This window comes from Bidens hawaiensis, unplaced genomic scaffold (assembly GCF_021521415.1).
Source record: "Bidens hawaiensis isolate Kalapana, Puna unplaced genomic scaffold, B.hawaiensis_p1.1 tig00001685_1, whole genome shotgun sequence".
NCBI lineage: Eukaryota > Viridiplantae > Streptophyta > Magnoliopsida > Asterales > Asteraceae > Bidens > Bidens hawaiensis.
This window is the reverse complement of record NW_027491095.1, coordinates 1,267,362-1,339,450: the sequence shown is the minus strand read 5'-3', so window position 1 is coordinate 1,339,450 and position 72,089 is coordinate 1,267,362. Positions and strand designations below refer to the sequence as shown.

The window sequence follows — 72,089 nt, the reverse complement described above, 5'->3', positions numbered from 1 at the left end:
GTCTGGTGACCCGGGATTCTTCATTTTCTGAATTGTCTCACCTTTGATTTTCGTTTTGGTTGGATTCATCATACTTTTGTTATTGGTGGTAGTTAGAGTAGTTTGGGGTGTTAGAATTCTCACGGAGAAATGGTGAGGGAGTTGATATTGTTGCAGGTTGTACGGGTCGAACGTAGAGTTCCCCAGACGGTTGACGAATCCCAAAGGTTGGTTTTGGGGAGTTGCAATTGGTTGCACATTATGGTATTGGGGCGGCATTTGGCTCGCAAACACACTGAACCCCATTGAGACGACATTTTTTTTTATTTGATTTGGGAACCCATTGAGACGACATTTTTTTTTATTTGATTTGGGTTAAAGAGAAGTACCGGCTCTTGTTTTCTTCAAAACTCTAGGTCTTCGTGAATGGTTCATATTTTTTAAAAGAATATCTAGGTGCGTAGAGGGAAGAGAATATATGTTAATTAGTTAGGTATATATAAATCAAAATTAGATATTTTTTATTTTTTATACATGAATGTGGAAACGGTCATATGGCCATTGAGAGGGAGTGTGTGCTCACTCAGGCACCATCCGAGCAGGTCCAAAACGGGATGGTGTTCCGGCTGGCACCGAGCTGCACCGCCCCCACCAGCTTGTACTCCATCCTCCCTTGGCAAACCCTTTCCGTGCGACGTAAGGAATGACGATGGATGGATTTGGGTCATCTAGAGTAGTCCGTTTGCAACACACAGTAATCGAATAGGCTGCACACATATATTGTAAATATAGACCCTTGGTATTACATACAAATATCACATTTCTCCCTGTAAAGGCTATGTGAAGTGGAGGGGCTACAAAATAGGGAGTTTTGCGTCATGTGACGCCCAGTCTGCAAAGAGTGTGTTTTGTTTTTAGGGTGTAATGGTGTTGCATCCCCATATATATATATATATATATATATACTTTGATTTCTTATCTTTGTGATAACATGATCATATCTTACATGGCATACATGCTAATTTAAATTAATTTACTAATTTAAATTAATTTATGAAAATGATAATGTGATAATTTATATTATAATATTACTTATTCAATAAATTTGATTGATTTATACGAGTTGATTTTCTGAATTATCATACAAAAAAATTTATAAAAAACGTTAGTTTTTAAGGGTTCTTTCAAGTTCTTAAATAATTTAGCAGTTCTGTAATGATACTCATCTTATATATATATATCACACATATATAATAATAATAACACACACACACATATATATATATCACACATATATAATAATAATAACACACACACACACATATATATAATAATAATATACACACACAACACAAGGCGATAAATTCCTCTCCCCCACCCCCACATTTCGTCCAGGAGACGGTGTTGTAGCCCCTTTTTGCCCAAAATCGCCCAAACTTCATGCCCACTACGGGTAGTCTTAATAACTATGGTAAGTAGAAAGTACATAACAAATTCTTCTTGTTTAAATACGAGATATTAAAAATTCAAACCCCCTCATGTTACGGCAACGCAATAACGCAAATTTGGTTGGTATTGATTATATATGTAACGCTAACTCTAAAAAGAAAATGCCCAGAGTAGCATTGACGCTCATATAGTTTATGATAGAAAAACATTTTTAGAATGACGTGTAGTCAATTGGTAATAGTCGCATGATGGGGCAGCCCAAGTCGATGCGAGCTCGGTTGATATCGGGTCACAGCACCGGGAGTGAACAAAAAAAAAGTTAATACCCAATCACAACAAATTAACATATTTAAAACAAAAATAAGATTAAAAATTATGTTTTAACGGACGTGAATTCGGTTAAAATTGACAATAAAAAAACACTTACGCGATGGAAGCGAACCGACAGTAATTCATTAAGTATCAACGGTACAGACACTTAATAGTGAAAATAAACTAATAAGCCACAAAAAAAAAGTTAACAAAAAAAATATCTTAAGCCAAAAAGAAAAAAGAAAAAAAGCTTGTGAAAATTAAACCCTGTTGCATAGGGGAGTTGAACATGCATTTTTAATTGAACTGTGTGTCTGTGTCTTAAGCCCGTTATAAGCCTTTATAATCAAAGATCTTTTGTCCTTACGCCATAATATGTGACTTGATTCGTTTAAGCTTAAAGTGGTCCAAAAGGTCGTTATAGAATCTATAATGAAGTGTTGGTATTTTTGAGAAACTTGCAATGAAATTATATTTGAAGGTAAAAGGCCCTATAATAAAATACTGTAGAGGAGACAAAAGTGTAGCTTTATTTGAGTCAAATATAAGGGTAAAATTAAGTTTCTAGATTTAAAAAATTGATGTGCTTTTAATTTGTAAATGGTTGTCGTATTTTGGTGTTTTGGCTAGCTAGCTAATTGCTTGAACTTTGTTAGAGAAAATCTTGTATACAATTTTTTAAAACACATTTATATTATTTTATAAACTGTAGTAATATAAAGTGTGAATAAAATGCATTATGTTTTCTACACATTTTTTAAATGTGTACATCACGTTGTGAATGTTCATAGTCTATCTATGTATACCCAGTCTGTCTATGATTAATCATAAGTTTATTTTTGTAATCGATTAATTAGCCCAATCCATTTGACCCACACGTTTATTATAATCATTTCCACTTCGTAAATCAAACATTATATAACTAAAGTGACGCTTCATACTATAATTTAATAATAATAAAAAAAGACATACTGAAACATAACTATTAAATAAATAAGGGTGTTGTATGCATTATTATTTTTTTCTTTTTTCACATAATAGCTGGTCTATAACGTTTCCAGTTACCACCGACAGAATCTATTCGTATATTAATATCTCTAAAATCCATCCAATGAGATTGCATGGCTGACCGTCGAAGCCGGAACTCGAACTCGAACTCTGCTGATGACAGCAACCCTTCTCCTACTGTCGGCGCCGGTGGCTCCTCCACCCGACACCCAGTTTACCACGGCATTCGAAACCAATCCGGGAAATGGGTGTCAGAAATTCGGGAACCAAACAAGTCCAGCCGTATCTGGCTAGGCACATATCCTACGCCAGATATGGCTGCTGCCGCGTATGACGTGGCAGCATTGGCACTAAAAGGAAAGTATGCTGTACTGAACTTTCCTGACTCTGTTCATTACAGCACACTTCCTGAGTGCCGCACCGCTGATGAAGTCCGTGCAGCAGCCTCAAGGGCTGCCATTGCACGAGCTTTGGATAATGAAACTAGTGGTGCCAGCACTACCGGGACACAAAGCACAAGTACAAGAGAAGTTGTAGGTGATGATCAAAGAGTGTTTGGGATCAGCCGACAGTATATGTTACCCGACATGAATGAGGAAGTTAATTCCGATGGAGAGAATATAGGGGACGAATGAGAACAAGTTTAGTGTCGGCCAACAGCCGGTAAGTTTGAAGATCTGGAATATTCTTTTTCGAATGTTCTATAAAGTTGGTGGTGTTTAATAGGTAAATGCAACGTTGTACGAAAGCTTGTGATGTTCCGTAGGTAATAAGTTGTTTGTGTTTTATTAAGTTGTTGGATCCATTTTCATTTTATTTATTTTCTTAATATATATCAAGAAATATATTTAAAGATCAGCTCCATTAGCTAGTGTATGACAAATGAATGACTATACTTGTGAACTTGTAATGGATAAAACCGTCGCAAATACCTTTTTATAGAAAGGATTTGCCATGAAATTTGTCGGTTAGACTGTCTAACCAACGCGGGTGTTGTAACCCGCTCATCGCCGACATTGATTTCATCTGCCTTACATGCGGCGTTTTTGCCATCTGCAGCTTCCGCACGTAGGTAAGAGCTAGCGCCAGTCTTGGTTTTTTATATATATATATATATATATATTTTTTCTCACAAATAAAATAATTAAATGTTAGAAAGTATGTTGAATGTGAGAAAGATGGATATTTTGTGGGACGAATGTGTGGTAAGTTGATACGGCATGCTGAGTAGACCTGCATATATAAATAATGGTCTTACAAGAAATTTTGTTCGTTAACGATTTTGTGAATTGTGACATTAAAAAGTAAAAATCATTTTCATCACGATACTAACTCCGCTGTTGACTGTGATGAAATGATTTGTGGCAGATGAACTTATTTAGTGGCAACAAATGTTATTCGGGAAGGATTTTCTGTAGCTTTTTAGTGTTTCCTTTTATTAAGTCAGTCATTTATCATCATAATGGCAATTGAAATATGGAAGTCAGAATGTCTTTCTGGATTACTGGATACCAAACACTTACCAAATGTATTGTTCATCTATTAGTCTGGAAACAAATTAAGCATTAAAGATATTTGAAGCGACAAAAGAAATGTATAAAGTTGCATGTGATTTGAGAGAATTGCAATCGAAAAGTAATTTCATCCTCTTAGGATAAATCATTACTTCATCAACTATTGCTATGTTTTTACAAACATTTTATAATATCATACATTTGTTATCATGAACTCTAACTACGTATATGTTACATCGGCTTTAAATGCAATGGAAGAGTAACTAGAATTGGGTATGATATATGTTAAAACATTTACATAAACAGGATTGTGTCACACTTGACATTGACGACATCTCTAAACAAATTTAAATTAAAAAAAATGAAAATACTAATTTTTTTCAAAATTACACACTTTCAAATTAACCTTCCACCTCTGATGGAATGGTTATGCTAATGATGGATAAGTGTCTATCCTTTTTGAAGGGTTCGAACTTGAAGCCCCCGAGTTTTCTATTACAGTGTATTTACTCCAGAGAGGCTTCTCTTGTGGAGGTACACCATCTGTCTAGTTACAGGTGACTGACTGGAAATTTTCTCGGGGTACGCCAAGCCAAACTCGAATGCCAGCATGGGCCCGGTTAAGACAACATAGTCTGGCCTAAGTGGGGATGGTGGGGCTCCTCAGTAAGGAGTTGCGGTCTAACTTAACTGTGAAATTCGTTGTTAAAAAAAAACATTTCAATATCCATAAAGGGACCAAAACTTTCCAAATAGAGAGGAATCTAGAGTTACGGGGTGAAGAGGGGCCACTAAAGTTAATGTTAACACTAGCAAGCCCCTTCTTAAATACTATTTAAGAGGCCCATGATAAAGGAGTGGTGAGGGAACGAAGAAGAGAGATTATGGAGCTTCAGTCGGCCGCAATGGACCGTATAGTTTAAATCTGATTAATATTTATTATTATTTTGGTAAGTTTTAAAGTTATAAAAGTTAAAGCAATATCATATAGTTTTCTTATATCTACATTATCCATACATGTTTGGGTTTAATCAAAAGATGTAGTCAAGTCATTATGTAAAGTGTGAGTTATTTTAAAATAAACAAATATACATCAATCGGTTTTATCCAATCTAGTTTGACCCGGCTAGTTCTGACTCTTACCAATTTTTTTCTCTTACTCGCGAAAATGTATTGACCTGTTATAGGTTTAGCGCAAGACCGACGCAAATAGAAAGTTGGATTTGTAGTGGCCTAAGTTGTTAGAAAACTATTTATTGTTTGAAAGTATCAAATACTCGAACGTAAGAAAGTTTGCAGTATACTTAGACTTAGTTTGATCAATTTATGTTCATTTTTGAATGCATCATCTATTTTATTTTTATATTTGTTCGTTTGTGTATTAGTGTGTTTATATCCGTTTGTGTAAACAAACACATATGTTTGACGATGATAACTGATGCATGAGATGGGAGGTTGACAATGGTGGGTGGTAATCGAAAGTTAATAACGATGGAGATTATTGACAGACATCGGAAAATATGTCGAGGAGATAAATTAAGTTAGTGTTTGATGATGAAAGAATGTCACAAATAAATTAAATGTTATAATCCGTTTATTAGCCCAGGTTTGGTGTGACCCATAACCTGTGAAAATTAATGTTCGATTATAAAGGAGTTTCACAAATATATAAGATGTTATAGCCATTTTAAGGTCTATCCGGATTTGGTGAGGCCCATGACCCGTTTATTATTTATCTTAAATGAGATGTTATAACTCGTTTAAGGGCTATACGGGTTTGATGAGATCCTTGACCCGCGGAAATTATTGTTTGATTATGAAATTATTTCACAAATAAATGAGATGTAATCAGTTTAAAGACTACATGGGTTTGATGAGACTAATGACCCGTTAATTTTTTAACTTAAACGGGTCAAACACATAGGATTTCACTATTCAAGAATAAAACAATTTGGTGGTGTTATACTGTTATAAGAGGGATTGATCAGAGAGTGACACATAAGATTTTTTTAGTAGGTAATTATATAGAATATAGATATACACGTAAGAAAACGATTTATAAATAGATTCTCAAGTTTTGAAGTCAAAAGCTTTCATATATTTTAGGTATATATATTATAGATTCAGATTTAACTTGATGCATCCCTCGTGATCTCGGTTGTAACTTGCAAGTACTTTCACATGTGTGGATAACTGGATATATATGTCTCATAAAACATATACAAATGCCTAAACAGTAGACCAGGCCCACACGTAATACACTGCATGGCCCAAAGATTTAAAATAATATCATTTTGGTACACATGTCACTCTATCTTTGGCGGAAATTAATTGTGAAGTTTTGTTTTAAGAGAAGATATTTAGCTTGACAGTCTTCTTGTGAAGTTTTGGTACACATGTGGCTCTCAACTATCGTATTCGTATGTTTGATAGTGACGGAAAAATATGTAATCCAACTGAGTAATTAGTAAAGGATGTATATTAGTAACTAGTTGGGTAGGGTTTAAACAAAAATGACTATCTTGGAAACCAAACCGGCTTGAAACTAACCCAAACTGTAGGATTGAAATCAGGTTGCAACCATATGCATTAAAACCGGCTGAACCTGGTCAAACCCGGCCTGGTTTAACCAGAACCGGTTATGACTTTGTCGACTTAACTCAACTCGTTTATAAATTAAACCGGTTTGGGCCTAGAATTTATTCGTAAACTTTTAAGGTAAACTTATTACATGGGCTCTTACTTTAGCCTAGCCTAATGGGCTTTAGATATCTAAAATACGGAATACCCCATCACTTTGCATTTTGCAATTTGATTTGAAATATTCTTTTATCCATTTAATGTTTGTGATTTTGAAAGATATACGAAAACATTCAATCTTGATTGCAATTTAAAACACGTGATGGCATAAATATACATAACCAATCAATCGATGAGGTGGCAGCATAAATATAAATAACCAATCAATCCATCCATGGCCATGAGGTGGCATATTTGTAACTATGGACTTAAATACACATAATTTACAATCCGATGGGTTTCCACGCGATGCAACGGGAAACAAAGACCATTGGTAATGGTTTGTTTTCAATTATCAACGGTTTGGTTTTGGTTTTGGTTTTCGATAGCAAAAAACCATTTCTAATGTTTTGGCTCACGGTTTAATTTAAAAACTATCAAAACCGGATTGCAAACACCGCTAAGTAATATATTAATTCTTTTTAACCAAAAAAAATACAGCAATACCATACTCGCATTAAAGAGAACATAATGCGTGTTTTTATGGTGCATTTTAAAAAAATATATATATAAAACATATGAACAAATTATGATCGTTTAAAAATTGTGGGTGAAAGTTAGTTTAAAAATGAAATTTAAAAGAATATATGTTAAAATTTAAAAAGTCAAGGTTGTAACTATTTCTTAAATTTACAAAAATTAGTAAAGTTTAAGGGACAATATTGTAACTAAACTACATTATTTATTAGGTGTACATCATACTTTAAATGTTGTAAATTATTTGGAAACTTATATCTTAATTTGCCCAAAAGCTTTATATTATATACAGTATAAATAATTACATATCATAAGAAAAAAGTAATAATACATGAAGAAAATAATAAGACATTAACTAAAATAATTACGCATGGACATAATCACGCACACATATATGGGTTTCTTTTAAATACACAAATAAAGACACATATTTCTTCGAAAAGTATAATATTAGGGTACCTGAATGAAAGAGAATAAAATTCTTAAATTTATAGCATAGCTTTGTTTTGTTTTTGTTTCTGGATAATTTCGAATAACAAAGTTACCCATGTTTTAAAAATGTGAGTTATAGTGTAATTTTTTTTATTTTATTATGTTAATAATTTCTAATAACAAAGGTACCCACACAAAAACACACACACACACAAAAAAAACACGACTTGGTTAGACCCAACCCAAACTGATTTGCTTAATTTTTAGAGCGTAAGTTAAAAAGTGAAAAGGTGAAATTGATTTTTAGAAACACGAAATTCACACGCGATACGGGTGACGTTTGGTTTAGATAAGGGCCAACCAGCCAACTTGCAAGTTGCAACATAACCAGCCTGTCTCCTTATCATTCACCACATCTTTAAACATTCAAACGAAGACTAATGTATTATCCACAAGGTCATGGTTTTTGTCTATTTATTATAAACAAATCAGTATTGTTTTTATCTTATAATAAAATAAGAAAATTAAATTTATTTAATAAAAACAAGTTTAATTTACATGTCAAATATGTGTATTAGTCGTCTAAATGTAACGTTTGATCAACTTCGCGGTCATTTTACCGAAATCTAACCCCAAAAAACATATACATGAAACCGAACAAACTGAACCCGAGAAAAAACTAACCCAAATCGATGTAATTCAGGTTGGTCCTCGGATCTGATTTATAGGTTTCGGGTTAACCCGAATAAACTCTTAGTTTTAAAACCAAATATTTTTTTATGTATAATGGTCTATAAGTCTTAGCCACTAAAGCTGCCTAAATCGATTGTTGTCATTTCACCTATTATAGGTTGATAGTTTATTGTTTATCTATGTTTTTCGTTTATGACTAATAGCAACCGTAATCGAACATCCTAATCATGCTTGATTGAAGACAATTATGGTTGAAGTTTGTTTTACTCTTCTTTAGAATTGTTTTATCGGATTATGCTGGTTTATTATTTGGTTATTCACATTACGAGCAAAGAATAATATGTTGTTTTAATATTAGCATTGTGGTTTTTTTAGAATACTCGAAATCCGATTAACCAAACTCGAAAAAAACCGAACCCAAATTACCCGAATATAAAAATAACCAGATAATAAACCAACATAACATGATGACTTTCCTTTTGGGAGTTGTGGGTTCGAGTCTTGACTTAAGCAATTTATTCTAGGTTGAGTTAGGTTTTGTTCTTTAGGCAGAAGGGTGTTCCATTTGTTATGGTGATCCCGGACAAACGTAAGAGAACTTTGATCAAATATGTATTTTTTTCATCAAAATCTGATCGGTGTTGTATTAACATTATCTACCCAATTTTCTTGACACATCCTCATTTTACTTTGTTTATATTTAATCTATATTTATATTATATATAAAGCATGAGTTACGGACCTTTTAAATTTTAAGAGATATTAAACTCATTGTTTTATTTACAACACACAATGCATATAAAATATAGTTATTGGGGGTAATTAAGTCTTTAGTCACAAGTATTACGTAACTTCTATTCTTTCAAAATACACTTACACCTTTAGTCCATCAACTTCACTACTTTTTTGTTAATTTAAATAATAATTAAACATATACTCCCTAATTCAAAACCAACTACCCTCACACATTTTTAACGGTCATTACTTTCATATGTTAATATTTTTTCAAAAACATTGCATCATACAAACGGACATTTTATTCTCTTTAATTTGAGTATGATATTGCTATAGTTTTTTAGTTTTTTTTAAATATCAGGTTACGTGATTACCAATTTATAACCGGCAACATGGCGAGTCGAGCGAGCTCGGGTCATTTATTTGAAATTATTGTATATTTCAGCTTTGCTTCTTGATTTTAGTCACTGGTTACACAAATGTCTTTGTTTGCATGTACTAGGACCGATAAATGCGTGTCTAACACCACGTAATGCACATAGTCCAATCTTGGTAAGGGCTAAACCCAACGCCCCACATCGGTAATCGGCATGAATTACACGTCTGGTGTTGGTTAATCATGCTGTAATGATAGTAGCGTGCATTCCGGTCCGGCTACGCGTGTTCAATATTCGGTTACACGCACCTGGCTTTGCATGAGCAACATGTCCAATTTCGGTCTATCAGTCATCAGATGATGTATGTACTGACAATGAATATGCATATAATGTCAAGTTGCGTGTACACTCCGCCGTATCACGCGGGCACCCATCTAGTATTAACATATACGCCAATATGCTAGTTTTAAAGTTGTATTTTATTCACATATTTAATTGGCGTACACTTAAGAAAATAAACGTTCTAGCGATCATTCTATATTAACCTTTTAATGCAACAATTAAACTCGAATAACTTACATGCAACTTGACTCTTTTACCTTTCAATGATCGATTATGGTTTTTTGCTGTCAAAAGTTGCAAATAAAAATATTGAGTTAGGCAAAAAGTAACATCATGTATATTTAACAAATTAAATTGGACAAGATTACATCACCGAAAAGAAACAAAGCATGATCTGAGGATAATATTTCTAGCTAGCATGAAGAATCTTAGATTCGATCATGATTCCATCAACTTAGCTTTTAGATTGAAAAGCAATGAGGGATACAGCCGTACACAATAATCACCTGATTTTACATATGCAACAGAAATAAGAAAATCAAATTAAGCATATGCTACATTTCGTTAGAGCATTCACACCATGATATTATCTAATCTCTTAGATGTCCTTAAAGCAATATAGTGGTGGTAAAGTTGCGTGCTCTCCAACTAAGTGGTTCCGAGTTTAATACCTACAAAGTGCACGTGTGATGATTTTAATGGTAAATATGCGGAGTAAAAGTAAAAAAGTGATCAAATAAAATACTTATCTAATAAAATTAAAATTAGTTTATTATGTATATTTCCTTAATATCTAGTTGATGATAAAGTGTACAATATAAAAGAACTGAATTTTCGTATAGCATCATAAAATACAATCTCAGGTTTATTATAAACGAAAAAAACAAAACGGCTGTAACGATTTTACTTTTTTTTATACTATCTATACTATATATAATACATCAAACAAGGGCAAATTAAGACACTCATTACTAAGTAATTTAAAACACTTAAAGCATGAATTACATGTGTAATTAAGGGTAAACTTGTATTTTAAACACAATTCACTCAACTTACAAGTTTGCCCCTCGTCTTTAAACATATCATGTTTTTAGTTTCAACTTTAAACCACATTCTCACCCACGATTTTTAAACGACAATAAGTTTTTCATACGTTAATATATTTTTGTAAAAATATTGCACCATAAAAACGAGTATTTTATTCTCTTTAATTTGTATATAATATTATTATAAATTTTTCAGTTGAAAAAATTAATATGTTACGTAGGGGTGTTCAATGCCGGTTTTAACTGTTTTTAAATGAAAACTAAACCATTAAAGATTGAAACCAAACTGTTATTAATGGTCTGGTTCTGATTTGGTTTAAAAGTTTAAGCTTTGGTAATAAAATTTGCTTAAAATGATTATTAATATAACTGTATCATCAATTCCAACTAAGTCAAAATATAATACTTGAAAGGATAAAGGAAGTAAAAAAACGACTGAAAGTAAACAACCCAGTCGGTAAACCAAACCGATAACCAGTTTAAACGGTTTCAAGGTTTTAAACTGAACCATGAACACTCATAATTGTTACGTGATTAATAGATACCGCGTTCAAAGACCCGCTGTATCGCGCGGGCACTCGTCTAGTATATGTATATACAAACAAAATACAAAAAAGATGCATGTTACGAAGTTGGGTCATAATATCCTTGGTGAATAGGGGTGTACACGGACCAGACCGAACCGGACGAGAGCATGTCCGTGTCCATCCGTTAAGCTTTTGACGGACAAACGGACGGTTCACGAACACTCTACCGAACGAAAATTCATGTCCGTGTCCGTCCATTAAGAAATTGAGTTTGTCCGTGTCCGTCCATGTCCGTCCGTTAATATTTTAAACGGACGTTAACGGACAATAATGGGAAAACGGACACTAATGGACATTAATGGACAAACAAACATTTGAACATTAATGGACAACGAACACTAATGGACAAATATAAACGGTTGCATATTGACACCAAGCATATATCTAAACAACTTCACATACAAATTAGGAATTACACCATATAACATCCAAATATACTTAACACTTAATATATTAACATAAAGTGGATCACTGTAATATAAGAGACATCAAACATGTGTAGTAATATAAAAGTGTTATTAATAACACTAGAAATTCTGCAGTTAAATTACAATACTGGATGGATATAAACACTAACGATACCTAACGGACATTACCGGACGTAATCGGATGAACGTTACCGGACGTTCACGAACACTATCGAACGGACTTGGCCATTGTCCGTGTTCGTCCGTTAAGCTTACCGAACGAAATTTTTGTGTCCATGTCCGGTTCGTTTATTAAACGGGTGAACATAAACGAACTTCTTGCCGAACGGACGCCCGGACGTCCGCCGGACGTCCGGTTCGCTTACAGCCCTATTGGTGAATCTCGTAAAGATTACTATGATATTAACTTTTTTGTTGATATTCACAAATGTTCAATCAATAATTCACATAAAGTAACAATATAGGAAACGAACAATCCTAACGTTTTAGTTTGCGGGAATACGTACATCGTCTGTAGTTAGATAGTTACATTAGTAAAAAACCATATGTAAAAACTCTAATAAAAATAACTTAATTAATGACTAATGACGACCGAATTACCATTAATGCCCACTTACCACTCCTCCAAGTTACTATTTATCTGTACTAATTTACTACGTACTAATTGTTATTTTCATACCATTTTTCATCAAATATGACAATCCAAAACAACTATAAAGGTATTTCCAAACAACTTCCATTAGTCATCGAATCCCCAACTAGTGTCATATACGAGCATCCACTTCACACTTTCTAATAGTAATGGTATCCTTAACAACGGTAAAAAAAATGCCTCACCATTGACTAGTATCGCACCATGCAAACACCACTCCTGATGGGGGAAGGTATTAGAATTACGCTCCGCCATATTTACTAATAACGATCTTTTTAATATGATAGTGGGAGGCAAGGCCGGCCCATAGGGGTGGCGGGGTGGTCGACGTCCACAGGCCCGACACCCGTTAGGCCCGAATTTTTTTTTTAAATTATATTTATTTTTATTAAAAAAATATTTATATTTAATGTTTAAACTCAATTACATGACCACTAGTTTGGTCTAGTGGTAAAGGGCTATTACTCTCAACCAAAAGGTTATAGGTTATAGTCTCATTTTAGACATATTTAATCTTATTTTTATATAATTTTTTTACACAACCCAAATTATGACCAAGTAAACCTATATAAAAATTTAATTGTTTAAACCAATAAAATACACATTTAAATTAAAGCCTAAACAAATTTCGTCTTCGACCCAAATTTTTTTTACTTTATCGAAGTCGGGCCTGATGGGAGGGAGAGAGAGGTATGGCGGTCTCCGTGGGCGAGACCATTCTCACCTCACCATTCATGAAATGGAAATTTTGTACTAATTACTATCACTATTACTAATTACAAATAAAAATTTTAGTGTTGCATACCCCCCCCCCTTCCTCCCATTAGGCCACTTTGCGGTACCCTATAAGTTCTCGTCATTTTGCGTTTTTATTTTTCAGTCTCGTTACTGTAACGAACGTAATGAAAACTGATCATATGCCTTTTTTTTGTTCGGGCACAATCTCGAATGTGACAGAAATTGATCGAATTTACGTAGACATTTTGCCTTTTGTTTTAGTTCTGTTACCTTAAAGAACGCAATGAAAACCGACCGAATGCCAATTTTGTTTTTTTTAGTAATGGTACCGTACCAAAGTGAAAAAAAACCGATCGAATTTTCGTAGACTCACCTCCACAGCCCTGAATATCGGGGGATCAACAACGCTCAGGTTATACCAACGCTCGAGTTTACCGGCTGAAGTTACCTCATTGGTCCACCTCAATTTTATTATTTTTTAGTTTTATTTATGGTTTTAGTTTCGATACCATAACGTTGGTAACTAAAATCGACCGAACTCGCATCGACTTACCGCCTACACACCCGAAACCAATAATGCGTGAGTTTTACTATCGTCCGAGTTATACTGTATTACCATAGATAAAACACTAATTAGAAGCATGTAGAATTTATTGGAGTTGCAGCAAGTGGGAAGAATAAAAAAACAAAATATTAGTCAAAGTCACCCAAGTGGCCAAGTTACCCATATCTCACTATCAAACCCAACTTTCCCATAACTTTCATCCCCAGCTGTGTTCTTATCACTCCGTGTACAGTAAGTAGTACTTCACTTAACCCATACCCATACCCATATATATATATAAACAATTTCACATTAATTCACTCAAAACTATAATCCTCTCATCAGTTAATAATAACAACAGCAATAATAATAATAATAATGACTACCTTTATCCAATTCAACTCACTATCACCTGAAACTGAATCTTCTTCTTCTTCTTCTTCTTCAAGTTCCGATGATGTCATGTTGGCTTCAAGAAACCCCAAGAAGCGAGCTGGCAGGAAGAAGTTTAGAGAGACACGTCACCCGGTTTACCGTGGAGTAAGACGGCGTGATTCCGGCAACTGGGTGTGTGAGGTCCGAGAACCCAACACCAAAACCCGGGTGTGGTTGGGAACATATCCCACTGCTGACATGGCAGCACGTGCTCATGACGTGGCGGCTTTGGCCATGCGTGGCCGGTCAGCGTGTTTGAATTTTGCTGACTCGGTGTGGCGGCTGCCCGTCCCGAGTTCGGGCAGTGTGAAGGATATTCAAAAGGCGGCCGTGAAGGCAGCTCAGGGGTTCCGGCAGTTGGAGGAAGAGGAAGACAGTGAGTGTACGAGGATTAATGTGGGTTATGTTGACGAGGATGTGGTTTTTGAGATGCCAAGGTTGCTGGATGACATGGCGGAAGGATTGATGCTACCGCCACCTCGGATGGTTGGGTATGACACGTGTCATGATGACTTGGAATGGTCTTTTGATGTGTCATTGTGGAGTTTCTGAATTTAGAATGTAGATATGTTAAATTTAGATAGAATAATAATATTGTAGTACAATATTTAGCCCTTAATAGGCTTATACAAAATCGGTTAAAAATATAAAAATGAGAATCAATCTTTTTGCCCCTAAACTGAAATTTTATTGTTGTACTTGACGTAGAAACTTGACCTGTTAAAATTGTTAATATTGATTGAGTCGTCTAGATAATGACGGATTCAAGATTTCTCATTGAGCAAAAAAGTGTTAAGAATGAGCCGGTCAAGAAACAGACAATTGACAAAGAATGAGCAATGATAAGCAAACAACATAAGTAAATTTGACATGATATAAACAAATAAATAGATTCACAAGAAGTTTAGAGAAATAGTTAAATAGTATTAATATCTTGTAAAAAGGACTATGCCTATTGTGATTCACTATTGAAACTAAAGTTCAGTTTTGTTGTTTGGCAAGTTGCAGAGATGAAAAAGAACTTTTGTTGTTTGGCAAGTAGCAAGTTGCAACAAATCAACAATGGCAACGTGGGCCATAGTTAATGGACTAAAGTCCGCCAAGTTGGTAGTTAATAGTTAAATATACTTAAATAACCAAAATGCCTACTAAGTTAATAGTTACATACTTACATAACCCCTCAAGTTGATTGTTACATTAAAAATTTGCCCCCAAATTGTTACATGAGTAAACCGAAACAAGGCTAACTAGTATGAGATTCAAACAATTCAATTCACGCTTTGGTTTCAGGTTTGGTAGTTTAACCTTATTATTGGCATATATTTATTTTTCAATTTTTTGAATATATACTTATATAGTGTTGTACTATAACCATGAATACATATTCAATACCAACTAATGATTTAAAAAGATTATATCAAACCATCAAACCTGTCTGCCTTGCCAATCCACCAAAACTGGTCAGCTTGATTTGTCGTTTTTCGAAACTTAGTAAACATGTTGATCCAAAGTTTCCATCAAATTAACAAAACCAGACTGTAAACACCTCTAATAGAAACAAGAGACATTCCAAAAGAATTACAATCATGCTAAACATAGTTAAAACATAAAAAAAGTGATAAAAGTGTGATTCAGTTGTGACAAACCTTTTATGGAATCCAATAAAAGATAGGAATAGGTACACAATTTTAAACACAACAAAACACCAGTCCTCAAATTAAGACCATCACCATCCATCCAATCCAAAAATCAAAAGTCAAGACAACCAAAGTGACTAATATTAGTAATGCACATAACAGTCCATCTAGTCTAAACATGCTACATCATCTTTAGTAACTAACAGGTCAACTAACATACATTTCACCAAACCCACAAACCACTTCCAAACAACACACATTATGGCCACACTCTCAACAAACAAAATCAGACCTCAAAGCCGTCGATAGATGCGTGCAAGACGCCCACCGGATGACCGACTCCGCAACCACCACATCCAACGGCTCAAACTCCCCGAGCCCGATCGTTCGGTTCCGCTTGTTATAACTCCCCCATATTCTAGACCCACTTCCCCGTTTCACCTCACCCGATTTCTGCTCTTTCAAGTCTCTCGTTTCCTCCGATATGCTTACAACCAAAGACCCGTTTTCAGCCTCGGGCCCGACTCCAAAAAATGCAAAACTCAGACTCGAGTGGATCGGTGTGCAGAAATCGAGAGTGGCGGTTGATGACCCGCCACTGCTACGGAATGAAAACCCGCAAGCGTTCACCAGAGGTGTCACGGGCTCCATAAGAAACGAAGAAAATGCTTCACGGATAATCGGTGAGCCCAGCCCGAAGCTAATGTCAGCATTCCGGGCCATTAATAAAGACGGGCTTCCGGCTATCTCCAATTCTCCAGGATTCGGGAGTGAGTCCGAGATCCGGTCCGTGCCATTAGTCCATACATGATCTACAAATAAAATCAAAGAAAGCAGTCATCAGATTTCTTGAACCGAGGAAAAACATGAATAATAATTTGATACGGGTTTTTGTTAATTACCAAGAACTTGTTGAGTGGTTAACCTAACAGAAGGATCTGTATTAAGCATTCCTCTAATTAATTCCTTTGCGGAATCAGAGATTCCATTCCAGGGATCTGACTGGAATCTCAAACTAGCGGCTCGAACAGCATCAAAGATTCGGGATTTAGTTTTCCCCCAAAACGGGGGTTTACCGCTAAGAAGGATATAGAGAATAACACCTGCACTCCAAACATCAGCTGACTGATTGTAACCGCCCGCGAGTACCTCTGGAGCTATATAAAATGGACTCCCGACTGTTCCATGTAGCCTTTGACCTGTTTCAAAATCAATTCCAAGATTTATAATATTTGGATAAATTTTGTATTATAACTCATTGCTGCTATTTTGGCACATTCACAAAGTTATCTACAAATTTTGTATCTTCACTAGTTAATAAAAGGGCATATGCTGATGATGAACACATGAACAACAACAAAAAGGACAAAACTTTAAATGTAAATTTAATAATTTATTGGTTCTTGATTTTACAAAATCCCAATTTCAGGCTTTTACAAAGTTTCCTATAAATTTTGTACCTTTTCAATAGTGAACATAAGGGCATATGCATATGATGAACATACAACCAACAACAACAAAAAGAACAAAACTTTGGATGTAAACCTAATGTTTCTTGACTTTACAAGATCCTAACTTCATAATTTAATAACAAACTTTTCAACAGATTTTGTACCTTTTCACTTGAGAAACAAAAGTGCATACGCATATGATGAGCATATGATCAATATCAGCATAAAAAAAAAACTTTAATGCAAGCCTATGGTTACTTGATTTTACAACTTACAGGATTCCAATTTCAAGATTTTACAACATAAACATAACCAATCAGACAAAACTTCTGTACATACCTAGTTTAATGTAAGTTGCAAGACCAAAATCAGCCAACTTTATATGTGAAGAAGAAGCTTTGGTTGCTAATAAAATATTTTCAGGCTTTAAGTCTCTATGAACAACACCTTTATCATGACAAAACCGCACCACTTGCATTAAATCCTTAAATAAAACTCTTGCTTCGGACTCAGAAAACCGTCCCTGTTGTTCCAACCGATGAAAAAGCTCTCCACCCGCACACAACTCCATAACCAAATGAACATAACCTTCTTCCTCATAAACAGCTTTGAGGTCAACAACATTTGGGTGCCCCGATAACCGAGTCATTATCTCAATCTCCAGTTTAATACTTCTAACATCTTCATCCGTCACAAGCCGGTTTTTTGAAATTGATTTACACGCGAGTAACTCACCGGTCAACTTATCTGAACATTCTCTGATAACCCCAAACTGCCCCCACCCTAATTGAGCTCCAAGAACATACCGATCTTTTAGATTCGATGTTTGATCGGTTTCCAATATAGTTTCGGTCAAGTTCTCAACTTTATAGCAATTGCATAGTTTGAAAGACGATTCGTAGTCGTTCTTGGCAAGAGCCATAGAAAATATTGGAAAACCCTAACTGTGATTTTCAAGATTCAAACTATTTAGCAGCCCCAAGTTGTTGAATTTAAATGTTTGACTTTAATAAAAGTATAATTTAGGTCAAACTTTCTGAACTTGGTTTCAGAAGCACATAATCCTTGGTTAACTTACAATGCAACATAAATCCAACATCTCATAAACCCCACATGGAGCTCGGATCTGAAAACAAAATCATAACAAGATTCAATTTTTATGTCCAAATTTCGAATTTTAACACTAAAAAACTCAAAAAGAAAGCAAGAAACACAACAAGATGCAAACTTTACAATCCAAAAACAAATAATAAACAAAACCCATGAGTTTCTGACACATCTCATACTTTCCCACTTGGTAAACTTCAAACTGAGTTGATCAAATCAAAAAATAAAACCTAACACTTAAACCACTTCAAAAACCCTAAGAAACCCATGAACAGAACAGCCTAAAAACACTTAAGAAAATCAAAAAACCATACAGATCAATCAAGATTTCAACTTAAACTATCACCCAGATCTAAATACCCATATCAATTCAAGAAAAAAGTTTGAAAATTGATTAATATTGAGGAGAGAGAGAGTTGAACCTGGAGAGAGAGAGGTGGATTTGGAAATCTCCCCACTAGAGGGGAGGCATATGATGTGGGCTCTTTGATTGTCTGCTGCTTCTTTAGCCTTTGCAAACTCAACCTAAAAAGAACAGAACAAGCCTCCCACTTGATTGTCTTCTTCTGTTGTGTGTTTTTGGCCAATGACTTCATTTATTGTTTCTTATTATCATTCTTTATTTTTTTTATTTATTATTATTTTTTTATTTTCTTTCCTTGTTCTTGTTGTTTAAAACATAAAAGCATACGTTCGAATTATAGTAAACAATGTATTGTTGTTGGCTGATAGTGGATGGAATACATAATACTATAAATATTCTATGGTAGAGTATATTTAATACATAACCAGATATAATGTGAATGTGGTAAGTCCTGACTCGACTAGGATTGTGCTCGACTTGATTTAACTTGCAAGAACTTGAGTTTAGCTCAGGATCGGCTCGTTTAATAATATTAATTAATTAATTAATATATATACTTTTTAACTATATTAATATATTTTGAAAAAACCTTAAATGATTCTAAACTGGCTCAAGCTCGTGGTGGTACCTAAAACGAGTCAAAGCTCGGCTCGCGCTTGGTTGTGTCATGTGAAGTAATACACAAAAATTCAAAAAATTCAAAACTTAAAAATACATAAGGCTCAACGATCTTAATTGATCTATACAACGAGCTCAGGGCTCGATAACTAGATGGGATTTATTTTAGGCACTGCTCGATTCAAGTTTTTATCGATCCAATCTCGAGTAGCTCGGCTTCTTTGCAATAGTTACTGATAATTGTATTATTACATTTTTTAATGGACGGAAGATAATGACATATCTATCTATATTATATATAAACGAAACATTTGGAAGTTATCTGGTTGCTTCCTACATTCTTTCAAGCCACTAGATTGCATTATTTGTAAATGAAGGCTTCGCATGCATTTGACCCGAATTCACGGGTATAGGTCTCACCAAACCCAGATATTCCTTAAACTGGTTATAACAACTCATTAAATTAAATATTATCTCACAAAATATTTGATATGAAAATCCTATAAAATAGGGATATACTAAAAATTAGTATCGTATTTTTTTAAAAATAACATATATATTACTTATAATTAAAGAGAAATCTGCATTTTGTCTCCCTGGTTTATATCCACGTTCGATGGGTTTACCCCTGAAAAAGATTTTGCGAAGTTTAGGCCCCTATGTTTCTCTGGCGGGTTCCTCTGACTCTTACCGTCAGTTGACCCGTCGTTGACCGTTAACGTCGAAGGGTAATATAGTCTTTTACCTATTTATACACACCTGATTCAATAAAACCCCCGAATTAGGGCTTTTTTTTTTCCAAACAACCAAATATAGGCCAACCGTTCGAACATTGAACCCCTAATTTTTCCGATCACCGTTAAAATCAAACGTAACCTGCACACATCGCAATGTCGACCTCGTATTCTATTAGGCCGGACAGTGAGTATTGTGACCCGTACGACCTATATGGTAAGGTGTTACTGTGTGTTCAAAATTTTTGTTTTATTTACTTGTGTGTTGTTAACGGGTTGAATGAACTGTTGTTATATGTGAAAATTATTCACATGCGTTCACCATAAAACTTTTCCATGGAGGGTATTTTGCTACCGAGGGTCAGCGAAGATACGAAGGGAGGAAGATCACTTACGTTGATGAAGTTCAAATTTCTGAATTTTGTAAAAGTTTGTTGCTTGGAATATTTTGTAAGTTACAATATGGTTGTGGTACAGCTTGTTGTTTTCATTACAAACATCCGCGTATTAGTTTGGATTTGGGTTTAAAGCCATTGGTTGAAGATTATCATTTTCAAGATGTTTGTGATATGATTAGAGGTAGTGATGGTATAGGTAGTCACATTGTTGAGATTTTTGTAGAACATGGTAGGACTAGTGGTACTGAAATTGTGGTTATGATTATGGATTTGTACCTGGTTTTGGTTTTGAAAGTGTTCATGAAGTGAGTGGTCAAAGTGTCCATGAAGTGAGTGGTCAAAGTGTCCATGAAGTGAGTGGTGAGAGTGTTCATGAAGTGAGTGGTGAAAGTGTCCATGAAGTGGGTGGTGAAAGTGTTGATGAAGAGAGTGCTGAAAATAGTTCTAGTGAGGAAGATGATGACAATTATGATAGTGATCGATCAGATGAAAGTGATCCTGAGTATACGGCTGCCTTTCAAACACCCTTGGAGGATGTAGAAGTTGGCATGAGGTTGTATAAAGCTATTGTAGATTTTGATGTGGTAGAAGCAGCAGGTGATCATATTAGTGATGATGATGGTTTAAATCCTTGCATGGATACCTATGAGAGCTCTGATGATGAGCGCTTGAGTGTCTTGAATAGTATGTTAAGAAAGTTCAAGGGGAAGGAAAGTAAATAATGATGATGAGTGTCCATTTTATGTTGGTCAGTTAATACCATTAAAGGAAACATTGACTGAAATGGTTAAGAGTTATGCTATTCATGCTAGAAGAGATTTGTATATCAAGAAGAATGATCCTTTAAGGTTTAGGGTGATTTGTTTGGAGACCAATCCTAATTTGGTTGCTGGTGAGGGGTCAAATGTGTCAAGTCAGGAAAAGTTGAAGGTAAAAAAAAGGGAAATGAAACCCACTTGCCCTTGGACGATGCACATCTTAAGACAATCTGTTGAGGATAATTGGTGTGTGAAGGCCATTCCAAGAAAACACGACTGTCTCAGAAGTAGAACAATTGGTTTGTACACAATGTCTACTATTGCCAAAGAGATTGAGGTTGAGCTACAACCCCCCCCCCCCCCACCAACTTATCTGCCAAGGAATTGAAGGCCAAATTCCAGCAGATGCATCAAGTACAACTTTCTGAATCCAAGATGAGAAGAGCAAAGACAACAGCCTTGCAAAGGAAGGATGTTGACCATACCAAACAATAAACCCACCTCAGATCCTATATTGATGAGCTTCTTAAAGCAAACCCATGTAGTACCATTAAATTAGATGTTGAACCATGTGCTAACCCTAACCTTAAAACAAGGCAATTTAGTATGTTGCTTTGGTTAAAGGATTTAAATTGCTTGGTAGAGAACTTCTTGGGTTGGATGGTTGTTTTATGACAGGGAAATACCCCGGACAGATTTTGACTGCTGTTGGGACGGACGGTAACAATTGCTTGTATCCTGTTACCTTTGCAATAGTGGAAGCCGAATGCACAGACTCATGGAAATGGTTCTTAGATCTCCTTGGAGATGATTTTGACTTGCCTCATGATGCCAATTTTACTTTCATAAGTGACCGACAAAAGGTATGTACACGTAGGATATATTTGAGATAGGCTAAATCATGTACACTAATTATGGTGATTTGACTGTTGTAGGGACTTATTCAAGCAGTTGAGAGTGTTTTCCCTAGGGCAGAGCATCGGTTTTGTTGTAGACACATCCATGAGAACTTGAGGCAAACCTGGAGGGTAGATTTGTATAAAGGCTTGTTTTATAGGGCAGCATCGGCCACTTCTGTCCCCTACTTCAACATGGCAATGGAGGAGATTAAGAAAACAAATCTTGATATGTTTCTCTGGCTTAGTGTGATCCCGGCAGCAAGATGGTCAAGATCACATTTTTCAGGAAGGGCAAAAAGTGATATGTTGCTGAACAATCTTTGTGAATCTTTCAACAAGCAACTTGTTGGAGCAAGAGACAAGCCGATCATTACATGCTTGGAGTATATTAAAGAGTATTTGACCATGAGGATTATGACTATGAAGAATATGCAAGCCACTGCAAGGGGCCCATTAACACCGCAAGCAACAAAAGCGTGGGATGAAATCCAAACAGAAGCAAGAAAATTGACGGTTATGATGGTTGATGAAGTGACTTACCAGGTATGAATATTTGCATGACTATGATATTACAATCAATATTTTGTTAATATGCAAATATGTTCATAGGTTAAAAGTCTGAAAAGCCAATGTGTGGTGAATGTGGGGGATAGAACTTGCACATGCAAGAGATGGGACTTGACAGGTATGCCATGAAAACATGCTGTGGCAGCCCTATATAACATGATAGAAAACAACATGTATGTCGGTCCATTGGAGAAGTGGGTTGATGAAGCTTACTGGTTAGACACTTGGAAGAAGGTGTATAATCACCAAATCAGGCCCATACTAGGCCCCGATATGTGGGCACCCTCAAAATTCCCAACAATAATAACTCCACCTAAACATTATACTCAGATTGGCAAACCGAAGAAGAGCAGGAAGAAGGCACTAGGTGAGAAGAAGAAATTGGCAGCTAGCAAGAAGAGGAAGAGGAAGATTGAAGAGGTTCAGGAAGTGTTTTCTGCAGGAGGAAGACTTACCAGGTTGGGGCATGAAAAAAGTTGTGGAAGATGTGGAGGTTACGGACACAACATCAGAACTTGCAGGGCACCAATTCAACCATAATGATGTCAACCATAAAGTTGTGTTTGAGTTAGATTGATGGTGTGTGTTTGATCTTATTTAATACTTTTGTTTGAACTTGCTGGTACCATGTGTGTGTTATCATGGTTTGTGTTTGAAACAATTTAAGACTTGTAGCATGTGTGTTTGATTTGGGACACGATGGTTTGTATGCTATTTTGACAGTATTTGTTTAATGTTTTTAAAACTAGTAGCATGTAGGCAAATCATGCAAACATTACAATAGATTTAATCATGTCAAATTAAAGTACAATTCAAATGCAAACAATACTAGAAACCAACGACAATATTACTTCCAATGACAATCATCATTTGACAAGTCAGAGTCCCACACTGGATCATCTTCATATGGATCATGATAGTAATATTCTTCCGGCTCACTAGTGTACTTGAAAGCTGCTTTCACAACCTCAGGGTCATAATCATCAACAGGATCCATTTCATGTTCTTCACTTGTTCTAAATAAGTCATCTTCTTGCACTAAATAAGCCATCAACTCATCTTCACCCAATTGATATTCCTTGTCTTCCATTTGACTTTTGTCTTGGTTAAATTGAATATTCTCATCATCCTTCCCTAACTCAACATTCTCATCATCCTTCCCTAACTCAACATTCTCAGTTTCATCATGGCTGCAACATGACTGATAATGTGGAACACAAATTTAAAGTAAATAGATGAAACAAAGACAATGTTAAAAGCTAATCAATAAAAACACACATAAACGAAGAACAAAAACCAACTAATTCCTAGCAACATCTTCAAGCTTGTTACTTCTTTGGTTTTCATTCTTGCAAAGTCATCTTTCTTGTTCATCATCTTCACCATTGCTTGAATTACCTTTTCACAACTAGGGCATGTGGGATCATCAGCCCATTTTAGCCATCCACAACTCCCCTTCTGTAACGGACTAAATATATCAACAAACAAACAACCCTAATTCGATTCACAGATTAGAGCAATTACCCCTAAAATTGACCTAAGCAACACGACAGACCAAATCATCATCGATTAACAGAGTAGAACCCTAATTCGTGAGTAATTAAAACTTACACAGCACAAGAATCGACGCCCCGGGTTTGCATCGGTCCTGGATATCCGGTAACATGTCGCGGCTAATGGCCGGTTAATTTGTATATGTTTTAGTTCGTTTATTGTTTAGTTTTAACTGTTTATTCTAGAACTTTCGATACTTCATACGTGTATTACTGGATTTCAGGTCACAGATGTTAAAGTGCTCAATATGGACCTGCTGTAGCATGGAATGAAGACCCGGGACGTGCAGCACGTGAAACGAGAAGTTTAATGATAATTGCTGGTGAGGAGACCCATCGCGATACACGATGGGCTCCCTTGAAGACCCATAGCGTATCGCCATGGGGGTTAAAAATAACTTTGACTTTCTGGTCCATCGCGATACGCGATGGACCGTTGAAGACCCCATCGCGTATCGCGATGGGTGGTGCAGACGGGTTTTTTGTTTATAACTTCTTTTTCATCAACAAAAAACTCTAACTCGGTTTTTACGGAAAAAAGGCGATTTGCAGCAGCCTTAGAGGCGATTTCCATTATCCTAGCTCGTGTCAAGACCTCCCGCATGATCCCTATCATCCGTATCGAAGATTTGATGATGTCTAGGCTCGGCTAATCTCCTAGAATCGCACCCGGGATGTATAGTTTGTAACCATTTACAGTTTCTCTCATGTGATTAAGAATTCTTATGTTTTGTTATTGATGATTGATATATGATTATTGATATTTAGTATTTCTGTGTGTTCGGTCGGTTTAGGTTTACGTTGGTCTGAACGATCTGTTACCAGTTGCTAGATAATTAGTCATATAACTGTTTGGTTAGATTGAATACGATAAAACGTACAATTACCCTTAACTGAGTCACATTGGCAAGGACTGTTTGATAACCAGTGCCGTGTGTAAAGTAATTGTTGACGTCTAAAGTTTTGTCTGGTTGACCAGTTTTCAGTTAATCGTTGATAATCAATCTGTTAGGTTGCATGAGCTACTGTTTGGTTGCTTACTTGAATTCCCGGGTGTGATTTGCTTTTTTAATTGTTTACAACTCGCTTGTTCGTTCGTTGCTTAGTTCTATAAACTCACTTTAATTGCTTGTGTGATCAGCACTAAAACCATTCACTTCATAATATTAAGTCTGTACACGAATTGCATTGACCACATACTCCTTGTGATACGATACCCTACTTGCTCTAACTATTTAGAATAATTAAGTTTTTGATTGACTCAAACGACGGTCATCAGTTGCACCACATGAACATCTCACACAAAGCTCATCTGCACGGCAAGGCTTGGAATGTGAACCCGAGGAGAATTTACTTGACTTGGATTGAGACATCCGTCAATCGGTCGCCGAATAATGAAATATTAAAGGGTTGAGAGAATCGCCGGAGATGTTAACATAAAGGGAAAGAGGGTAGATCGATTAGTTATAAAGGAATCAGAGGTAACATAGTAATTTCCTTTTTTTTAACGGGTCAACGACGGGTCAACTGATGGTAGGAGTCAGAGGAACCCGCCGGAGAAACATAAGGGCCCAAACTTCGCAAAATCTTTTTCAGGGGTAAACCCATCAAACGTGGATATAAAACAGGGAGACAAAATGCAAATTTCTCATAATTAAAAAACAGTTTTATAGTAAAAAAATAAACGGGTTATACCCATATAGCTTTTAAATCAGGTTATAACATCTTCTTTATTTGTGAAGCACTTTCATTATCAATACTATGCATATTAATTTTTATACAATAAATATAAATAAAATTAAATCCAAAAAATACATAAATATTATAAATAAATAATATATAACAACCCATGTAATACGGGGGATAAAATCTAGTGGTCTATATAGAAAAGTAGATGCTTAGCAAAAAGGTCATATATATTATTTTTAAAGCCTTTTTAAAATAATGGATGCAAGTGTTTTTATAGGTTTCTCAACTTGCATTTGATTGTGCATTAAGTATCTATGTTTTCATCATATGAAAATATCGAAAATTTATATGTTTGAGATTGATAATTTTATAAAATAAATAAATCTTTACTATCTTTTCAAAGTAATTCGCTTTACTCATAAATATTATATAAGGAATCAATATCAAATAGCTTCAAAGTTCAAAACAATTGTAAAAAAAATGTGAAAAGAAAAATTAGTTTGATAAGCAAAAGCAACCCTAAAAACCCCTAAACACCTTAAAACATGTTTTAAGTGTTCATTTGTTTATTTATTTGAATAAATTACACTTTTCATTTTAAAGTTAATCCTAGCTTACAATTTTTTTAACTATATTTGTTAATCTGTCTTGTGCCTTTTGTAAGGCTTGAATCCCAATCTTTGTTGAGCAAAACCAACTCACCAACACCTTTACCATCACACTAGAAAAGATAGAAATACAAATTCTAATACTGTTTTTAAACTTCAACAATTACATAGATCATTTATTTCAAATGACATAACACATAATGTCATTTAAAATAAATTAAAAAAGATAGAATTATAGAATTTTAAGGTCAAGCCACAACTTATATTATAATCACCCTATTGATAAGAGGGGCCGAGGCGCTTGTGTAGGTAGGCGTTATGGTTTCTTTACCATATGGCAAACTCACCCCTATATATATGGGTAATTTGTCAAATAACAATTTATGGCAAAGGTTTACCGTGAATATACTACTCTTGAGACCTTTGAAGAATTAAAAACACTCATTAATAATCAATTAATTACACATAAAGTTTTAGGATACTTGTGTGTATGTGATTTTGTTGTTACTTGAGGGTAGATATGAAATGACGATGTAGGATTGGCCGATGTATGGGTAATACCCATAAAGTGCCCCTTCTGTAAGAATAAATATATTTTATATATTTATTTATATGGCCATCATTATTATTTATATAATAATAGATCAAAATAATTAATTAAACCTTATTATATATTAGCATGGTAATTGTTGATGGGCCATATTACTCTTAATAGCTAATAAAGGGTTTTCCCTTGGGTGTATATATAGAGAGAATAAATTAACATCATAACCTAATCACACACACATTATAATTTTGTGTGCCTCCTCTCTCCTAAACCGGGTTCCTCTCAAGAACCCTAACCATCCTTAACTATACATCCTAAAGGGGAACTCGATCAAGATGACAAGCATGTCGACTACATCATACCCTGCTGCGGTTATTACTCTTCATGCTGTAACAGGTTCATAGGTTTAATATTTATTATCTTTTATATTACGTACATGAAGAACTGATCAACATGTGGCATCAGAGTGATGTTGATTAATCAGTTCTTCATGTTTTCCGTAAATCTGGAATTGAATCAGAAGACATGGACTAAAACTTGATAAACCCTACTTTTTTAGGTTTCTTTTTTTTCATGTTCTATTACGAAATCAATACATGAAACTGTTTATAATCGCTAAAATTCATATTTAGTAAACTCTAATATTTTCGAAATCTGTTAATTTCATGTTTAAAGATTTCCATTCCAAGTTTTTTTTTATGTTTAATTGTTAAAATTTTTGATGATGTTCTTCGTGTTCATCATTATTATAAAAAATTATACATATGTTGGTTCAAAATCTAGATTAAAATTTGTTAATGATTATTTAGGGAAATATATTTTCAAATCTTGGATAACTTAGAAGTTTTAATATTTTCTTAAAAGATTTGAATCCCCTTAAACTAGGGAACAAATATAATTGTTAATCATTAAAAAGATTTGAACCAAATCTTATCATTATTAATTTAGTTAATAAAGATCATGGGTTAAGGGCTTAAACCAGTTTACGGGTTCACGGGCCATTTAAAACTCATGTATTATGGGCTTATAATAGCTTATGTGTTCTAAGAGTTTATGAGTTTATAAAATGGTTTGGGGTCATAACCCATAAACCCGAAAACTCACTAATACCCGAATCAACATTTTCCATAAAACTCCATAAAATCATGTAAACACCCAAATACTGAAAAACCCACTAAAAGCCGGAAACTGCAATTCTCGGGAACCCAAAATTTCCGAGAACTAATTCAGCAAAATAAGGTCCTACCGGAAACTTAAAAATCCTTACTCTAAACATTTTCCGATATTACTAATTAAATGTTTTGTAAACCATAAATATTATAAAATTTTACAAAACATAAAGGCTTAACTTGAATGAACTTTTGATGTAACACTTCTGCCCAAAGGTGATGAGTTACATTTACCCTATCATTCAAGTATAACTGAAAAGCTTTTGTTAGTTTTTCCTAACATGATACAAATGTCTCATTTCTGCCCAAAGGTGATTTGTTACATTTTTATTTAGCAAAATTAGCCCATGCATAATTAAAATAATTGTCTCACTTCTGCCCAAAGGTGATGTGTAACAATTGTTTTGCACATATACTTAAATAAATTTTAATTCTGCCCAAAGGTGATTTATTTTTTGTTTAAGTAGAACTATTAATTATAGTCTATTAGTTTGATGTTAATAATAGACATATCACATCTTCAATAAAATATAGTGATCCTCATATTAATGATCCTTCATTAATCTAATGATCATAAATTTTAATCTATATTATTTTAATATCCCATAATATTACTCACTATTTTCTTCCATAAATAACGATCTCATCCAAATCATCCACTCTAATCTTAAAACACAATTGAATTTTGTCTCATAAAGAGTTTTAATAACATTTAGCTATTCTCAATTTTATTTATTCATTAAGACATGATATGGCTATCCTACTGCTCTTTCTAATAACAATCATTATATTAAAAACTAGAGCATAACAAATGTGATGCGTTAATCATAATGTCTCTTATAATAATGATAATTAATAATTTATTTAAATAAATGCTATCACTAGAGTTATTCTTGATTTAGTTTAACCTAATACTAATCAAAATAACTCATAAGATGCATGCATTCTTTCTTGAAAATTCTAACTATAAGGTTAAATGACATTACCGAATACATCATAATGTAAAATACCATGACCCATAAAATTAAGGGCTTACACATGGAAATAAATACATTTTTTTAGTACATTACATACTAAAATTTTCAGCAGTACAATTTGGTGCCTTACGAATCAACTATAACACTCAGAAGTACCAAAGGAAAATGAGTGTGTTGATTAGCAACATATGTACACGAAAAGAAATGTCTGGTGCTAGAAATAAGATGTTATTCAACTCACTACCACTAAAACCTAAAAGAGGATAATTATAAGGTTCATAGACAAAATACAAGTATTACTTCCAGCTTTATGTTTCTTAAGGAGAAGTCCCATTGCAAAAATATGCCATTAGATTAGGCATAGACATTACAAGACTATCCATAATTCAAAAGAACAACTAGCTAAAATTGATAGTTGTATAATAATGATATATAAGTATGCTAATCCCAATATTCCCATTAACACATGATTTGTTGAGTCTAGTTCTATATGTTTACCCGAAATCAACAAATAACTAACATGAGTGTTAGTGAGAAATTTAAATGTTAAGGTTATTAGAACCATGATAAAGTGTCTTTTAATTACACTTTATGATACCTTAAATATTCTGAAGATTAATCAGAATTTAGTATCAATACTTAAGTTACATTATGACAGTTATAAGGTTTGCATAGCCAACATAAAGTCACTCTTACCTTAAACTCTTATATTATTTTTTATTAATATCTGGATTGAAACATTTATAAAATAGAACTAGATGATAATGTATACTTTCACAACTTTTGTTATAATGCAGATAAAAATTTAACGAAAGACAAATGAGACCTATAATATTAATCTATTAAAACCAAATTTCATGAGAAATCATGACATGGTTGATGAGGGTGATTTTTCATATAATCTCATTCTCAGTGATTTTAAATCATGTGTTAAATGCCCTAAACATTACTTGGCTTAAGGAATAAGTATGGGTCCACCATAAGTTATATTTCACTGACATTCGTGAAACTTATTCAAACGTAATATTCAGACATAATTCTTTTATCATTTAAAATGCTATTTACTTGTATCTAATCAGTATTCTATGGTACGCGGTCTTAAAGAGATCCGTTCATATATACTTAATACGATTTCTTCTAAATATGTCATTTAATTTTATTATGATATTTGGACGTTAATGGAACCAAATCAAGTCTAACATATATATGACAGATTCCCACGTCATGTACATCATTGAAACTTCTCTTGTATTTTTCCTAGAGATATTAAAGATCAGTGGGAGCCTTAAGTGTCTCAATCATAACTTACAAGATTTGCAAGAGGTGAGGGAGTGAAAACTTGATATTATCTCAAATACACCTCTTGTACAAGACACTGCTCCATCATAACACTATTCCATCAAAACTTATCTCTTTAGAATTTACTACTACTCTTACAAAAGTTTCGTTGTTGCTTAAACGTGGACAAATTCAGATTTCTTACTAAATTAATCCTCACCAAGAGAAACTGCAACAACTTATATTATTAGCTTGTTTCTCTGTTAGAATCTATTGGTCTTTAAATACTGACCCTTAGTATGCTAATTTCTAAAGGTTTCTAATGTCAGTGGGAGCAGTAAAAGTCTTTATAATGACTTGTTAGAAGTACAAGAGGTGGGGGGGAGAGAGATATTAAATTTTACTCAAATTACACCTCTTGTACACCATACTGCGTCAAATCTTACACACTTAGAATCCTGAAAATGATAGCAACCTAACTAAGAGCTAATCCATAAAACTGAGACTTTTAAAATTACCCAATAATCAACTTAGGAGGCCATCTAGGTTTTAAAACCTACTAAATTTGAAGCTTATGTAACCTCCCTAACTTAAGTTGAATTGGATGTTGGAAAGTTTAATGATCATACCCCTTATAATTAAACCATTATCATCAATCATAATTGACTCCATAAGTCGCTAACGTTTTGAGATTTGGTTGAATCACCTAAAGGTGTTCATAACTAAACTAAACCCTAACACAAACGTTAAGACACTAAGTAGCATAATTGATTATTAAAGGTTAGATTCAAAAGGGAATAAATCATCAAAGAATCTTATAACCTATATTATAAAACATTTCTTTGAAGATCATCACTGTTCAAATAGCTTATAATAGTTAAAGAGCTACGTTAGAAAAACATTAAAACAACTTTCCCTAATAACTGACTTGCATATCTACATGCTCATAAAACAACCTAAATGTTATAAACTGAAGGTTAATGAACATTTAGTCTATAAGTCAATAAAATCCATATGGGTTAATGTAAACATCAAAATTTGATGAAATACTTATACAATTATTTTCATCAAAAACCAAGTGGATTAATGTACCTACCTCAAGATGAGTGGGGGCAACTAAAAACAAACTTGTCCTTATATAGATGACATTCTTCTGACAAGTATATGTTACATAAGTCAAAGCATTGTTCACACATTTTGATATGAAATATCTCAAAGATATCCCTTGCATAATAGATATCATAACATTCTGAGATAGACCCAAAGGAACATTAGTTTTGTTCTATAAGTTTTATCTTAAATGGGTCCTTACACATGTAACAAACAATATTGCTCTATTTAGAGGATAATAGGATCATTGAGATTATTACCTTATGCTTCATTAAGTAAAAGCCTTATGTAGGTTCAAGTCTATACTCGTTCAGATATTACTCAAAATTGTAACACACTAGATATGCCTAGATTAATGTGAAACATCTAAAAGAGTATTAAAACATATTTAAAAGAAACGAAAGACTATAATTTAAAAGAAGAAGTGAGAATTCAAACCAGTATATTACTCTAAACTTTGTCATATTCAGAGATAAGAAAATGTAATTTTCGGGATATATTCTTATGTCAGTAGATAAATCTATCTCATGGAGGAGTCATAATGAACTGATAACAACAACCTAAGTCATAACAACATAATATGTTGATTAATTACAACGTTGTTGTCAATAAATGTTGTTGAATATTTATTAGTGGACTCATAAGTTTTATTAAACTCCAAATAACTTATATATTGAAGACTAATTGTGATAACGTCAGCTACCATGTTTTCTCAAACAGTAACAGTTTGATAGGTGCTGCATTAAATTTTGATATGAAATTAATTATTCGTTTATGAACGAATTGAGGAATCTAAATTTTCATATCGAATACATTCATGATATGCTTAAGGATCCTATAACTAAAGGTCTATTACCCATAAGTATTATGAAAGCGCTTATAATTATGAGGGGTTTATTAATGACCACGTACAACTGCATATCGTACTATGAATGATTTGTATATTTAATTCGTCTATATGTCATTATGTATGCAGAACATATTAAGAGACATATTATGAAAGCGCTTATAACGTTTGAAAGCGCTTATAATTATGAGGGGTTTATTAATGACCACGTACAACTGCATATCGTACTATGAATGATTAACTATTAAATTTCCTCATCAGTTTTGATTTTGTATTTCTCTTAATATGTTCTGCATACATAATGACATATAGACGAATTAAATATACAAATCAAACGTTCTGAAGGGCTTACTTGAAAATTTTGATCATAACTACTTAGGTTTTAAATAAGTACTGCAGTATGATTAATGGGGGTCTTGAGCTGATGTTCAATTCAATGACTGTATTTCTCTGCTCCAGTTTGAGTTTAAAACTAAAATGAATGTTAACTCCTGATCAGGATTATCTAATACTCATAATAAATGATTACTCGGCCAAGTGGGAGAATGTAAGAATAAATATATTTTATATATTTATTTATATGGCCATCATTATCATTTATATAATAATAGATCAAAATAATTAATTAAACCTTATTATATATTAGCTTGGTAATTGTTGATGGGCCATATTACTTTTAATAGCTAATAAAGGGTTTTCCCTTGGGTGTATATATAGAGAGAATAAATTAACATCATAAGCTAATCACACACACATTATAATTTTGTGTGCCTCCTCTCTCCTAAACCGGGTTCCTCTCAAGAATTCTAACCATCTTTAACTATACATCCTAAAGGGGAACTCGATCAAGATGACAAGCATGTCGACTATATCATACCCTGCTGCGGTTACTACTCTTCATGCTGTAACAGGTTCATAGGTTTAATATTTATCATGTTTTATATTACGTACATGAAGAACTGATCAATACCTTCCCTTCTACTAATAATAATAATAATAATAATAATAATAATAATATATTTGATTGCTAATGATTTCTAGTCTAGTGGTTGATGTAAGACACTCAAAATCTTAAAATATAAAAAGAAAGAGGTTTTAACTTTTAAGTTTCATATATGAATAAAAAAAGGTTTTAGATTAGAATATGTGTTCTATTATTTATGATGGGTTTCTTTTAATGATGAATGCAGATGATCAGATGAATCGATAGTTCAATGATCAAATGGAACGATAGTCCGTTAATATTTTAAATGGTTGTTAAAAAATATAATATATTTGCATAAGTGATTTATTAAACGATACCGTTGAGGCCGCAACTTTGGAGGGTGACAAGGAGTCATGAGTAATGACATGCCATGTGCCAAACCGTGTAAACATCCAATTTGTTAATTTAATTATTATAGTGGTCCCACTAATTATTGGGAGCCACTTGAGTTTTATTCTCTACACATCAAATGCGAGGTTTTTTGTTACAAGAATCCAACAACATTTAGGAGAAATAATGTTATCGTTTTGCCACTATGTATTTTTCCGAAAATAGAATGACAATATGATATAAATATCATAAGATAATATATATTACACAAACAAGCAAAATATGATGGTTACTTATATCAAATGCAGAGAAAGTTTATATTTTCCATTACAAATTAGTAAACGACTAGTTATATATTTTTATTTTTAAAAGCATGCATATTTAGGGGGGGGGGGGGTGATGGATGTGATGACATCATTCATCACACACCCCACCCAATCAAATGGTGCCACATCACCCCCTAAATCCATCACATGTGATAGTTTTTATTAGGGGTGGTGTGATGGTGTGTGATGTTTTTTTTAATAAATACTAAAATAAATAAAAAGAAAACAATATTACATCAACTAAAAAATAAAACAAGAATACATTAAATGAAGACAACTCAATTAAAAAAACCGACAAAAAAAAAAAAAAAAACCCTACGGCCCTTCCCAACCCCACTTGTCGTATATCTCGCGTTTGCGTTGAAGTAGGAGCGATTTAAAGGGTTTCTCAAGATGTTCGTGCGGTTGTAAGATGAAAGTTAGATCGGCGTTTTTTTGTTTGTCATTCAAATGGTTGATATACGTCTCATCACGTTTCATTTTTAAAATATGAGCCTCTTTCCTTCGCTCCTTCGTCTCGGCCATTTCCTCCATCTTAGCCGACTTGTATTCGATGAAGTTTTCGGCCACCGCTTCCTTTCCAGGTCTTGACGGTTCCCCACTTTTCTTGCGATTCGGCCGTGTGGGTGTGGGTATGTCTTCGTCGGGATTGTCTTCGGGTTCCTTGTTCAAGTTCATGTTTGGCATGTTGCATGACAAGCCGCCGGTAGATGTTGTGTAGTCCCCAGACTCAGAAGTTTTTGATCTTTTGAAGAAGATCCTTTCTTCCTTGGAGCCGTTGGTCCGTTCAAATCGACCAACGAAATCGGTTCCCACTTCGCGTGATGTCTCGCAATCTCCCACGCTTCCAAGCGGGGAAAATCCCTACATTTGTAAGCTTGGACATATTCGGCCAAAGCGTTCTTTATGATAGTCGCCTCGCTCGCTCCGCTTTGTGGAGTTCGGGACTACAAAACATTTAGAAAAAATATATATATCAAATTATAAAAATAAAGTAATAGATTATAAAATAAATAAACTAAAATAGTTACCTCTTGGACGTAACAAGCATTAAATTTTGACATTTTTTTATTCAAATCTCCCCACTTGCCAATCATTTGATCCTTATTTCGTTCGGTTGCGCCGGGAAGTTTCGAGAAATGTTCTTTAATACGTTTCCAAAACGTTTCTTTTCTTTGTTGGTTTGAGTGTTTTTTTGATTCAGAGCAATGTAAATAAGCCTTGGTCAAGGCGACCTCCTCATCGGCCAACCAACGCCAAACACCTCTTTGATGCGGCTCCTCATCCGCGGATTCGTCTTCATCCAAAGTTTGCATTTCGTGAGGAAAAGCACTTGCAAATTGATATATAACATCGTTATTGTCTAGGGGATCGACGGACATTTGAGACGGTTGAGACGGTTGAGATCCAACCATTTGAAAAGCATTATTTGGGTAATTTTGGGTAGAAAAGGGGGAATAAAAGGTTGGTTTTGATACGATTGGTTTTGGGACGGTTGATAATAACGTTGTTGTTGGGAAGGTTGTTGTTGGTTTTGGGACGGTTGAAAAGGTTGTGGATAATAAGGTTGTTGTTGGGAAGGTTGGTTTGTGTCGGGTTCGTCTTGTAAGTGAAATCTCGTCGATTCGCCTAAATTTTGTCGAACCTTTGGTCGGGTTTGGGTTTTCTTTGAACCCGACCCACGTTTCTTGTTAGAACCCTCCATTTGATATGTTAAAAATGGTGTGTGTAGTAGAAGATTTTGAGTTGGATTTGTGTATGTTTTGAAGATATATTGTAGTTATTTATATAAGTAAAATATATTTTATTTATTTCCAAATCCATCCCAACGGTCATCACCACCAACGGCTCTTTTCGTTGAATTTCACCCACTTCCACGCGTGATGACCATCACTCAAACCACCCATCACTTGAGTGATAGGTCACCGGCGGCGGTGTGGGGTGAACCCATCACGCGTGATGGGGGTTCCTCACGCAGTGCCCCGGGTCCCCTAAGTACGAATGTATGGAACTAATGTTTCACTAATATCATGTAACCCATTGGTTAATTTCTTAAATGTGCTTTGTAGTTATGGTACAAGATACATTACCAGATATTAGTGATCATTATATACATTAAAGACGAAAAAGTTAAACAATAAAAGCAGCTTGATGTGACAGAGAAAAGAAAACCGTAAACTTGTGAAAACGTTGACGCTAGTCAAAACATAAATGAAAAGAGAAAATATACAACCAACTATAAAGAACTCAAAATATTAAAAAATCACTCTTGAAGCGATTCAAAAAGATCGACCTAATCAAAATAGGCTCATATGATATTCATGGTTGCAATTGTGGTTGCTTGCTTCCAAGCACCAGCACCACAATTGTCACGCCAAGAGTTCGTCATCATCATCACCCTACGTAAACCCAAAAGGTGTAGCACAATCGTTAAAGTATCTTGTCAAACACCTCATGTGCATCGTACCTAAGCTCAAAAAACCATCGCCTTTCTTAAACCCAAAGGACAGACGCGCATTTCGTCATACACCTCATGTGCACCGTATCTAACGTTACAATAAAGGCAAAGCACTGCACGCTATAGGTCCGCCACAGCCATAGACAGTCGGAGTTGTCGGCAAGGTTGGGGCAACACCACTTTGCTTTCGCTCTGTTACGCTTTAAATCTAAAGAAATACATGCAAAGAATGCAGGTGTAAAACCATCAAAGCATGAAAACAATAACAAATATATTCACCTAAAATCAGGTGAAATGGATGACATGAAAACCCTAGGTCGCCAATGGAATATTATTGACGGTCGGCTCTTGGAGCCACAACCCCCGACCTCTAAGTTGTGTGTTGCCAATGAAGGAAACTAACGTACACAGTGACTCAACGTGAGCCACTAGAGGCCGGCGACAGTAACAAACACATAGAGAAGGCATACTTGTGGAACCTAGAGGAGAGATAGGCCATGACCATCCAGCATATAATCAAACCACCGACGCTTTATATAAGGTTGTGAGCAATCAGTGATTTGCGTTTGTGTGTTTTCAAAAGAATAGAAGATGTAAATTAACAGAGGCGAGAAACACATGTAAAGCACCCATGAACACATGGAGCATTCTTACATTAATACACTAATGTTGATTATGTTACTCAAATCCTCATAGTGATTATGAAAACATGAATGATATGATATACCTGATAAGATGTGTGTACCTGTTACCGCAGAGAGAGTAGCCATAGTAAATGAGAAACCTCAATACATGATTGTCAGCTTGATCGAGTTTCTCTTTAGAATGTATTGTTAAGGATGAGGATTAAGGTTATTGAGAGAGAACATATTCGGGAGAAAAAAGGGTCACGGATTTGTGTTGTGTGTTTTATGTCTCGTGTCACCTTATGATGTTAGTTAATCTCTCTTTAAATACATCTAAGGGGAAATCCTTTGTTAGATAATGAGAGTAATATGTTCCATCAACAATTACCAAGCTAATATAATCATAAAGTATAGTTGTTTGTTATTTTAATATATTTATTATAAATGATTATAATGGTCATACGCTAAATATATGAATATATTTGTTCATACAAATTATACTCAATGTTTGGAAACTCGTTGATCCATTCAATGTGGCTTTATTTGCTTAGGTGGCAACCTTATTTCATAGAGCGTAAAGAAACAAGCTACCATTGCTCGCTCTAGTTGTTAATTTGAAAATAAGGTCATGACAAATACGATTGCTAAGATTGTTTGGGTAATACATATAGACCAGGTGTAGTGGGGCATTTTGCCTACCCAAAAAGCCCCAAAGCGTCCGGGAACACCGCCTTCCTGGGCGCTTTGGTTTGAAGTTTGGTGATGGGCGCTGTGTGGGAAGCCTCCGATGGGGGGAAGAGGGGAACATGTTGTAAGGCCCCGAACCCGGTAGCCCTACTTTTGCGTCGGATTTACTCATAAACACAGTTCTTACAAATCAGAGTTCATTAAAACTTTCGCGGAATATAAAAACTTTCTTAAAACATTTCATATCAAAACACGTCTTGTCTTAAAACATCATTTTGCCTTTCAAAATAAACGAAACATTAAACTTAAACATCTTGAGTCTTCCGATGCCAGCCTCTTATTCAGTGCCACGTGTCTCCTCAAGCGAGATGCCTCCTCCTACTCACCTGCGTGCATACTAAAAGTCAGCTACGCTGAGTGAGTTCTAGTTAATCAAGCAACTTATCTTACAACCACTACATGCATCATATACGTATCCGAAAACACGTAGTCCACTATCTAACCTGCTTACCTTACCACTTAGCCTCTTATTTACACCTACCACCTTACCACTTTGCCACTTTAATAACGTATAACGTTATGCCACTTTGCCACTTTGCCACTTTAATAACGTATAACGTTATGCCACTTTGCCACTTTAATAACGTTTAACGTTATGCCACTTTGCCACTTTAATGACGTAGTCACGTATAGGCTTACCCTACCACGTACTATCGTCATGCCTCTATCACTCTTACTACACCCTTGCCACTTCTAACACGCTCTACCTCTACTTATCTACAATATGCTTCATATCATTTACATAATAAGCAAGTCACATCATAGCATACATACACACTAATAACCACTTGGCAATCACTGTCCTTGGCGATGCGTGCAATATCCGAAGATCGTTCACGCACCAACAAGTATTATATAATAGCTACCTCGTATAACATCTATAGCATACACTTACCACTTAAGGTAAGTGTATTCACACTTCACATCGAGTATGCACACAGCCCCGAAAACATAACAAGGAAATGGGGCTAGAAACTCACTTGAACTCTGCTTCTTCCTCCGATAGTTGTAAATCCCTTCTTTAACTGAGCTCGGCTGACTGTATAAGTTACACGTATCAATACTCGCCTGATCTAATCTGGTGGCCTAATATTAGCTTACTTTTACTTATCGTTTTTAATCTATTTTCTAATCGAACTTGACTTTAGGCGAAGTTAAACCTTAGGCGAACTTGGCTTTAGGCGAAGTTGTCATCAGGCGAACTTGGCTTTAGGCGAAGTTGTCATCAGGCGAACTTGGCTTTAGGCGAAGTTGTCATCAGGCGAACTTGGCTTTAGGCGAAGTTGTCATCAGGCGAACTTGGCTTTAGGCGAAGTTGTCATCAGGCGAACTTGGCTTTAGGCGAAGTTGTCATCAGGCGAACTTAGCTTTAGGCGAAGTTAACCTTAGGCGAACTTAGCTTTGCAGGCGAAGTTCATCAGGCGAACTTAGCTTGCAGGCGAAGTTGTCGGCTGCAGCTACTGTTCGTTCTTAAATCCTTCGTTTCTTAACCAAATAACTCGATTTAGGTATCCACGGAATCGTCTGACCAGCGCCTACAAACCCCAACCATCAAATCGACCTAACATCGATGTTTAAAGGGTGCGATTTAGGCATATAGGTTACGGGTTCTTTTATCAATCGATTAACCCTTCAAATCATAACCATTTTCAGTAAGATTAGCTTTGTTGGATTCGTTTTTACCATACAAACTCAGATCTATCATTTCTCAAATCAAACCGAACCTATACGAACGATTTCTAACTATAAACGTACCTTGAACGAGTCGAACTACGAACACGGTTAAGCCTTGATGTTGTTTTGGTCCCTCACGACGTTCTAGCACCAACAAGCTCGGGTTTTCGCCTTCGGATCTTGGTTCGGGTTATAAGATGGTGTTGTGTGTGTTTTGGTGGTGTATGGAATATGTGAGAATGGTGATTAATGGTATTTATATTTAGGGATCATGGGCTTAAGCCCATGGACTCTCCTTCCTTCTTCATAACCCAAGTCCATAACCCATATTCATTACCCAACGCTAGCCCGACCCATACCAACTCCTACTCTATTTATTTATTTCCCGATAACCCGAGTAAACTTTCCCTCTATTATTAAGTAATACAATTTATATTATTTTAGAAATTTCGGGATGTTACAAGTCTTCCCTCCTTAAAGAGGTTTCGTCCCCGAAACCTAACTTATTCCCTATAAAAGGAAAACTTCTTATATTTACACACTTTATTGAATCGCCTTTGCTTTCTGGGTTATCCCTCTTACTCCTGACTTGTAGTCATCGAGCGGTGATCATGTGTTTTAGCTATTACGTTAGCTTGTCCATGAAGCCCTCGATGTACCAAGTCTCGTATCGCCTTCCCGAGGAACCTTGTTTTATATAATAACGCTAACTCCTAAGGCGACGCTTTACCATCACACAACTATTTATCATAACCAACATGCATTCAAGATAGATTCATAGGTCGATCATACAAAATCACAAGAAGTCACAAGTACTTCATAACATATAAGGAAATCATTCAAGCTTGCTAAACAAACATAGGTTCAACTGTAACATAAAACACTCTTCAACTACTAAACATAAAACAACTGTGACATGCCACTTATTCTCCTACAACCTCCTCAGCAGCTAATAGACCATCCTTTCACGCGTTTCCTCTTCCTTCCCCCACTGCCACGGCTTCTCCATACTCCCTAGCTATGTGACTTGACTTACCACACTTGTAACACTTCTGGTCCTCGGTGCATTCACGGGAGATGTGCCCCTTCCTCCCACATCGGTAGCACTGATTTGGACCAGCCTTGCATTCCCCCAAGTGCATCTTCCCGCACACCTTACATGCTTCCTTTCCTGCCATCTTCTGTGTCTTTCTCCCTGCACGCTCCACGACATCCCCAGCTCTTTTAGTTCCTTTCCCTTTTTCCTCATCTTCCACTTCCACATCATCCGCCGCCAGATCATCATAGACCATCTCCGCCAACTCGACCGCAGACTCAAAGGTAACAGGTTTGTTGGCCCTGACTAACATGCGGACCTTCTGGGGAAGTCCTCTAACGTAGCACTTGATCCGTTTCGCCTCGGTGTTCACCATGTCAGGAACCAGCCTAGACATGCGGTTGAATTCAGTGGTGTACTCACGATGTGTCATCTTGTCCGCCTTCAGATTCAGAAATTTCATCTCAGCCCTCTCAACCTCCGCATCAGCACAGAACCTTTTCATCACTAACTCCTTAACGTCATCCCACCTCATGGCCTTAATCTCCTCTCGGGTCTTCCTTTGTTCAACAGTTTCCCACCAGTACATGGCCTCATCTTCAAATGACTGAGTGGCATAACCCACTGCTTGGTCGGGGCGGCATTCGCTAATTCGGATTTTCTTGTCCATTGTGGTTATCCATTAGAGAGTAGCGATTGCGTCTCCCAACCCAGTCAGCTTTGGCGGGTCGCATCCTTTGAAGGACTTATAGTTGCACCCATCTTGGCCTCTTTTCCTGTCACCGACCTCCACAGACTTATCCTCACTCGAAGCCTCTCTTTCTCCTTCCCCATCCTTCCTACCATCACCACCCGCCCCTTCAGCAGTTCGTTCACGGCTTCCAGAAGATCTTTCGGGATTCAGGTTCTTCACAGCAGCAACTACAGCTTGAACAATGGCTGCTTGAACTGCAGGGCTAAGTTGAACCTCTTCGTTATTGTTCTGGTCTCTTCCAGCTGCGCTTCCTTCATCTTCGGTGTTGGAATCTTCTTCTACCGAGGGTTGCCGGACAGGACGAGGCCTACCACGACGTCCAGTGCGACCTCCAGCTCCAACAATGTCTCCAGCTCCAGCCATAGTATTCTAAAAGGGAAAACACAAACATCATCACTCGAGGAACTATTTAGTACAAGGATAACAAGGCTAACAGGTAATAACAGTGGCCAGCTGTGACTAGCTGATCACGGTGCTTTCCGTGTCCTATACACTTCCCTTTATGAGTCTCTTTGTGCTGGTTCTACTTAAGCAGTTAGTCAAATCAAACAATCAATTATTCCTATCCCTGCCGATCACATATCTTTTCTTTCTCATTAACATATATCATTTAATCATACACTTTACCTTTACTGATCTGCTTGAGCGACACATGGCATTCTTGAACTGGCATCTTCTTTCCTTTCTTACTTAAATCTCATTCTCTGTTCGAGTCTAAGCATGTAGGATGCTTAAATCTCTCGAACTTTGCTCTGATACCAACTTGTAAGGCCCCGAACCCGGTAGCCCTACTTTCGCGTCGGATTTACTCATAAACACAGTTCTTACAAATCAGAGTTCATTAAAACTTTCGCGGAATATAAAAACTTTCTTAAAACATTTCATATCAAAACACGTCTTGTCTTAAAACATCATTTTGCCTTTCAAAATAAACGAAACATTAAACTTAAACATCTTGAGTCTTCCGATGCCAGCCTCTTATTCAGTGCCACGTGTCTCCTCAAGCGAGATGCCTCCTCCTACTCACCTGCGTGCATACTAAAAGTCAGCTACGCTGAGTGAGTTCTAGTTAATCAAGCAACTTATCTTACAACCACTACATGCATCATATACGTATCCGAAGACACGTAGTCCACTATCTAATCTGCTTACCTTACCACTTAGCCTCTTATTTACACCTACCACCTTACCACTTTGCCACTTTAATAACGTATAACGTTATGCCACTTTGCCCCTTTAATAACGTATAACGTTATGCCACTTTGCCACTTTAATAATGTTTAACGTTATGCAACTTTGCCACTTTGCCAATTTAATAACGTTTAACGTTATGCCACTTTGCCACTTTAATGACGTAGTCACGTATAGGCTTACCCTACCACGTACTATCGTCATGCCTCTATCACTCTTACTACACCCTTGCCACTTCTAACACGCTCTACCTCTACTTATCTACAATATGCTTCATATCATTTACATAATAAGCAAGTCACATCATAGCATACATACACACTAATAACCACTTGGCAATAACTGTCCTTGGCGATGCGTGCAATATCCGAAGATCGTTCACGCACCAACAAGTATTATATAATAGCTACCTCGTATAACATCTATAGCATACACTTACCACTTAAGGTAAGTGTATTCACACTTCACATCGAGTATGCACACAGCCCCGAAAACATAACAAGGAAATGGGGCTAGAAACTCACTTGAACTCTGCTTCTTCCTCCGATAGTTGTAAATCCCTTCTTTAACTGAGCTCGGCTGACTGTATAAGTTACACGTATCAATACTCGCCTGATCTAATCTGGTGGCCTAATATTAGCTTACTTTTACTTATCGTTTTTAATCTATTTTCTAATCGAACTTGACTTTAGGCGAAGTTAAACCTTAGGCGAACTTGGCTTTAGGCGAAGTTAAACCTTAGGCGAACTTGGCTTTAGGCGAAGTTGTCATCAGGCGAACTTGGCTTTAGGCGAAGTTGTCATCAGGCGAACTTGGCTTTAGGCGAAGTTGTCATCAGGCGAACTTGGCTTTAGGCGAAGTTGTCATCAGGCGAACTTGGCTTTAGGCGAAGTTGTCATCAGGCGAACTTGGCTTTAGGCGAAGTTGTCATCAGGCGAACTTAGCTTTAGGCGAAGTTAACCTTAGGCGAACTTAGCTTTGCAGGCGAAGTTCATCAGGCGAACTTAGCTTGCAGGCGAAGTTGTCGGCTGCAGCTACTGTTCGTTCTTAAATCATTCGTTTCTTAACCAAATAACTCGATTTAGGTATCCACGGAATCGTCTGACCAGCGCCTACAAACCCCAACCATCAAATCGACCTAACATCGATGTTTAAAGGGTGCGATTTAGGCATATAGGTTACGGGTTCTTTTATCAATCGATTAACCCTTCAAATCATAACCATTTTCAGTAAGATTAGCTTTGTTGGATTCGTTTTTACCATACAAACTCAGATCTATCATTTCTCAAATCAAACCGAACCTATACGAACGATTTCTAACTATAAACGTACCTTGAACGAGTCGAACTACGAACACGGTTAAGCCTTGATGTTGTTTTGGTCCCTCACGACGTTCTAGCACCAACAAGCTCGGGTTTTCGCCTTCGGATCTTGGTTCGGGTTATAAGATGGTGTTGTGTGTGTTTTGGTGGTGTATGGAATATGTGAGAATGGTGATTAATGGTATTTATATTTAGGGATCATGGGCTTAAGCCCATGGACTCTCCTTCCTTCTTCATAACCCAAGTCCATAACCCATATCCATTACCCAACACTAGCCCGACCCATACCAACTCCTACTCTATTTATTTATTTCCCGATAACCCGAGTAAACTTTCCCTCTATTATTAAGTAATACAATTAATATTATTTTGGAAATTTCGGGATGTTACACATGTGATTGGTGGGTTTTTATTTGTTTTTTTCTTGATAATTAATAATAATAATTAAGGAAATGATTGGTTATGGCTCCATCCACTATACCCTTTTTATTCAAAACACCTCTATAGTGACGTGGCCCACATGACACAAAACGCGCCCATAGGGGCTTCATCCACTATACACGGTCTTATAACATGAGCTTCATGCATTACCTCCCAATCATCCGGTCTTATTACAGGAACTTCAATACTTCATGCACTACCTCCCAATCATCCAACCATCCTTCGTGATATTCGCATTGCCTTGTTTCTCACGCAAAAATCCGTCTCTCGCAAACGATCGAAACACATTGACCTTGACTACCATTTTATTCATGAACTATTTACATTTGGCCGGTTAAATAAAGTTTTAAGTTTATATCGACCAGGCTTCAGATGGCAAATAGTTTCACCAAAAGCCTTCCGAGTACTCAATTTAGTTACTTTCGCCAATTGCTCCACTTAGGTACACCACCGTCTCGCTTGAAGGGATATTAGATAGTCATATTGTTCATTTAACATTTTGTTATTCCTTTGTGTAATTTCTTATTCTTGTACTCATTTTAATTCGTTTATTGTAGGCACACACCTCCTCTAATTGTGGAGCATAGAATATCATCTCACCTTTTCATTAAGATGTTACGTGTGCGCTACATGATTTTTACAAGTTTATGGAAGAAAGTGTTTTGATTGCATTCATGATCATGTTTTTATAAGAAAATACTATGATATGTATGCCGGAGGGTTTTGGTTGTATCTAGAGTAAAGGTGGTCTCTTGATGGCAAGTAATAGGCCACGGGATGGGCACATGTGAAAAGGAGGGACTTCACAACGAAGCTATAGTCAATTCAAGTTCGAAACACGTAAATGTGCGTGTTGAGATGCGATAAATGAGCTTGTGACATGTCACTTTGTTTTATAAAGCGAATGATTTAAATATGTTTAAAAAAAAGAGACTTTCTAGTCAACAGTGACCATCCATGGATTCACCTATATAAGCCGCGACTAAAGTTGCAAAATAGACGTCCAACCAAAGTTGGGGACGAAGTTAGGAGAGAGATGTTAAACATGTCCAACACCAAACCAGATTGGAAGCTCCTAGAATATTTAATATAATAATTAGTTTATTATTATAATATAAGTTAGTCTTATTTTATATTAATCTTATTTGTTTTGGATTCAAATAATGTATTTGAATTAGTGTAGGATTGAAACCATGGGCTTATATATACCCTACGCTCATTGTGTTAAGTTAATTATTAAGTTTTTCTCGTTTGTCGTTTTCTTAATAAAGAGTCGATCGTGTGTTGATCAAATCTCGTGCTCGTGTTCTTGATTCACCCGCTCAAAGTTTAACAAGAGACGCCGGCCAGGGGGGGGGGGTTTGTTTACATATACATTCATCTAAAAGTGCACGTTTCGGTTACAACCTAAAACTGGTCAGAACCAGGAACTATGAAACTAGTTAGAATCGGTGGAGGACCGGTGTTTTTTCTTTTGTGCGCTTGTATTTATCTACTACACTTAACAACTATACATATCATTATAAGTATTACTGTTGATGCATTAACCTAAAGCAAACATATGAAGTGAAGATGAGCAGATGCAATGTCCATATAACATCATATCATAACCAAATATTTTTAAAAGTAAAGTTGTTTGCTTGCTTCAACCCAATCTCTTATTTCTTCTTATTCTATAATCACAAATTAAACATAACCTTGATGGCATTACCACCGCGTGCACTTGTCTCAAAAGCTTCTTCAACCTCTTTCTGTGAGAAACCATATCTATGAGTTATCAATGGCTTCACATCAATCTTTCCACTTTTGAGAAACTCCAAACACAACGGCCATGTGTTCTTGTACCGGAATATACCCACCACATCAACCTCCCTGAATGAAACAAAAAACATTCATTTTCAATTATTATATTCTAAAGGCAAAAGATGTTTCTAATAGTTGCGTCCGAAGAATTACCACTAACACTATTTACTATTTAGGTATTTAGGCACCACTGACTTGTCATACGGCCATATAATATTCATATGAATCGTATGACATGCAAAAAATAGTCATATAGGTCATATGAGAGGCAGATTATACGACCCGTGTGATGTTTTTCTTCCTATCATAAAGCATGTATGATGTGACAGACTCTAGTGTGCAAACTTGATTTGACATCATACGAATTATATGATGTGACATGCACACTAGTGTACACTTTTGTGGGTAGTGTTTGTATAACAGCCTCCTGTATAATAAAGTTACCTGGCGGCTGCCGGAGTAAGAGGGACCGTCATCTCATGGTGGCCCATTCCCACGAGACAAACCTTTCCACCAGGACGAGTGGCAGTCAGAGCGGTAGTCATTGTCTTGCTGAAACCCGCACAGTCAAAGCTCACATCCACTCCACCTCCCATGGCTTTCTGTATTAATCCCACTTCCCCATCCACATCCTAAGTATAAAAAGTAAACAAATATATATTAGTTTAAAAACTAAAAACCAGCTGAGTCAAACCCAAAGCATGACATGAAAATAATAAGGCTTTGGGTTGGAATATCTAAACCCATTTGAAAAAGGGTCATGTTTGTGGTGACCTGTTTAATTAAACGGGTCGTGTTCAGGTTGACATGTTTAACTCGTTTAGTTAAATAGGTCAACCCACTAACACGTTAACTCATTCTTTCGCAACCCCATGTTTACAACTTGATTATCACCCGCCAACCTGTTTAGATTAATGTGTTAAGCATGCCGTGTTGAAGTTACACGACTTTAAGTGTGTTTGTGCCCGAGGTTGACGCCTTTGACACAATTAAAAATACAGGTTGTGCCCGTTTAAACAATTCAACCCACCAACCGTAAACCAAACAAGATTGGCATTCTGTATATACATAATACATATGTAACAAAATATCATTAACCATTAAAAGTCATGTAACTTTAAAGGATTAAAAAGACCTGAATATTAGTGGAAACTTTGATGATCTCATCCGCACCAAGCTCTTTCGCCACAGATAACCGGCTATCCTCTACATCCACAATCACTATTCTTGGAGCACCAAAAGCCCGGGCAGCCAGCATTGTCACAAGCCCAATGGGCCTGGCCCCCATGACTAACACATTCGTCTCCGGCCCAATCTCAGCCCGCCGACAAGCATGCACACCCACACTCAACGGTTCACACATTGCCCCTTCTTCTAAACTCACATTTTCGGGCAATTTAAAACACAAATCAGCAGGATGCACCACCTGTTAGTTATAAAAAAAGTCATACCTTTTTAACACCAAACTTATAAGAAACTAATAAAAGTTTATTAATAATATAATAATAAGCTCTACTTGATTTGCAAGAGAGCCATGGACCGGGGGAGTGGCGAAAAACTTCATCTCGGGGCAAAGATTGTAACGGCCTTCTTTGCATTGAGTGCATCTCCAACAACTAATCCCGGGCTCGAGAGCTACACGATCACCAGGCACTAGATGTTTCACTTCACTCCCAATTTCTTCTATCACACCAGCACACTCGTGTCCAATAACCATTGGTTCTCACTATAAAATCCGCACATATTAGCGTCTGCAAAGTAATCAAATTGGTTAGATTCTATATAATTGTGTATCTAGTTTTGTGTTTACTAAAAATATTGATTTTTATATTGATGGTTGAAGAACCATATACCTAAGAGTTATGTCTTTTAAATTAATAAATACATAATCAAGAATCAAGATTGAATCCATGGATAATCTAAAAAATCTCAACTTTTTTTATATTATTCATCAAATACTCAACATGATCAAGAATCAAGATTGAATCCATGGATAATCTCAAAAATCTCAACTTTTTTTATATTATTCATCAAATACTCAACATGATCAAGAATCAAGATTCAATCCCCAGATTATCAGGAAAAACTTAATTTTATTTTTCATATTTATCATTAAATACTCCACACCATTAAGATTCAAGATTCAGCAGCCCCATGTTATACCAAAAATTATAACTTTTTGATACTATTAATCAAATACTCAACACCATCAAGATTAAATACTAAGATTATCCAACACATGATCATTATAAGAAGGGAATACAATGAAATGGAACCCTAAGGTTGTGTTTGCATATAATGAATTAACATAAAAGAAATTAAACAGACCTTGAGATAGTGAACATCACTCCCACAAATACCCACAGCTTTCATCCTTACTTTCACATCATGAGGCCCTAAATCAATCCAATAAACATATACTTATATTAAAAACAATTTATACTTAATTAATTACTAATATATGAAGAATATTAGGTTAGGTTATGATACCAAGTGGAGGAAGATTGAAGGGCTGAATCTTGAGAGTGTTAATGGCCACCAGCCAAGCAGCCATGTTTTGTTCTGAATCATCATCATTATTATTATTATTATTATTATTATTATTATTATTATTATTATTATTTCCACCCTTACCCATATCTCTGTGTATTGGTTTACAACTTCACTCACCAGCAATATGATATGATGATTGTGGTATGGTTTTTGTTATTTGATAATGTGTTTATTGATAATTTATTAATATGTGATGACAATAAAAAGTATGACTGGATAACTCAAATAAAATACTATATTTATTCCACCTTTCAACAGGATGACGATGATGTTGATCAGATGATGTGGTTTACACGTGTAGTGTATATCAAGTGTGTGCGTGATACTTTTGTGCAGGCCCTGCTCAGAGCTTCACAACAAACACACTACAACAGTGAACCCAGAACCTTCATTAATCATATTAATAAAATTATTAAAATAACTTGACAACTACTTGTGAAACCTGAAAAAGCTCAACTTAAATAATATTTGAATAAGCCCAACTAATAATGTGATCGGTGGTAATTCAAACTTTCAACTATGTTGCTAACAACAATCATAGTCTAACGAATCACTAACTTTTTTAGCTATATTCTATGTTGCTAACAACAATCCTAGTCTAACGAATCACTAACTTTGTTAGCTATATTCTGTTAGGTTAATGTGAAATATCCTAAATACCCCTTTTTATTTTTAGTCTATAAAAATAAAATACATACATAGATACATACATCTTCATCCTCACATTTCAACATCTGCACCTTAATCACTTGCATCCACCAAGATCGCCATCATCTCACGCCACCAACCACCGCCACCGTGTAATTCGTTAGACTAGGATTGTTTGGCAACATAATTGAAAGTTGGGATTACCACCGATCACGTTGTTAGTTGAAATTATTATTGGCCGATAGAGAATAATTGGGATTATTAAAATCCGATTTTCCTAAAAGAAAAACTTACGTGGATCGACTTCGGACATAGGTGTTAAACGTTCATTAAATTCATGCAAATTACACTATTCAAGACACATGCAAGCGTTTGTTGAACCAATTTAAAAGTCGACCCACATACAAAGAAATTTTTTCGGTTTTTTTTTGTGTGTTACTTACAAAACATGAAAAAATAAATTATTTAAAAATATTGTTAAGTGGAATTTTTTTGAGTTTTCATGGACTTGAGGGAGTGATTAGATAGTGGGGACAACCTCCTCTCTCTTTTTGCGGGTCCAAATTCACGGACTTCCTCACTGAACAAATGCTACAAACTTGCGCCACAATTGTGCTAATCTGACACCTAAGGTCTGCTCCTGTGCTACCTCATCGAGACACAACACAAAGAGACCCGTTGTGGATTCTCTAAGCCAGCTCGATCCTACAACCTAATTTGAAAAAATAATCAATGGATAAATTGATTGGGCCGAACACTTGCATACTTCTCTATTATATTGCTTAATACGTTCATAGATAATATTACTAAGTGTGGTCGATCTAATGAGATAAACGGCATTGATTGATAAATTCTTCTCTCTATCGTTTCTTTCTCGTTTGATAACTAACAGAGAATGGTATATATTATGTATATGCATATGATATTAAAGAAGTTTATAGGGTTAGATGAAGGTTCATTGGACAATGGAGAACAAGGAACCCATTCTCATAGTTAATTATAAATCATATCCATACTTGAGATGAAATTTGATTAATTAAAACACTAAAAGCATAGAATAGGAAATCATGTATGCTAAGCTGTTCTTGTACTATTGAATTTAAGATGTTAAAAAGTTCACATGACCCTTCAACATCTTTCTTGGATTTGGAATTTGGATTTAACTCTATAAAAGAAACACTTGCTTGGGTTGTTTTGTAAAACTAAAAACCGAGTTCTAAAGCTACAATCACAAAAGCTGACTCATTAGGCGACTGATCATCATCATACATAACCTTCACTGTCTCATTATCCACATCATGTAAGTATAACAGTGTGACCTATGTCTAATAACCGAAGAAAACTTTAAATCACATCCGAATTTCATCGCCTGTGTGTAATCCTTTCATCCTCAAGCGTACATCTTTTCACAGATAATCAGGTCATAGATTCCATCTTTTCATTCTACCAAAATTGTAATGTTTAGAAGAATGCGAGCCATAACTTGTGCAAAATGTTTTAAAGTTATCCCGCCTCTCCACCAACCATTAGAGCTCTTCAATCAGGTGAAACATATACTTGAATCTAATTATCTAAATACAAGTTTAAGATGTGAGTTTCGTCTTGAATTAGGCTGTCCATCATGTATAAATCGAGTGTTCAAGTTGCCTAATAATATGAGCTTGAAAGAAGGGGCCATATGTGAACCATATGGTGTTTGTGGTCGTGACAATTTCAATTTCAACCCAGATACTGGCGTTTCGATCTCAGGGGTGGGACCCACAGACCTTGTGACCATGCTGGCTGCACATGCATATGAAGCCCCGAAATACGCCAATGTCAACCCCGAAACTATAGTTTCCATCTTTGGGGCGGGACACATAGGCCTTGTGACCATACTGGCTGTACATGCATTTGGAGCCTCAAAGATGTTGAAAGATCATGATACGAACATCAGTTTGTATGTTAAACCTTTAAAATATTTGTTAGTATAATGCAATTATCCATCTTTATTTTATTCAGCTGTTTGGATGTAAAGAACTCCAACCGGTTGGTTTTAACACATCACCTTCCTTTAACAATTCTCTCATTTTCATGGCATCATCCCATCTTTCAACACCAGCATACACATTTGATGACAAAACATAATTCCCACTATTACTAGGATCTAACTCAAGAAGCTTGTTGGCTGCAATTTCAGCTACAACCATGTTTCCTTGAAGCTTACAAGAGCCCAATAATATCCTCCATATAATCACATCCGGATCTATCGGCATTTTAACCATAAACTCATACGCTCTATCAAGATTACCCGATCGGCTCAACAGATCAACCACACACCCGTAATGTTTCATTTGTGGTTCTAATTTATAATCCCTTTTCATGCTTTCAAAATATTCTAACCCTTTATCTACCATGCCAGCATGTGCACACGCAAGCAATATCCCTACAAAAGTTCCATGAGTCGGCTGCACGTTCTCTGTTAACATCTCGGAAAACAGATCAAGGGCGTAAATGGCATTTCCATTCACGGCTAGCCCTGAAATGACTGCAGTCCATGAAACCGAATCTCTTTTAGGCATTTCATTAAAGACTTGGAGTGCGTTCTCTATTGCACCACATTTGCAATACATATCTATTAAAGCATTTCCAACATATAAATCCTGTTTTATTTTGTTTTCACGAATGTAATCATGTATAGATTTGCCCATATCTATTGACCCTACACGAGCACAAGCAGAGAGCACACTGGCAACCGCGATTTCATCAGGTTTGATACCGGTTTTCATCATTTCAAGAAAAAGGCTCAGTGAATCAGAAAACCGACCACCTTGCGAGTAACCAGTGATCATACTTGTCCAAGAAACAACATCCCGTTTTGGCATTAAATCAAACAACTTCCTCGCCTCAATCAAGTCTCCGGCTTTAACATAACCCGAGATCATTGCATTCCAAGAAACCATATTCCGTTCCTTCATTCGATCGAAAACCCCTCGTCCCAACTCCACCGAACCATACCTTCCGTGCATATCAATTAACGTGTTCCCAAGGTAAACATCGATCACAATATTATTATCTTCAATGTACTTAACCATAGACTCTGCAATACTCTTGTCACCTACGTTTATACACGCTAACAAAACCTTCACCATGGTAACCGAATCCGGGATCAAACCCGCCTCACGCAAACGATTAAAAACACTTAAAACCTCCTTAAACCTGTTACACTGACTATACCCACAAATAACCGAATTCCAAGACACCAAATCTCTCTCACGCATTTCATCGAACACCTTATCCGCACACTCCAACCGCCCGCACGAAGCATACATATGGATCAAACAGTTGCTAACATAAAGATATGACATAAACCCCATCTTAAATACATGAGCATGAACTTTCCCGCCAAACCCAGAATCTCGAACACGACAACAAGCTTTCAAAACATGGATTGAAGTTATGTTATTACCCTTTAATCCTCTGTCACGCATTTCGTCGAACAGGTGGAGTGCATAACCGGGTTGATCGCTCTGCGTGAAGCATCGTATCACATTGTTCCAAATTGACAACGTGGGTCGTTCAATCTGGTTAAATACGAAGTGGGTTTTGTGTAGATTGTTTGGAAGAAGCGAGTAGGATTGGATTACGGGAAGTATTGATGATGGGTTAGTGTGAAGGTGGGTTCTGATGAGCCTAGCGTGAAGTTGTTTAATGAAAATTAATTTCTCCATTAACAGGAGATAATAATTAGGCGTCTGTAATTAATTTATTATGTCTTGGTCGGTTTGAAAAGTAGGTCACTAGTTGATTAATGACAGGTTGATGAAGGGTTTATGTGTATCACACGTTGTAAAATGGAAGAGTAGTGGTGTTGTGTTTATCACAACGTTGTAATATGGTGATAAAATGTCACTTGTATTTGTGGTTGATAAAGTCTAAAGATGTAAACAAAATGGATTTTAAATACTTTTATGCTAAAATAGTAAAATAAAAATATGTTTCTTCGACAATGAGCTGTTTGGAGAAGTGAATATTTGAGCGGGAGACTCAAATTTCATAATTTCAAATATGATCTTAAGCAATTGGTTTTTGGTCAACAGGTTTCTCTGGTACAAGAGACTGTAGGTTTAGGCCACCTAACGTTACCAGTGATCGACAACAAGCGTATGGGAACGCCTTTTGTCACTGGTTACCTGGGTAGCTGAGCTTTATTCGTTGGTCATTTAAAAATAATTTGTTTCTTAACAATCATATATCTAGTCCTTGTTTAAACTTATCAAACTTTTATGTAAAATAGGTAAATAGTGAAAAACATATAAGAAAATGTCTAAACGATAGAAACATATTTTTAATAACAAGCGAAGTTACGAAGCCCATAAGTAGCGAACGGAAAGCTCTCGAGCGACCTTAACAAACCAATTGACAGACTCAAATTGAATCATTAGGGCTCTAATTTCATCACTGAAGATTTTTCCTAATTTTAGTGGTTTCCTAATCTATTGAATTTAGCATAAAACATGTAAAATACTAGTTATTTTAATTTTCACATTCATTTATGTTTTAAGTTTCAATATTTATAACTAAAAAAATATGACAATATTCGTCAAAGGTCCTCATATACTGTTTTCATTCATCAAGTAACAAATAGTGTATCATACTACCATTTTCTTTGGGATTCTCTGTTTATAATTTGTGCCTCCACACCAAGTCATATGAGAAAGACACTATTTTGGACATGTTGTAGCAAAAGGTCCATTAAATTGACAATCTATAAGCCCAGTCTTCCCGTCCAATAAACTCCATTGACCCTATATACTTAACCATCATTCACGTTCTTTATTTAGTTAGACTTGGTCTAATTTATAAAACATCAAGAAAAGGTCATAGCGGTTTAGTTATTTTATTTAGATAATAATAAACAACCCATAACCAGTCCCATCTTAGAACCGGCTTCACCATAACCATAGTGGTTGTGGTTGTGGTTGTGGTTGTGGTTGAGTGGTTCATCCGTTTATGGTTGAAACTTAACACCTTAACCCCACTTTTTTGGTCAAACGTGGGTTGCGGTTGGCCCCATAAACCCACTATATAAAGCAACACATACACACATACATATTAATTAACACACACATATTAAATATTAAATCATGAATACTAAAGCGTTACGAACATCACTAGCAATAGCAGATGCTCTTTCTTTTTATTGTGCACTTGCACTAGCGGCTCTTATGCTCACCGGAGCTTTTAGAGATGATCACGGTTATAGCTATTCCGTTAGCACCACCGCAGGAGGGGGAAACGGGGTGCGTGTGATGAGTATACGCCCGTGCGACGAGATATACGTGGTGGGGGAGGGGGAAACACTTCATACCATAAGTGACAAGTGTGGCGACCCGTTTATAGTCGAACGAAACCCGCATATTCATGACCCGGATGATGTGTTTCCGGGTCTAGTCATCAAGATCACCCCTTCTACTTCTTCTTCTGGTATACAGTAGCTATTTTGTTTGTATTGTTTTTAGGTTTGTAAGTTTGGACTCCCTCGATCATGTGTAATAGATGTGGAGAATTGAAATCGTACTATACTAGTTATTATTTATTTTGCATTTATATATGTATACGAAATATATGATCACTTGAATACAGACATACAGTTTTATCATTTGAGGCTGGGAATATCAACTCAAGCCACGATCAATTGTTGTAGGTTGTAACAAAACAGCGAAGTAATTTGCAACGTTTAGTTTTATTCTTTTCTTTCTAGCCATTAAAGTTTACGAGGATGATTGCAAGATTCGATTTCGATTCTAAGGCGCTATTAAGTATTAACTGTTAGGAAAGACTAGTGGCAGTGTGGCACCATCTTTGGTTCTCAAAATGATACGCTTTTTGATATGATTGTTTCGGAGTTTTTTTTAACGTTTTTAGTAGGATTGACTTCGTTACTTAAAAAGAGGTTGCGGCGCAACTTGTTGACCATTTACCTATCACTTTATTGTGATGGTCTTGTAGTAACTAATTATGTTGATTTAATTGTAAGTTTATGTTGAATTGTGTAGAGTGGTTTAAATTTTTTTTATTTGTTTTTAGGTTAGGCTTTTCTAACCTGGGGTGGTTTTATATCAAGCTTGTCTTTTTTTCTTATAGAAAAAGTGTTAGTTGTTAATATGAGATATATGTGTAGCAACTAGCAAATATATTTTGCATTCTACTATTTTAGAGTTACATTTTTCTTTCCTCTTCTCGATTTTTCTTCAGCGACAATGAGTCATATAATGATTGAATAATGAATAATATCATAGGTTTGAAATAGTTGATGGCCATGGAAATCATAATAATCTAATAATTTTTAATTCCTGTACGTTGACCTTGATGTCATGTTGCCATAATTATATGATAATGCCGTATTATATAAACTATGTTGTCTTCAAGTTTCATCATCATCATCATCGTACTCAGTATATCCCACCAATAGCAAAGCTATAGTAGAGTCTGAGGAGTATAAGATGTAGACAGCCTTACCTCTACCCCATGGGGATAGAGAGGCTGCTTCCGGTGAGTTCCCCGGCTCGAATGTTGTCTTCAAGTTTAGGATTGGTAATTTTGTATCATTTGTATTCGGTTTTACGATAGTACTGGTACCGAACATATATAATTGATATGGTATATAGCTTAGAGTATCACTCATTTTTTGTACTGGTATTTTTTGGTAGGATAGAGCTAGGCACCTAACATAAAAGCAATCTTTGAAGAACATGAAAATGACTCATTTAGAGACGACGCGATTAACACAAATATCAAACATGAAAATGACTCGTTTAACAATTGATTTTGGTGGTTTGAGCATGCCAGTTATAGTGATACGTTTTATGTACAAAGAAAGAGAAATTATGTACCATAGTGTCTTAATTTTAATTATTCTAAAAATATGCAACATTATATAACACATTTTTTTTTACTTAAAAGGTCTTATCGTGTCTATACAGGTGTTCTTTATGAAAACCACATGTGCCAGAGACGCAATCCATGGTATTCTATACAATATATGTCAATGCATAATAGTTAGTCTGCTTATTATATATATAGTATAATTAAGAACTTTGGTGACACAAAAGATTTTTTATATTATTTTATCAGTTTGTTTTGTTTTTATGTAAATCATTTTGATACTTATCTAATTGTGATGTCTTGATGTGTGGTTGTTTTAAGAATTCTTAATGCTTGGAAATTAAAAAAACCATGCAAGTTTAAGCCCCATCCAACGCCAAAAAATTTCTTGGAATTTATTTACTCTTTTGTTGTGAGAACTTCTTTCTTTGAAAACATTTTTCGGTTTCTTTTTTGTTTTTTATTTGATACGTGTAATTTTTTAAATATGTTAACATAATTAAGAGTTTTACTGCCGCAAGTACGTTATTGGGCCACTTGGCTACACGTTATTGGTGCAAGAATTCTTTTTTTTGTTTTAATTTCGCTTTGTAACGAACGTAAAGAAAACCAATCGAATGTCAATTTTGTTTTGTTTTGTATATATTTTTTCTCTTTTTTAGTTCAGGTACCTTAACAAATATGTTGCAAACTGACCAATTTCACGTAGAGCATGTTTGTTTTAGTTCCAGTATCGTAACGAACGTAACAAAAACCAACCGAATGATGATTTTGTTTTTTAGTTCCGATACCGTAAGGAACATAATGGAAACTGGCCGAATTTGCGTAGACTCAACGCCTCATCACCCGGGATCGACAGTAGTCAGGTTTTACCAACGCTTATGTTTTACCAACCGACGTTACCCCATTGGTCCACCTCAAATTTATTATTATTTTTTTGTTTTATTTTTTATTTTAGTTCCGGTACAATAACGCACATAACCGAAGCCGGCCGAATTCACGTTGACTTAACGCTTTAACACTTGGAATCGATAAGGCATCGATTTTAAAACCCCTCAGTTTTACCGACTTGCCACAGCGCAACGTGTCGGGTAAAACTCTAGTTCATTCTAACAATCTAACAAAAAAGCGTTGGTTTTGAGTTTTGAGAGCTCTAATTGATATGTGTTGGCAAAGAGAACACATCATTTAGGGGGGGAGGGGTGGTGGATGTGGTGTGATCACTCATCACACACCCCACCCAATTATATTGTGCCACATCACCAACCCAAATTTCATCACATGTGATGGTTTTTTATTATGGGTGGTGGTGTGGTGTGATGGCGTGTGATGGAATTTTTTATTTTTTTTTGTAACTTTAAAAATTAAAACAATATTTAATAGAACTTAAAAATAAAAATAACAGTTTAATATAACATAATTCAACTTAAAATTTAGAAATAAAAAATAAAAGTTACAACGAACGTCTACTCCTCGTCTGAATCCGGAAATTCCAAACCTAAAGAACCTATATGCGCAACAAGATCCCATCTCAACCGATGATGAATATCTTCATCCCGCAAGTCTAATTGGACATCATCGGGAACGGGAACATGAGTCGGAGGATCCGGTACCCAATCTGGAGAAATTGCATTTCCATATTCTTTTATTAACATATTGTGTAATATGATGCATGCATACACGTAGTTAGAGATCGTGGGTTTTTTCATTGCATGAACCGGTCGACTGAGTATGCACCATCTACCCTTTAAAACATCGAAAGCTCTCTCGACATCTTTTCTTGCCGATTCTTGCAACTTCTTGAACGCCTTTTCATTGGTCTCGACAAGAAACGAAAAGGCTTTCACAAAAACAGGCCATTGCGGGTAGATACCGTCGACAAGATAGTAATCACGTCTGTAATATCTCTCGTTGACAAAGTACGGACAAAAAGGTGCGGTGCCATCTGTTACGTTCTGAAACAACGGTGATGTGTACAAAACAGTGATGTCGTTGTTTGAGACAGGAACACCAAAATAAGAATGCCAAATCCATAAATCATTTGACGCAACCGCTTCTAGTGAGATGGTCGGTCGTTTGATATCACCCCTAACATACGCCCCTCGCAACTCCCGTGGACAATTTCTCCATTTGATATGTGTACAATCGATGCTACCGAACATCCCTGGAAAATGCCATCTAGCCTCGTGTGCGGCGTAAAGACGTGTAATGTCGTGTCTTGTTGGTTTTCGTAGAAACTCTTTGGCATACAATTTTATAATCGCGTTACAAAAGAATTGTAGACATTCACGTGAAGTTCTCTCAGACATTTGTAAGTATTCATCGAATTGGTCGGGTAGGTTACCTGTCGCTAGTTGACGAATAGCGGGTGTGCATTTTTGAAACGGCGTAAAACTTCGTTTGCCTCTCGCGTCGTAAGATTCTTGAAACCATTCTTCGTTTGCTTCGACGTCGGCTACAATCTTTAAGAATAAAGATTTCGGCAAATGAAAGTGTTACCTAAACGTCTCGTCGTTGTACTTCGGCTCCTCCACAAAATAGTCGTTCATTAGCACGTCATGGACATGTATACGATCACGCTCCACCACCTTTTTCTTTGGACGGCTCGAGCCTTCAAGTTCTTTGTATAGCAACGGGAACCATTCGAGAATGTCATCGTCCGAAGACCTATTGGTGTCTAAGGGCATCAAGTGTTTCGGAAATTCCATATTTTTTTGTTATGAATGAAGGGGAAGTTTGAGAGTGTTTTTGAGTTGGATTTGGTTTATGTTTTTGTTTTGGTTTTATATTGTTTTTTTTTATTTAAACCCCCCTCCAACGGCTAGATCCCCACCCAACGGCTACATTTCTTCTTGGAAATCACACCCCACCAAGCGTGATGGCCATCACGCAAAATACCATTTTGCGCGTGACCATGGGAGCGGCGGCGGTGTGGGTTTTCTCATCACGCGTGACGGGGAGGCCACCACGCACCGCCCCGTCCGCCCTTAGTAATAGACTAACGATTATTAAGATATCTAACCCAATCCGCATCTCCATGAATAACATCTTGAAAAGTGACATGTCAATCCTTTCGGATTGGATGAGATGTTACAACTGAAGTAACCTAGCTAGCCATCTTGATAAGATACCAATAGCCCATGTAATGACAAACTCTAACACCATGACAATATCCAAATTTTAAACTCCGAAACAAACTTAACACTAATGAATGGGGTTACTAAACTCCGAAACAAACTTAACACTAACGAATAGAATTGTGTTGCATAATGTTTACTCTCACAAGCCATATTAGGGATGTTTCCTTCACACAAATTTTTTTAGTCTATTGCGTGCCCGAAAATCTAACACCCCCCCCCCCCCCCCCCAACCACCACCACCACCACCACCCACACAAACTTTAATTAAGTCCCCTGAAAAAAACATGGATCTTCCACTTTTTCACAAGATTTTTTTTTTTAATTGACGCTTGATCAAAAGCTTATGCATATTACTACACTCATTATGTTTGGACGTTTGGTGTGTGTATATATCCAAACAATCTTGCATTCAATTTTAATTTGATGATGATAAAAAAGTAGTTTAAAATTATTGATTACATTCTCTGTATCCAATAAAGAATGCCAGCAACTCACAAAAATATCATACCCGTAATCAGTTCATCGACCGTATTAAGATTAATATTATGTAATAATTCTATTGTACTTTCCTTTTTGATGGGTTATATAGTATTAAATCTGGATTGAGCCGAATATGGCGGCACCAGATCCCACCCCACCACAACAACTTTGTCAACTTTCATCATATTATTCATTATACGACGACTCTTAATAAGAATAATAATAATTTAAAACTAATCAGCCTCTTAATTTGTTTTTTTCTCTCTTTTAGTCTTGTTCCAACATAATTCAGATCAATGAATTAACTTCGATGAAAACGACATAGTATCCTCCTACGAAATAATAAAGAAACAAACACGTGGGCAAAGGCACACCTATCGTGTTTTATGACGTTTGTAGATAAACCATAAAACTATTTTTGGTCAATTTGTTGATAGGAGGCTGGCTGCTCATTCATTTCACGCAATCTTTTCCTGTCACTTTGAAAATACTTAAAACATACATAATTCAATGACTCACTGTTACTTAATTACCTTTTGTTCCTAACTTTTTTACTTTAATGAAAACAAAAGAGATAATAAAGTTGAATTTTCTTATCAAATTATGGAAATTGTACAAATGTTGAAGTTAACTAGATATGAGAAAAAGATTAAGACTTCCACCAACCATATAGCTAGGTGAGGTGAGTGCACCTTTTAGGACTTGGACCGGTAGAATGAGCATGCAACGTTGGCTTAAAGTGTCTTAGCCATCAGGTTTTACAGTTTTTATTCTTCTAATTATATTCCTTTGTTTTTCATACAATATGTTTTTTTAATCTTACAATATACAAACCAAACATAAAGTTATATGAATCAGTAACTTACTACAAATAATATGTTTCTATCCATACCGAAATATTTAACGTGTGACCAGGGTTGCAAGAGAGTTGAGCCGAACTTGATTTAGTCGGGGGGCATGTAAAGGCTTACGGTGTGGGTCAAGTGATTCTCTCGAAACTTTTTATATATCGTCTAAACGACTGAAACCTGAGGCTCCATAAATAATAAGTTGTAACATGGACATGTGTAATTTGATTGTCATTCATAAGCAATGGTATGATTGGTATCCAACAATCATATATTTACTTTGTCGTATAACACTTTTACTTTGGTCATTCTTTCACATCTATGCATTCTCACATGAGATCATTCTTTAGTACTCCATTCCACTCTTTTCATAATTAAGCTCTCGTATTATGTTTCATTGGCCACACAATATATATTATGGAAAACAATCCTAGAGTTGTGTTTATCAGAGTAACATGTCTCACCCATGGTAACTGTACGTTAACCACAGCATATGGCGTCACCCACGAAACTAGGATGATACTCACCTTATCCATGGTAGCGGTGTGATATAATCACAAGGAGCATCCGTCTAATTAGTTCTAAACATTTTTAACAACTCTTTAAACAATTCGAGTATTATCATTCATGATAATTGACCATAAGTTCCCTCTTTTGGTATAACTAACCAAAAGTTCCCAACATTTATTAACATCATTTCTAGAACATGAATTTTATATTCCAAGCAACACCACATATATGCATAGAATGTCTTGCATTAAAGCATTTCTTACTTATGGTAACTTGCTTTAGAAAGTATAAAGGCGTTGCATACACCATTTAATCATTTATCCAAGACTACCCAATAGAAGAAAATAAATAAAAGAAACCGAAAACAAGTATGAGTCTACATGAAACTGAAAAAACCGAAACAAAAACTTCCATATAGGCCTTCACTAGTCTGGTTAGCTAGTGAGTGACTAAGTGGTTCTTCCGGTCGAAAAGACCCCCCCCCCCCCCCCGGCGACATGCGGTTTGGTTCTCTGTTTTCCTAAAATTGAACTTATGTTTCGGTTTGGATTTTACATATAGTGAAAATCGAGAAAAGCAAACCATAGATTTTAGTTTTTAATTATATATATTTTTAAAATAATTTATAATGTACAAGTTAATTATCTATGTGACTAAAATATTTTCGACCAAACGTATAATCATATATAGTTATTACTTAATAAAAATAAAATGATTCAACCCAAAAAAATCGAAACCCAATGATTTTCAAAATATTCAAAACTAGCAGTTTCAATTTGGTTTTAGTCCAAAACCTACTAAAATAAAAGAAAAGCATGGATTTAGTAATATGCCGTTTGCTTTGGGGATAACCATAAGTCGTTAAAGATAACAACCGGCAAGTCAACAATAACAAAATAGTACGGCACCAGGTCGTTGAACCCAACACTCTAACGCCACATACAGGCCCAACTAACTTCCCCTGTTTCATTTGTCTATATATACACATTAATTTATCCAATTCCAATATTATCATTACCATCATCCCACAATAACAAATTCATAATAATATTTTCTGATCAGTCCGATGGCTTCATCAACTGCTACGGTGAGCTACGCGGACGCAGCTCGGTTGTACTGCATCATATACGTCGCACTTCTCGTATTATTAGGATCGGTTTCTGACGACAACTCTGTTTTCAATAAAATTAATCCCGTCGTTGGTCAAACCTGCGACGAAATTTATGTTGTCGGGGAAGGTGAAACTTTACACACGATCAGTGATAAGTGCGGTGACCCGTTTATTGTCGAAGAAAACCCGCATATCCATGACCCGGATGATGTGTTTCCTGGGCTTGTGATCAAGATCACCCCTTCTAGTCCACGTAACTAGAGAAAGTTTTACTTCTTTATATCAAATAGATGATGCTTATTATTTCATATTATTTTTCATCAATATTAACATAGTTTAGATTATGTGTTAAAAAGCGAAAACCTGTTTCCTATGTACATGAAGGCAGTGTTTTTTATGTAAACCTTGAACTTGATAAATGATACTGTTTTTGAAATATTTACAGTTGATTGGATATAGATGAATTTTTATTATTGTTATATTTATTTATTTATTTTTTTTTCTTGGAATATACTTGTAATGATGCATGTAAGATTGTTATTATCATAAAGTTATTAGATGGCGCTAGTCCAAATATCGAATCAATAGATTTTGCTTAAGTGATACAATAAAAGATAAATATTTGAGATGTTTTTAAAGTTAAACCGTGGTCTTAAATTCATTATTCAAACGTTTAAATTATAAATCCACAATAACTATGTTTTATGACCTTTGTTAGCAAGTTTTATAATCAAACCACTATTTGGTCAAGTACCGCAGTAGGTGTATTATCGTAATGACACGGGTCATCAAACCACTATTTGGTAATATAATGGGTTTTTTTTTTCTTTCTTTTTTTTCGTGCATACTTTTTATCTACAAACTTCGACCATCATTTCTAAAGACAATCAAGAGCAATGCATTTGTTACATTTATCCTAACATTTTTAAATGGGTCCCGCTATTTACACAAATATGTAACAAAAATATTCAATAAATGGCCAACATACTTTGGCCGACACTGACACTGAGAGACGAAAGTTTGGTGAGCGAATGAGATTATATACCCCAGTAGTCCTAGCCGTAAACGATGGATACTTTTACACTAATATATTTTAACATTTATTCAAGAAATAACATATACATTGAGTTACTTTTCCCACTCTTATTTTTAAAAACAAGATTATAAACACATTTTTGATTTTTGTGTGGAGGAATAGTTTTTGCAAACAGCCTATAAGATATAAGATTAGTTTGGACCTTAGGTTATGAGAAGCCCAAAATTTGCTATGGTTTTTATGTGGGCCAGGTAGGAGTATATTATACTTGAGTAGTGGTGCACAAACTAGCTTTTGGGCCAAAACAAACTGATTTGGAAATCAGTTAGGATCAAGTCAAATTTGGTTAGGCCTATTAACCGGATCGGTATAGAAACTAGTTTCCATAGGAAAATCATATCGGATCGGATCAGATTAGTTTCAAATCGGTTTCATCCCCACTTCGATTTTAAAACCATATTTCAAGTTTAGATACCCAAACCGATTTCAAACCATTGGCCTAGATCGATCGATACGATCCAGATTCACCTACATTGTTTCATATTGATTTTGGATTGTTTGGATGTGCACCTTTGATTGGTATGTACAGCATGGTATAACTTGAGTGAATCCAAAACTGACCGAGAAGGAATTGAAGTTAATCAATTCTTGTCTCATTGAGAGAGAGAGAGAGAGAGAGAGAGAGAGAGAGAGAGATGAGTGTCACCCGTAAAGATAGGGATGAGACAGGCGAACATGCCAACATGGAGGGAAGGTACACGATTCTTTGTAAAACCTTTAGCACTACATATAGTCTTAGCTAATAACATATTTAACATAATAATGATAAAAATAAACAAAAAATTAATGTAATTAGAATTTCCAAGAGAATTACCCCCCCCCCCCCCCCCCAACACCTAAAATAAAATGAAATTGTAACTAGAATAAACTTATGGTTTATCAAGATTTTATTCAATTAACCATATTTTAACCTTATCGTAACTAAAAGTATATTGCATTTATTATTACGTGTGTATACCACGTTGCTAAGTTTGCCTTAATTTACATAATATGAATGGTGTCATCACTAGAATAAAGTCTGGTTGTTCATCGACTTCCTTTATAGTCAACATCCACCCATCCTTCCCGTTCATATAATAATTCACATTTCTACATCATTCAATTTGTTAACATCAATCAAATTCACCATGGATCTCAGCTATCGGTGGACCTCCGTTATTTCTCATGCATCTTCTTTTATATTTGTCATTATCTTTATTTTTGCTTCTACTTCAACCTCCGAAAAAGGTACTTATATATATTATTAACTTCAAACGAGAGAAAGCTACGCCGTTAACCCTTTCTGATATGTTACTTGCACTTTAATTATTTTCTCTACAGCTCCATATTCCACATTTGCGAAAGACGCCACTCAAGCCCCGGCGACCACATCGTACAACTACATTGTAGTCGGCGGTGGAACGTCCGGATGTGCATTGGCTGCGACACTTTCACAAGGCGCAAATGTTCTACTCCTCGAAAGAGGCGATCTACCATACAACATCCCATCCGTCAACCACATTAACGGCTTTATCGACACACTAGCAAACCTCGATCCAACGTCAGCCTCTCAGACGTTCGTGTCCACAGACGGGGTGGTCAACCACAGGGCTCGTGTTCTGGGCGGTGGGTCCGCACTCAATGCTGGTTTTTTCACCAGGGCGAGTCCCGACTTTGTTAACAAAGCAGGGTGGGACCCGAACCTGGTGAAAGAGGCGTACGAGTGGGTGGAAAAGAAGGTTGTGTTTGAGCCAAAGGTGTTGGCATGGCAGAATGCGGTGAAAGACGGGCTGTTGGAGGCCGGAGTGCTGCCGAATAATGGGTTCACTTATGAACATGTATACGGGACTAAAGTTGGCGGAAGCATTTTTGACGAGGACGGGAAGAGACACACGGCTGCCGATTTGTTAGAGTATGCTGATCCAAGCAACATTACTGTACACTTGAATGCAACGGTGCACCAAATTTTATTCAAAGCCAATGGTAACAACATTAAATTCTACACTCGTCATATACATATATTACATATGGATAGTAAGTAGTAGATGGCATTAACTGGCATTAACCTCTTGCTTGTGCAATTTCTCAAAACGTTGTTGAAACAAATTATCCATTTTAGTATGGGTCGAAACATGTCTGGTTGGGTTAATGGACCTCCAATTTTCCGATTCATAAAAAGAATCATAAATAATTAACATGTTAGGTGTGATTAATAACAATTCAACTATAAGATCAATTAATTATAGTTTTCAAACGAAAACTATAGATTGTTGAAATGCATGAAAAAAGATTAGTGATGAAAATGTGATTATGGTAATCTCGTCTGATTGTAAAATCATGTCTTATACCATGTCCAACAGCGTTAAGTGTTTGTCACGTAATTACTGGTCATGTATTGGGTATATCAGTTTGGATTTCCAAATAGTCAAATCTGTACAATATTAACAATTTTAATATTTTTTTTATATAATTTCATCACCAAGGAAAATAAAAATATAAAAACTTAAACTAGTGAAATGGTAGATTATTTCCTCACCCAAAGAAAAGAAAAATCTACCTATACTATTAAAACTATATTACTCTTAATTTCACATGTTACTTAACTAAAGTAGCCAACTAAAATATATGCTAATAATATTACCATTTATAGAGTTATTAACAAAGTTACGGATATAACTTCAAGTGTTTTTATTCAAAGAGATTTTAGATATTTATAAATTGTAAAATTTTATTATTAATTATTTATATCTTATGAATCCATAAGTTATATGTTATTATGTATATTATTAAATTTAACTTTTTTGTTATATTTTTTAACCACCCATGTATTACACCCTAGTATAATATAAAAGGAAAATGGTTACAGGAAAAAAATGTTAAACGAATCTCATATCATATATTCTACCTGAATGCCCATCCTGATTATTTCGTGTTTGATCATTGGATTCAGGTTCTTTTTACATCTATAAAATAAACTTTGAGCAGTTTCGAGCCCGTTTAGCTTTAAACCATATATTAGTAAATATAATTAGCATATGCATTTAGATTGCAGTATAATATTTGTATTGTTATAATGATGTAGAGCTAAGAGCTACAGGAGTGTTGTACGAGGATATGCAAGGGAACAAGCATGTGGCAGTTTTAAGTGAAGGATCAATGTTTAATGAAGTTATATTATCCGCGGGCACACTTGGTAGCCCACAGTTGCTGATGTTGAGTGGTATTGGGCCTTCCAAACATCTAATAGACCAAGGAATCAAGGTGCTATTGGATCAGCCCATGGTTGGACAAGGCCTATCTGATAACCCAATGAATATAGTACTCGTCCCTTCACGCCAACCTGTAGAGATTTCACTGATTGAGGTTGTGGGTATTACCCGATTCGGGAGCTTTGTCGAAACTGCCAGTGCCAGTATTAATTTGCCATTGCTCGAAAAACTGGGTTCAAAACTTGGTCTTTTTGCTAAACAGGTGTGTAATGTACTAATGTGACATGTCCACATTTTTAAAAACAACATTTCCAAGAAGTATATAGTTAATATGTTTAATATGTATTTCAGAACACAAGTCTTGACAAGATAAAATCGATTATCGGACATCGCTTCAACTTGGATCTATCAGGACTTAACGCCGGGTTGATCCTTGAAAAGGTGATGGGTCCACTCTCATTTGGTGAGCTCGAGCTTGATACTAAAAATCCAAGTGATAACCCTAAAGTCACATTTAACTACTTTAAAGACCCTAGAGACCTTCAATCATGTGTTGACGGCATGCAAACCATTGTAAAGGTGTTGGAATCGAAACCATTGTTAAATTTTCGTGATCCTTTGCTATCGGTCGAAGATTTGCTTGCTCTAATGGTTGCTTTACCTCTGAATTTGAGACCTAGACATGTGAGTGCCCCATTTGATCTAGAGCAATATTGCAAAGACACTGTGATGACTATATGGCATTATCACGGAGGTTGTCAAGTCGCTAGAGTTGTTGATCACAACTATAAAGTTATCGGTGTCGGTGCACTGCGTGTTATTGATAGTTCAACTCTTTTGAATTCTCCTGGTACAAATCCTCAAGCTACTATGATGATGCTTGGGAGGTATTTATTAATCATATTATTCTTTTATTTTTCTATACTTTACTTTAAGAAAAGAAAGCAAACAAACTAATTTTTTTTATAATTATTTTTCAGGTATACGGGGATTAAAATGCTAGGGGAAAGATCGGCAATTCTAAGAAAGTAGGAAATGAAATATGTTCAAATTTATGTTATATTATACTATATATTTAAGTGAAGGTGGTTTAACTAATTACATCTACTACTATAAACCTTTTTGATTTTTTTATTTATTAGGTTTAAAAGTACTTGATCTGTTATCATAATTTACTTTTTTTTTTAATTTAAATCATTAAAATTTAAAGACAGTTAAGTACATGTAAAGATGTATTTTATTACAACTGTGAAGACAAACTCTAGTTGGGTTCTATTGGAATTTGTATCTCGGTTTTAAACTTGATAAGATAATACGATGAAATACTATTAAAAAATATTTAATATTTTATAAACATCTTTTATTTTTATCTTTTGCTTTTAACAAGTCAAAAAAAATCTCAGAAATTAATGCTCTAGAATCAACAGAAGAATAAATGTCATGTGAAGAATGAGAAAAAAAGTCACTTTTAGGAATGCATAAATGTCCACATTTGGGCATATACCAATTCTAAGATGGTTTATCCCATTACCAACTGCATATAAATGAAACCATAGATTGTCAAACCATCAAAAGTCATTATAAGCCTGAACTAAAATGCCAAAGAGCCAACGGAATAGATAGAAGAGGCTTGAAGCAATGATAACTTACCGGACTACTCTCTATTGGCATGTATATTGATCACTAGTTTTGCTATATTAACATGCCAAAGGAGAGTTGTCCTGTGATTGTTCATTGCTTAAACTTATATGTAAACTCATTTCAGAATTCATGATAAGATCAGGAGTTATGTATAGTGTGCTCATTCAAGAACCCTTCTTTACATCATTGAATGTATGTGCAAAACTTTGATTTAAAATATAGCGATGGGTGTATTTATAAGCAAGCAGCCATGAAGTTTCAGCGTTATGAGAACACACACCACGTTGATCAAGCTTAAATATGACTAGTCGCTTAAGTTTTCCATCAATAAGCAAGGACGTCGAGGTACGCTATTATCGTAATTTTGGCCCGCCCCAAGATATTAACTAATATAGAATTGATGAAGAACATGTATCCAACACTGTCATTCAAGAATATTTTCTTGTGAAGAAAAATCAATGTTTAAAGTAATATACTATAGTTTGCAAACAATATCATATATATAGTGATATTTTGTACTAGATTTCACCATTATATCATTACATATTTATGGAATTACAAATAACTTAAATGTAACAACTAAAAATGAAAATTATTAGTTAGAAAACTGATTTTGACTAAACTTAATAAGTTGACTTTAACCTCAACTGGCAAGCTAAAGTGTGCAACATAGTCAAGCTTGAAAAGAAGCATGTCAAATATAGCAAAAGATAATACTTTTCCTACACGATATATCAACAATCTCGACAACTATAAGCCCTTAGATAACCCTGATATATGTTAAAAGCATATCTATAGTAAAGTGTGAGACAATCTTAAGATGTATATCACACGCTGATGAAAAAGTAAAAACCGCATTTATGTTAAATATTTGGTGTAACATATTCACAATATAGAGTGGGTAAAAAAGGACGACATAGGCGTGACTTATAACTTCATGCATAACCAATAGAAAACCACATGGGTATGAGCTAAGATATGGCATTTAGCCTCATTATTTGATCGAGCAACCTTATGTTGTTTCTTAAAGTTCTAACTCATGATTAGAAGAGTCCGAAGAACATAGCATATCTAATGGGAGAACGTCGACCATTCAGACATCTTGTCCTGTATTCATCGATAAGTATGCAGATCAAGGTGACAAGATCGGCAATAGTAAACCATGAGAACTTGGCTCCAAAGATATCGAACAAAATCCGGTGTATATTTGTAACCTTGTTCTTTATAGTGTCGATATTCTAACCTTGTATAGTTGGTACATTCTTAATTACACTTTGCAAGAGTTGAATACGATATTGAAACGAACTTTATAAGTCTTTAATTCGAGTTGTGGTTTGGAAGTGGTGACTAAAACAAAGTGTCCTTTTTGCCACAGATAGATTGGGACAGAAAATATGACGTTGTCTGTCCTTGCAGTTGCTGGACTCTCACCGTCATCTTTTTAGCCAGACAAATCGGAGATAAAGACGATCAAAAGTACAATGCTTACTTTTTTAAAGGAAGGTTAAAAGATATCAAATACAACAATAGAAAGAAGTGTATGTGCTAATTTATAGACTAAACTTTTTATAATTCATAGTTAATCCAGAAATATTCCGTTTCAAACATTGCAAGATAATTACAAAACTATAGGTCAATCGACATTTTGTAACTTGTCAATCTAGCATTCATGAACGAAACAATTTACAAGTCAGTAACATCTTTAATTCAAATTACTTTAGCTTTTTTACTTGCAACATCTTCAAGGCCAATAGTTTCGGACAACAACTAATATATATATATATATATATATATATATATATATATATATATATAGGTATAAGTGATGGATCTTGTGAGAAGTGATATTACAGCGAGAAGTGCGAGAAGTGAATGTATAAGTCCATTAATCCCTAATTTCACTCCCTTTCATATGATGTTACATACATATATGTAGGTTGGTTGTATTTATGTGTTAATTACACATTCAAACCAACCTACAAACATATAAATGTACCGAACCACATTCAAACCTATGTACCTACACACATACAAACATACATACACATATACAAACATACGCACCTACACACATACATATGCACCTACACATAAGAAGTGGAGTGAAATTAGGGATTAAATGAGTTACACCTTCACTTCTCGCACTTCACGCTGTAAAAAAACTTCTGAAATGATCCAATACCTATATATATATACACATACACACGTGTACGTCATACATATCAAATTTCTAGTCATTCTTTTAAAACACACATTTTCCCTCAAAAACGTCATTTTTTTTTCCAAATTATATGTCATTTTATTTTCACGTAACCGCCACCTTTTACATTTATAACATCATATTTTATTTTGATAAATTATTTTAAAATTAAGTTTAATTATTTAAAAAGGGTTTTGCTTAAAGTAGTCTATCTTTGAACACTTACATTTTTTCAATTAAAAAGGGTTTTGCTTAAAATGGATATGTAATTGGGATTAAACATTTATGAGTTATCTTCAAAAAGTTACTGATATAACTCACTCAGTATAACTGACTTTTGCACGTATGTTAGATTGTTTGCGGGTTAGTGGGTGAAAGTCGGGAGCTCTTGGCTGGGGCGTAGGCATTCTTATGGCATGGTTGGGGCATTCGTAGAGTGTAGCTGGCTTTTGCATATATGTTAGATTTTTTTGCAGGTCAGTGGGTGAAAGCCGGGGAGCTCTTGGCCGGGGCGTAGGCATTCTTATGGCATGGTTGGGGCCTAAAATTTCAGCATGTACCTCAATGATGGCGACGATATACCCACTCGGCTTCACCTACCTATGATGAGTACCCGGGAAATGCCTCCCCCCCCCTCTTCAAATTAAATTACTTCCCAAATGAGGGAGTTAACTTAAGTAACATTGGCTGTAAACTTGAATAGCTATTTTGCACACCTTGAAAACTAATACATACGAGTTATGAACAAATTTTTTTTTTCTACTTATTTTTAAACAAGTGACTTGTGCCCATTTTATACCAAATTACAAATTACAAATGGTGGTCGATATGAACGTTACCAGACAAGTTTCTGTTACCCTGATGATCGAGGCATATGTCCTTCACTTAAGTTAACCGATTTCGAATTCCAACCCTCCATCTCCCCCCCCCCTTCGATTTCGATATGGTTTTCTTCTTTCGTTTTTTTTTTTGTAGTTTTTATTATTTTTTTCTTTTTCCTTTTTTCCTTGTTTTGTTTTTTTAGTTAGTTGTATTATTATTTTACAAAATCATTATTTTTAAATCCAATGGTTTATATTCTAATTAATAATTTTGTAGCTTGCGTTTCGTTTTGCATTCATCAAACGCCAAAGCGAATGTCGGTACCTTCCCATCATAAGAAACTGGACCGAACTAACATCGATTGAGTTCGTACCGCATTCCTCTTGAAGCGCGCAGGTTGAATGCAAATAATATAGAAGTAGTTTCAATATCTA

The 72,089-nt window shown here is 35.5% G+C and overlaps 4 protein-coding genes and 4 pseudogenes across 5 annotated transcripts; 5 read left to right on the top strand and 3 right to left on the bottom strand.

Annotated features, from left to right (window-relative positions):
- The first annotated feature begins 2,861 nt into the window (after positions 1-2,861).
- On the top strand, positions 2,862-3,383 carry LOC143592070 (ethylene-responsive transcription factor ERF025 pseudogene; annotated as a pseudogene).
- A 10,877-nt stretch (positions 3,384-14,260) lies between these two features.
- On the top strand, positions 14,261-15,226 carry LOC143592860 (dehydration-responsive element-binding protein 1D pseudogene; annotated as a pseudogene).
- Positions 15,227-16,197: 971 nt separating this feature from the next.
- Positions 16,198-18,814, bottom strand: LOC143592849 (calcium-dependent protein kinase 17-like). Its single transcript, XM_077072663.1, has 3 exons — positions 17,975-18,814; positions 17,087-17,383; positions 16,198-16,996 (listed from the first exon to the last, which is right to left on the bottom strand). The coding sequence occupies exons 1-3, from the start codon at positions 18,555-18,557 to the stop codon at positions 16,458-16,460; spliced, it is 1,419 nt and encodes a 472-aa protein (XP_076928778.1). The 5' UTR covers positions 18,558-18,814; the 3' UTR covers positions 16,198-16,457.
- Positions 18,815-46,249: 27,435 nt separating this feature from the next.
- Positions 46,250-49,132, bottom strand: LOC143592839 (sorbitol dehydrogenase-like; annotated as a pseudogene). Its single transcript, XR_013145996.1, has 6 exons — positions 49,042-49,132; positions 48,880-48,947; positions 48,068-48,302; positions 47,687-47,977; positions 46,996-47,183; positions 46,250-46,620 (listed from the first exon to the last, which is right to left on the bottom strand). The product of XR_013145996.1 is annotated as a sorbitol dehydrogenase-like (transcript).
- A 2,212-nt stretch (positions 49,133-51,344) lies between these two features.
- LOC143592832 (putative pentatricopeptide repeat-containing protein At3g15930 pseudogene) lies at positions 51,345-53,467 on the bottom strand (annotated as a pseudogene).
- Positions 53,468-54,878: 1,411 nt separating this feature from the next.
- LOC143592063 (uncharacterized) lies at positions 54,879-55,229 on the top strand. Its single transcript, XM_077072077.1, has one exon. The coding sequence runs from the start codon at positions 54,879-54,881 to the stop codon at positions 55,227-55,229; it is 351 nt and encodes a 116-aa protein (XP_076928192.1).
- A 7,434-nt stretch (positions 55,230-62,663) lies between these two features.
- On the top strand, positions 62,664-62,969 carry LOC143592054 (uncharacterized). Its single transcript, XM_077072073.1, has one exon. It carries the CDS (start codon positions 62,664-62,666, stop codon positions 62,967-62,969), a length of 306 nt encoding a protein of 101 aa, XP_076928188.1.
- Positions 62,970-64,683: 1,714 nt separating this feature from the next.
- On the top strand, positions 64,684-68,081 carry LOC143591055 (protein HOTHEAD-like). Its single transcript, XM_077071374.1, has 5 exons — positions 64,684-65,031; positions 65,125-65,766; positions 66,866-67,263; positions 67,344-67,879; positions 67,973-68,081. Exons 1-5 carry the CDS (start codon positions 64,932-64,934, stop codon positions 68,022-68,024), a joined length of 1,728 nt encoding a protein of 575 aa, XP_076927489.1. The 5' UTR covers positions 64,684-64,931; the 3' UTR covers positions 68,025-68,081.
- The last annotated feature ends 4,008 nt before the right edge of the window (positions 68,082-72,089 follow it).

What these genes read in the sequence shown, in the direction of transcription:
- LOC143592849 (XM_077072663.1), bottom strand. Translation starts at nt 18,557, where the DNA reads ATGGCTCTTGCCAAGAACGACTACGAATCGTCTTTCAAACTATGCAAT. An exon ending in TGCAACTTACATTAAACTAG is followed by an intron (nt 17,384 to 17,974) that starts GTATGTACAGAA and finishes ATTTTGAAACAG; the next exon opens with GTCAAAGGCTACATGGAACA. An exon ending in AACCACTCAACAAGTTCTTG is followed by an intron (nt 16,997 to 17,086) that starts GTAATTAACAAA and finishes TTTTATTTGTAG; the next exon opens with ATCATGTATGGACTAATGGC.
- LOC143592063 (XM_077072077.1), top strand. Translation starts at nt 54,879, where the DNA reads ATGAATACTAAAGCGTTACGAACATCACTAGCAATAGCAGATGCTCTT.
- LOC143592054 (XM_077072073.1), top strand. Translation starts at nt 62,664, where the DNA reads ATGGCTTCATCAACTGCTACGGTGAGCTACGCGGACGCAGCTCGGTTG.
- LOC143591055 (XM_077071374.1), top strand. Translation starts at nt 64,932, where the DNA reads ATGGATCTCAGCTATCGGTGGACCTCCGTTATTTCTCATGCATCTTCT. An exon ending in TACTTCAACCTCCGAAAAAG is followed by an intron (nt 65,032 to 65,124) that starts GTACTTATATAT and finishes TTTTCTCTACAG; the next exon opens with CTCCATATTCCACATTTGCG. An exon ending in TTGCTAAACAGGTGTGTAAT is followed by an intron (nt 67,264 to 67,343) that starts GTACTAATGTGA and finishes TATGTATTTCAG; the next exon opens with AACACAAGTCTTGACAAGAT.